Raw genomic sequence first — 72,089 nt, forward strand, 5'->3', positions numbered from 1 at the left:
GCTCACAGACTAATCCCATTACAGTAACACATTACTGGGCATGATTTTATTCAGTAAAGGCCTGGACCCACAAACTCACCCCAATACTACTACATTATTATGGGCATGATCTTGGTCGACTTAAGTCTGACTTCTCGTGAGCTTTTCCCACTCAACCATGGTTACCCTAGAAGAAATTTTTAAACGTTCAAAATCTAAATCCAGACATCCAGGCTCACAGACTAACCCCATAACAGTAACACATTACTGGGCATGATTTTATTCAGTAAAGGCCCTGTATTACAGTTTTCTTTAAGGTCTGGGCCCACAAACTCACCCCATTACTTTAAAACTTTAAAGGGCATGATCTTGACAGGGTTAAGAGTGACTTCTCATAGGCTTTCCCACTCGACCATGGTAACCCTGGAAGAAATTTTTAAGCATTCAAAACCTAAGTCCAGACATCCAGGGGCTTCATCCAGGCGCTATTGGCCGGTTTAAGTGCAACTCTTTGGATGCTAATCCACTCGACCATGGTAACCCTGGAACAAATATTTGAGCATTCAAAACCTACGTCCAGATATCCAGGCTCTAGACTAACCCCATAACAGCAAGACATTACTGGGCATGATTTTATTCACTAAAGGCCCTGTATTACAGTTTTCTTCAAGGCCTGGGCCCACAAACTCACCCCAGTACTATAACACTTTCAAGGGCATGATCTTTGTCGGGTTTATTTTATTCAGTAAAGGCCTGAGCCCACAGACTCACCCCATTACTATAACAATATTATGGGCATGATCTTGGTCGGTTTAAGTGTGACTTCTCGTAGTCTTTCCCACTCAACAATGGCAACCCTGGAAGAAATATTCAAGCATTCAAAACCTACGTCCAGACATACAGGCTCACAGACTAACCCCATAACAGTAACACATTACTGGGCATGATTTTATTCAGTAAAGGCCCTGTATTACAGTTTTCTTTAAGGCTTGGGCCCACAAACTCACTCCATTACTATAAAACTTTAAAGGGCATGATCTTGACAGGGTTAAGAATGACTTCTCATAGGCTTTCCCACTCGACCATGGTAACCCTGGAAGAAATTTTTAAGCGTTCAACACCTAAGTCCAGACATCCAGAGGCTTCATCCAGGCGCTTCAGCCAGGCAATATTGGCCGGTTTAAGTGCAACTCTTTGGATGCTAATCCACTCGACCATGGTAACCCTGGAACAAATATTTGAGCATTCAAAACCTACGTCCAGATATCCAGGCTCTAGACTAACCCCATAACAGCAAGACATTACTGGGCATGATTTTATTCACTAAAGGCCCTGTATTACAGTTTTCTTCAAGGCCTGGGCCCACAAACTCACCGCAGTACTATAACACTTTCAAGGGCATGATCTTTGTCGGGTTTATTTTATTCAGTAAAGGCCTGAGCCCACAGACTCACCCCATTACTATAAAACTATTATGGGCGTGATCTTGGCCGGTTTAAGTGTGACTTCTCGTAGTCTTTCCCACTCAACAATGGCAACCCTGGAAGAAATATTCAAGCATTCAAAACCTACGTCCAGACATACAGGCTCACAGACTAACCCCATAACAGTAACACATTACTGGGCAAGATTTTATTCAGTAAAGGCCCTGTATTACAGTTTTCCTTAAGGCTTGGGCCCACAAACTCACCCCCTTACTATAACACTAATAGGGGCATGATCTTGGCCGGGTTAAGTGTGACTTCTCGTAGGCTTTCCCACTCGACCATATTAACCCTGGAAGAAATTTTTAAGCGTTCAAAACCTAAATCCAGACATCCAGGCTCACAGACATACCCCATAACAGCAACACATTACTGGGCATGATTTTATTCAGTAAAGGCCTGGGCCCACAGATTCAACCCATTACTATTAAACTTTTATGGGCATGATCTTGACAGGGTTAAGAGTGACTTCTCGTAGGCTTTCCCACTCGACCATGGTAACCCTGGAAGAAATTTTTAAGCGTTCAAAACCTAAGTCCAGACATCCAGGCGATATTGTCCGGTTTAAGTGCGACTTCTCGGACGCTAATCCAATCGACCATGGTAACCCTGTAACAAATGTTTGAGCGTTCAAAACCTACATCCAGACATCCAGGCGCTTCATCCAGTCGATATTGGCCGGTTTAAGTGCGACTTCTCGGACGCTTATCCACTCGACCATGGTAACCCTGGAACAAATTTTTGAGCATTCAAAACCTACGTCCAGACATCCAGGCTCACAGACTAATCCCATAACAGTAACACATTACTGGGCATGATTTTATTCAGTAAAGGCCCTGTATTACAGTTTTCTTTAAGGTCTGGGCCCACAAACTCACCCCATTACTATAAAACTTTAAAGGGCATGGTTTTGACAGGGTTAAGAGTGACTTCTCACAGGCTTTCCCACTCGACCATGGTAACCCTGGAAGAAATTTTTAAGCATTCAAAACCTAAGTCCAGACATCCAGGGGCTTCATCCAGGCGATATTGTCCGGTTTAAGTGCGACTTCTCGAATGCTAATCCACTCAACCATGGTAACCCTGGAACAAATTTTTGAGCATTCAAAATCTACGTCCAGACATCCAGGCTCACAGACTAATCCCATAACAGTAACACATTACTGGGCATGATTTTATTCAGTAAAGGCCTGGACCCACAAACTCACCCCAATACTACTACATTATTATGGGCATGATCTTGGCCGACTTAAGTCTGACTTCTCGTAGGCTTTCCCACTCGACCATGGTTACCCTAGAAGAAATTTTTAAACGTTCAAAATCTAAATCCAGACATCCAGGCTCACAGACTAACCCCATAACAGTAACACATTACTGGGCATGATTTTATTCAGTAAAGGCCCTGTATTACAGTTTTCTTTAAGATCTGGGCCCACAAACTCACCCCATTACTTTAAAACTTTAAAGGGCATGATCTTGACAGGGTTAAGAGTGACTTCTCATAGGCTTTCCCACTCAACCATGGTAACCCTGGAAGAAATTTTTAAGCATTCAAAACCTAAGTCCAGACATCCAGGGGCTTCATCCAGGTGCTATTGGCCGGTTTAAGTGCAACTCTTTGGATGCTAATCCACTCGACCATGGTAACCCTGGAACAGATATTTGAGCATTCAAAACCTACGTCCAGATATCCAGGCTCTAGACTAACCCCATAACAGCAAGACATTACTGGGCATGATTTTATTCACTAAAGGCCCTGTATTACAGTTTTCTTCAAGGCCTGGGCCCACAAACTCACCCCAGTACTATAACACTTTCAAGGGCATGATCTTTGTCGGGTTTATTTTATTCAGTAAAGGCCTGAGCCCACAGACTCACCCCATTACTATAACAATATTATGGGTATGATCTTGGCCGGTTTAAGTGTGACTTCTCGTAGTCTTTCCCACTCAACAATGGCAACCCTGGAAGAAATATTCAAGCATTCAAAACCTACGTCCAGACATACAGGCTCACAGACTAACCCCATAACAGTAACACATTACTGGGCATGATTTTATTCAGTAAAGGCCCTGTATTACAGTTTTCTTTAAGGCTTGGGCCCACAAACTCACTCCATTACTATAAAACTTTAAAGGGCATGATCTTGACAGGGTTAAGAATGACTTCTCATAGGCTTTCCCACTCAACCATGGTAACCCTGGAAGAAATTTTTAAGCGTTCAACACCTAAGTCCAGACATCCAGAGGCTTCATCCAGGCGCTTCAGCCAGGCAATATTGGCCGGTTTAAGTGCAACTCTTTGGATGCTAATCCACTCGACCATGGTAACCCTGGAACAAATATTTGAGCATTCAAACCCTACGTCAAGATATCCAGGCTCTAGACTAACCCCATAACAGCAAGACATTACTGGGCATGATTTTATTCACTAAAGGCCCTGTATTACAGTTTTCTTCAAGGCCTGGGCCCACAAACTCACCCCAGTACTATAACACTTTCAAGGGCATGATCTTTGTCGGGTTTATTTTATTCAGTAAAGGCCTGAGCCCACAGACTCACCCCATTACTATAACAATATTATGGGTATGATCTTGGCCGGTTTAAGTGTGACTTCTCGTAGTCTTTCCCACTCAACAATGGCAACCCTGGAAGAAATATTCAAGCATTCAAAACCTACGTCCAGACATACAGGCTCACAGACTAACCCCATAACAGTAACACATTACTGGGCATGATTTTATTCAGTAAAGGCCCTGTATTACAGTTTTCTTTAAGGCTTGGGCCCACAAACTCACTCCATTACTATAAAACTTTAAAGGGCATGATCTTGACAGGGTTAAGAATGACTTCTCATAGGCTTTCCCACTCAACCATGGTAACCCTGGAAGAAATTTTTAAGCGTTCAACACCTAAGTCCAGACATCCAGAGGCTTCATCCAGGCGCTTCAGCCAGGCAATATTGGCCGGTTTAAGTGCAACTCTTTGGATGCTAATCCACTCGACCATGGTAACCCTGGAACAAATATTTGAGCATTCAAACCCTACGTCAAGATATCCAGGCTCTAGACTAACCCCATAACAGCAAGACATTACTGGGCATGATTTTATTCACTAAAGGCCCTGTATTACAGTTTTCCTTAAGGCTTGGGCCCACAAACTCACTCCATTACTATAACACTAATAGGGGCATGATCTTGGCCGGGTTAAGTGTGACTTCTCGTAGGCTTTCCCACTCGACCATATTAACCCTGGAAGAAATTTTTAAGCATTCAAAACCTAAATCCAGACATCCAGGCAGACAGACAAACCCCATAACAGCAACACATTACTGGGCATGATTTTATTCAGTAAAGGCCTGGGCCCACAGATTCAACCCATTACTATTAAACTTTTATGGGCATGATCTTGACAGGGTTAAGAGTGACTTCTCGTAGGCTTTCCCACTCGACCATTGTAAGCCTGGAAGAAATTTTTAAGCGTTCAAAACCTAAGTCCAAACATCCAGGCGATATTGTCCGGTTTAAGTGCGACTTCTCGGACGCTAATCCACTCGACCATGGTAACCCTGTAACAAATGTTTGAGCGTTCAAAACCTACATCCAGACATCCAGGCGCTTCATCCAGTCGATATTGGCCGATTTAAGTGCGACTTCTCAGACGCTTATCCACTCGACCATGGTAACCCTGGAACAAATTTTTGAGCATTCAAAACCTACGTCCAGGCATCCAGGCTCACAGACTAATCCCATAACAGTAACACATTACTGGGCATGATTTTATTCAGTAAAGGCCCTGTATTACAGTTTTCTTTAAGGTCTGGGCCCACAAACTCACACCATTACTATAAAACTTTAAAGGGCATAATTTTGACAGGGTTAAGAGTGACTTCTCATAGGCTTTCCCACTCGACCATGGTAACCCTGGAAAAATTTTTTAAGCATTCAAAACCTAAGTCCAGACATCCAGGCGATATTGGCCGGTTTAAGTGCGACTTCTCGAATGCTAATCCACTCAACCAAGGTAACCCTGTAACAAACGTTTGAGCGTTCAAAACCTAAGTCCAGACATCCAGGCGATATTGTTCGGTTTAAGTCGCGACTTCTGGGACGCTAACCACTCGACCATGGTAACCCTGTAACAAATGTTTGAGCGTTCAAAACCTACATCCAGACATCCAGGCGCTTCATCCAGTCGATATTGGCGATTTAAGTGCGACTTCTCAGACGCTTATCCACTCGACCATGGTAACCATGGAACAAATTTTTGAGCATTCAAAACCTACGTCCAGGCTCACAGACTAATCCCATAACAGTAACACATTACTGGGCATGATTTTATTCAGTAAAGGCCTGGACCCACAAACTCACCCCAATACTACAACATTATTATGGGCATGATATTGGCCGACTTAAGTGTGACTTCTCGTAGGCTTTCCCACTCGACCATGGTTACCCTGGAAGAAATTTTTAAACGTTCAAAATCTAAATCCAGACATCCAGGCTCACAGACCAACCCCATAACAGCAACACATTACTGGGCATGATTTTATTCAGTAAAGGCCCTGTATTACAGTTTTCTTTAAGGCCTGGGCCCACAAACTCACCCCATTACTGTAAAACTTTAAAGGGCATGATCTTGACAGGGTTAAGAGTGACTTCTCATAGGCTTTCCCACTCGACCATGGTAACCCTGGAAGAAATTTTTAACCGTTCAAAACCTAAGTCCAGACATCCAGGCGATATTGTCCGGTTTAAGTGCGACTTCTCGGACGCTAATCCACTCGACCATGGTAACCCTGTAACAAATGTTTGAGCGTTCAAAACCTACATCCAGACATCCAGGCGCTTCATCCAGTCGATATTGGCCGATTTAAGTGCGACTTCTCAGACGCTTATCCACTCGACCATGGTAACCCTGGAACAAATATTTGAGCATTCAAAACCTTCGTCCAGATATCCAGGCTCTAGACTAACCCCATAACAGCAAGACATTACTGGGCATGATTTTATTCACTAAAGGCCCTGTATTACAGTTTTCTTCAAGGCCTGGGCCCACAAACTCACCCCAGTACTATAACACTTTCAAGGGCATGATCTTTGTCGGGTTTATTTTATTCAGTAAAGGCCTGAGCCCACAGACTCACCCCATTACTATAACACTATTATGGGCATGATCTTGGCCGGTTTAAGTGTGACTTCTCGTAGTCTTTCCCACTCAACAATGGCAACCCTGGAAGAAATATTCAAGCATTCAAAACCTACGTCCAGACATACAGGCTCACAGACTAACCCCATAACAGTAACACATTACTGGGCATGATTTTATTCAGTAAAGGCCCTGTATTACAGTTTTCCTTAAGGCTTGGGCCCACAAACTCACTCCATTACTATAACACTAATAGGGGCATGATCTTGGCCGGGTTAAGTGTGACTTCTCGTAGGCTTTCCCACTCGACCATATTAACCCTGGAAGAAATTTTTAAGCATTCAAAACCTAAATCCAGACATCCAGGCAGACAGACAAACCCCATAACAGCAACACATTACTGGGCATGATTTTATTCAGTAAAGGCCTGGGCCCACAGATTCAACCCATTACTATTAAACTTTTATGGGCATGATCTTGACAGGGTTAAAAGTGACTTCTCGTAGGCTTTCCCACTCGACCATTGTAACCCTGGAAGAAATTTTTAAGCGTTCAAAACCTAAGTCCAAACATCCAGGCGATATTGTCCGGTTTAAGTGCGACTTCTCGGACGCTAATCCACTCGACCATGGTAACCCTGTAACAAATGTTTGAGCGTTCAAAACCTACATCCAGACATCCAGGCGTCTCATCCAGTCGATATTGGCCGATTTAAGTGCGACTTCTCAGACGCTTATCCACTCGACCATGGTAACCCTGGAACAAATTTTTGAGCATTCAAAACCTACGTCCAGGCATCCAGGCTCACAGACTAATCCCATAACAGTAACACATTACTGGGCATGATTTTATTCAGTAAAGGCCCTGTATTACAGTTTTCTTTAAGGTCTGGGCCCACAAACTCACCCCATTACTATAAAACTTTAAAGGGCATAATTTTGACAGGGTTAAGAGTGACTTCTCATAGGCTTTCCCACTCGACCATGGTAACCCTGGAAAAAATTTTTAAGCATTCAAAACCTAAGTCCAGACATCCAGGGGCTTCATCCAGGCGCTTCATCCAGGCGATATTGGCCGGTTTAAGTGCGACTTCTCGAATGCTAATCCACTCAACCAAGGTAACCCTGTAACAAACGTTTGAGCGTTCAAAACCTAAGTCCAGACATCCAGGCGATAATGTTCGGTTTAAGTGCGACTTCTCGGACGCTAATCCACTCGACCATGGTAACCCTGTAACAAATGTTTGAGCGTTCAAAACCTACATCCAGACATCCAGTCGATATTGGCCGATTTAAGTACGACTTCTCAGACGCTTATCCACTCGACCATGGTAACCCTGGAACAAATTTTTGAGCATTCAAAACCTACGTCCAGGCATCCAGGCTCACAGACTAATCCCATAACAGTAACACATTACTGGGCATGATTTTATTCAGTAAAGGCCTGGGCCCACAAACTCACCCCATTACTATAAAACTTTAAAGGGCATGATCTTGACAGGGTTAAGAGTGACTTCTCATAGGCTTTCCCACTCGACCATGGTAACCCTGGAAGAAATTTTTAAGCGTTCAAAACCTAAGTCCAGACATCCAGGGGCTTCATCCAGGCGATATTGGCCGGTTTAAGTGCAACTCTTTGGATGCTAATCCACTCGACCATGGTAACCCTGGAACAAATATTTGAGCATTCAAAACCTACGTCCAGATATCCAGGCTCTAGACTAACCCCATAACAGCAAGACATTACTGGGCATGATTTTATTCACTAAAGGCCCTGTATTACAGTTTTCTTCAAGGCCTGGGCCCACAAACTCACCCCAGTACTATAACACTTTCAAGGGCATGATCTTTGTCGGGTTTATTTTATTCAGTAAAGGCCTGAGCCCACAGACTCACCCCATTACTATAACACTATTATGGGCATGATCTTGGCCGGTTTAAGTGTGACTTCTCGTAGTCTTTCCCACTCAACAATGGCAACCCTGGAAGAAATATTCAAGCATTCAAAACCTACGTCCAGACATACAGGCTCACCGACTAACCCCATAACAGTAACACATTACTGGGCATGATTTTATTCACTAAAGGCCCTGTATTACAGTTTTCTTCAAGGCCTGGGCCCACAAACTCACCCCAGTACTATAACACTTTCAAGGGCATGATCTTTGTCGGGTTTATTTTATTCAGTAAAGGCCTGAGCCCACAGACTCACCCCATTACTATAACACTATTATGGGCATGATCTTGGCCGGTTTAAGTGTGACTTCTCGTAGTCTTTCCCACTCAACAATGGCAACCCTGGAAGAAATATTCAAGCATTCAAAACCTACGTCCAGACATACAGGCTCACAGACTAACCCCATAACAGTAACACATTACTGGGCATGATTTTATTCAGTAAAGGCCCTGTATTACAGTTTTCTTTAAGGCTTGGGCCCACAAACTCACTCCATTACTATAACACTAATAGGGGCATGATCTTGGCCGGGTTAAGTGTGACTTCTCGTAGGCTTTCCTCTCGACCATATTAACCCTGGAACAAATTTTTTGAGCATTCAAAACCTAAGTCCAGACATCCAGGCTCACAGACTAATCCCATAACAGTAACACATTACTGGGCATGATTTTATTCAGTAAAGGCCCTGTATTACAGTTTTCTTTAAGGTCTGGGCCCACAAACTCACCCCATTACTATAAAACTTTAAAAGGCATAATCTTGACAGGGTTAAGAGTGACTTCTCATAGGCTTTCCCACTCGACCATGGTAACCCTGGAAGAAATTTTTAAGCATTCAAAACCTAAGTCCAGACATCCAGGTGCTTCATCCAGGCGCTTCATCCAGGCGATATTGGCCGGTTTAAGTGCGACTTCTCGGATGCTAATCCACTCAACCATGGTAACCCTGGAACAAATTTTTGAGCATTCAAAACCTACGTCCAGACATCCAGGCTCACAGACTAATCCCATAACAGTAATACATTACTGGGCATGATTTTATTCAGTAAAGGCCTGGACCCACAAACTCACCCCAATACTACAACATTAATATGGGCATGATCGTGGCCGACTTAAGTGTGACTTCTCGTAGGCTTTCCCACTCGACCATGGTTACCCTGGAAGAAATTTTTAAACGTTCAAAATCTAAATCCAGACATCCAGGCTCACAGACTAACCCCATAACAGTAACACATTACTGGGCATGATTTTATTCAGTAAAGGCCCTGTATTACAGTTTTCTTTAAGGCCTGGGCCCACAAACTCACCCCAATACTATAAAACTTTAAAGGGCATGATCTTGACAGGGTTAAAAGTGACTTCTCATAGGCTTTCCCACTCGACCATGGTAACCCTGGAAGAAATTTTTAAGCGTTCAAAACCTAAGCCCAGACATCCAAAGGCTTCATCCAGACGCTTCATCCAGGCAATATTGGCCGGTTTAAGTGCAACTCTTTGGATGCTAATCCACTCGACCATGGTAACCCTGGAACAAATATTTGATTATTCAAAAACTACGTCCAGATATCCAGGCTCTAGACTAACCCCATATCAGCAAGACATTACTGGGCATGATTTTATTCACTAAAGGCCCTGTAATACAGTTTTCATCAAGGCCTGGGCCCACAAACTCACCCCAGTACTATAACACTTTGAAGGGCATGATCTTGACAGGGTTAAGAGCGACTTCTCATAGGCTTTCCCAGTCGACCATGGTAACCCTGGAAGAAATTTTTAAGCGTTCAAAACCTAAGCCCAGACATCCAGAGGCTTCTTCCAGACACTTCATCCAGGCAATATTGGCCGGTTTAAGTGCAACTCTTTGGACGCTAATCCACTCGACCATGGTAACCCTGGAACAAATATTTGAGCATTCAAAACCTATGTCCAGATATCCAGGCTCTAGACTAACCCCATAACAGCAAGACATTACTGGGCATGATTTTATTCACTAAAGGCCCTGTATTACAGTTTTCTTCAAGGCCTGGGCCCACAAACTCACCCCAGTACTATAACACTTTCAAGGGCATGATCTTTGTCGGGTTTATTTTATTCAGTAAAGGCCTGAGCCTACAGACTCACCCCAATACTATAACACTATTATGGGCATGATCTTGGCCGGTTTAAGTGTGACTTCTCGTAGTCTTTCCCACTCAACAATGGGAACCCTGGAAGAAATATTCAAGCGTTCAAAACCTACGTCCAGATATACAGGCTCACAGACTAACCCCATAACAATAACACATTACTGGGCATGATTTTATTCAGTAAAGGCCCTGTATTACAGTTTTCCTTAAGGCTTGGGCCAACAAACTCACTCCATTACTATAACACTAATAGGGGCATGATCTTGGCCGGGTTAAGTGTGACTTCTCGTAGGCTTTCCCCACTCGACCATATTATCCCTGGTAGAAATTTTTAAGCGTTCAAAACCTAAGTCCAGACATCCAGGCTCACAGACAAACCCCATAATAGCAACACATGACTGGGCATGATTTTATTCAGTAAAGGCCTGGGCCCACAGATTCAACCCATTACTATTAAACTTTTATGGGCATGATCTTGACAGGGTTAAGAGTGACTTCTCGTAGGCTTTCCCACTAGACCATGGTAACCCTGGAAGAAATTTTTAAGCGTTCAAAACCTAAGTCCAGACATCCAGGCGATATTGTCCGGTTTAAGTGTGACTTCTCGGACGCTAATCCACTCGACCATGGTAACCCTGTAACAAATGTTTGAGCATTCAAAACCTACATCCAGACATCCAGGCGCTTCATCCAGTCGATATTGCCCGGTTTAAGTGTGACTTCTCGGACGCTAATCCACTCGACCATGGTAACCCTGTAACACATGTTTGAGCGTTCAAAACCTTCATCCAGTCGATTTTGGCCGGTTTAAGTGCGACTTCTCGGACGCTTATCCACTCGACCATGGTAACCCTGGAACAAATTTTTGAGCATTCAAAACCTACGTCCAGACATCCAGGCTCACAGACTAATCCCATAACAGTAACACATTACTGGGCATGATTTTATTCAGTAAAGGCCTGGACCCACAAACTCACCCCTATACTACAACATTATTATGGGCATGATCTTGGCCGACTTAAGTGTGACTTCTCGTAGGCTTTCCCACTCAACCATGGTTACCCTGGAAGAAATTTTTAAACGTTCAAAATCTAAATCCAGACATCCAGGCTCACAGACTAACCCTGTAACAGTAACACATTACTGGGCATGATTTTATTCAGTAAAGGCCCTGTATTACAGTTTTCTTTAAGGCCTGGTCCCACAAACTCACCCATTACTATAAAACTTTAAAGGGCATGATCTTGACAGGGTTAAGAGTGACTTCTCATAGGCTTTCCCACTCGACCATGGTAACCCTGGAAGAAATTTTTAAGCGTTCAAGACATCCAGGCGATATTGTCCGGTTTAAGTGCGACTTCTCGGACGCTAATCCACTTGACCATGGTAACCCTATAACAAATGTTTGAGCGTTCAAAACCTACATCCAGACATCCAGGCGCTTCATCCAGTCGATATTGGCCGGTTTAAGTGCGACTTCTCGGATGCTAATCCACTCAACCATGGTAACCCTGGAACAAATATTTGAGCATTCAAAACCTACGTCCAGATATTCAGGCTTAAGACTAAGCCCATAACAGCAAGACATTACTGGGTATGATTTTATTCACTAAAGGCCCTGTATTACAGTTTTCTTCAAGGCCTGGGCCCACAAACTCACTCCAGTACTATAACACTTTCAAGGGCATGATCTTTGTCGGGTTTATTTTATTCAGTAAAGGCCTGAGCCCACAGACTCACCCCATTACTATAACACTATTATGGGCATGATCTTGGCCGGTTTAAGTGTGACTTCTCGTAGTCTTTCCCACTCAACAATGGCAACCCTGGAAGAAATATTCAAGCATTCAAAACCTACGTCCAGACATACAGGCTCACAGAGACTAACCCCATAACAGTAACATATTACTGGGCATGATTTTATTCAGTAAAGGCCCTGTATTACAGTTTTCTTTAAGGCCTGGGGACACAAACTCACTCCATTACTATAAAACTTTAAAGGGCATGATCTTGACAGGGTTAAGAATGACTTCTCATAGGCTTTCCCGCTCGACCATGGTAACCCTGGAAGAAATTTTTAGCTGCTCAACACCTAAGTCCAGACATCCAGAGGCTTCATCCAGGCAATATTGGCCGGTTTAAGTGCAACTCTTTGGATGCTAATCCACTCGACCATGGTAACCCTGGAACAAATATTTGAGCATTCAAAACCTACGTCCAGATATCCAGGCTCTAGACTAACCCCGTAACAGCAAGACATTACTGGGCATGATTTTATTCACTAAAGGCCTCTATTACAGTTTTCTTCAAGGCCTGGGCCCACAAACTCACCCCAGTACTATAACACTTTCAAGGGCATGATCTTTTGTCGGGTTTATTTTATTCAGTAAAGGCCTGAGCCCACAGACTCACCCCCCATTACTATAACACTATTATGGGCATGATCTTGGCCGGTTTATGTGTGACTTCTCGTAGTCTTTCCCACTCAACAATGGCAACCCTGGAAGAAATATTGAAAGCGTTCAAAACCTAAATCCAGACATCCAGGCTCATAGACTAAACCCATAACAGTAAGACATTACTGGGCATGATTTTATTCAGTAAAGGCCTGGGCCCACAGACTCACCCCATTACTACAAAACTATTATGGGCATGATCTTGGCCGAGTTAAGTGTGACTTCTCGTAGGCTTTCCCACTTGACCATGGTAACCCTTGAAGAAATTTTTAACATTTCAAAACTAAGTCCAGATATCATGGCTCAAGACTAACCCCATAACAGCAAGACATTACTGGACATGATATTAGTCAGTAGAAGCCCTGTATTACAGTTTTCTTTAAGTTCTGGGCCCACACATTCCCCCCATTACTATAACAATTTTATGGGCATAATCTTGGCCGAGTTATGTGTGACTTCTCGTAGGCTTTCCCACTCGACCATATTACCCTGGAAGTAATTTTTAAGCGTTCAAAACCTAAATCCAGATATCCAGGCTCACAGACTAACCCCATAACAGGAACACATTACTGGGCATAATTTTATTCACTAAAAGCCCTGTATTACAGTTTTCTTTAAGGCCTGGGCCCACAAACTCACCCCATTACTATGACACTTTCATGGGCATGATCTTGGCCGGGTTAAGTGTGACTTCTCGTAGGTTTTCCCACTCGACCATGATAACCCTGGAAGAAATATTGGAGCGTTCAAAACCTAAATCCAGACATCCAGGCTCATAGACTAAAGCCATAACAGTAACACACATTACTGGACATGATTTTATTCAGTAAAGGCCTGGGCCCACAGACTCATCCCATTACTACAAAACTATTATGGGTATGATCTTGGCCAGGTTAAGTGTCACTTCTGTGACGCTTTCCCACTCGACCATGGTAACCCTGGAAGAAATTTTTAACATTTCAAAAAACTAAGTCCAGATATCCAGGCTCAAGACTATCCCCATAACAGCAAGACATTACTGGGCATGATTTTATTCAGTAAAGGCCTGTATTTTGGTTTCTTTTAAGGCATGGGCCAACAAACTCACCCCATTGCTAAAACACATTCATGGGCATGATCTTGGCCGGGTTAAGTGTGACGTCTTGTAGGTTTTCCCACTGACCATGGTAACCCTGGAAGAAATATTGAAGCATTCAAAACCTAAATCCAGACATCCAGGCTCACAGACTAACTTCATAACAGTAACACATTACTGGACATGATTTTATTCAGTAAAGGCCTGGGCCCACAGACTCATCCCATTACTATAACACTATTATGGGCATGATATTGGCAGGGTTAAGCGTGACTTCTCGTGAGCTTTCTTACTCGACAGTGGTAACCCTGGAAGAAACTTTTAAGCATTCAAAGCCTACGTCCAGACATCCAATCACACAGACTAACCCCCTTAACAGTAACACATTACTGGGCATGATTTTATTCAGTAAAGGCCTGGGCCAACAGACTCACCCCATTACTATAAAACTTTTATGGGAATGATCTTGGCCGGGTTAAGTGTGACTTCTCGTAGGCTTTCCCCACTATACCATGATAACACTGGAAGAAATTTTTGAGCGTTCAAAACCTAAATATAGACATCCAGGCTCACAGACGAACCCCATAACAGTAAACCATTACTGGGCATGATTTTATTCAGTAAAGGCCCTGTATTACGTTTTCTTTAAGGCATGGGCAAATAAACTCACCCCATCACTATAACACTTTTATGGGCATGATCTTGGCAGGGTTAAGCGTGACTTCTCGTAGCCTTTCTTACTCGGCCAAAGGTAACCCTGTAAGAAACTTTTTAAGCATTCAAAGCCTACGTCCAGACATCCAAGCCCACAGATTTACCCCTTAACAGTAACACATTACTGGGCATGATTTTATTCAGTAAAGGCCTGGGCCCACAGACTCACTCCATTACTATAACACAATTAGGGGCATGATCTTGGCCGGTTTAAGTGTGACTTCTCAGAGGGCTTTCCCACTCAACCACGGTATCCCTGGAAGAAGTTTTTGCCGTTCAAATCCTAAATATAAACATCCAGGCTCACAGACGAACCCCATAACAGTAAACCATTACTGGGCATGATTTTATTCAGTAAAGGCCTGGGCCCACAGACTCACCCCATTACTATAACACTATTATGGGCATGTTCTTGGCCGGGTTAAGTGTGACTTCTGGTATGCTTTCCCACTCGACCATGGTAACCCTGGAAGAAATATTGAAGCATTTAAAACTTACATCCAGACATCCAGGTTCACAGACTAACCCCATAACAATTACACATTACTGGACATGATATTAGTCAGTAGAAGCCCTGTATTACAGTTTTCTTTAAGGCCTGGACCCACAAACTCAACCCATTACTGTAACCCTTTTATGGCCATGATCTTGGCAGGGTTAAGCGTGACTTGTCGTAGGCTTTCTTACTCGTCAATGGTAACCCTGGAAGAAACTTTTAAGCATTCAAAGCCTATGTCCAGACATCCAAGCACACAGACTAACCCCTTCACAGTAACACATTACTGGGCATGATTTTATTCAGTAAAGGCCTGGGCCAACAGACTCAACCCATTACTATAAAACTTTTATGGGAATGATCTTGGCCGGGTTAAGTGTGACTTCTCGTAGGCTTTCCCAATCGACCATGGTAACCCTGGAAGAAATTTTTAACATTTCAAAAACTAAGTCCAGACATCCAGGCTCAAGACTAACCCCATAACAGCAAGACATTACTGGGAAGGATTTTATTCAGTAAAGGCCTGGGACCAGAAACTCACCCATTACTATAACACGTTTATGGGCATGATCTTGGCAGGGTTAAGCGTGACTTCTCGTAGGCTTTCTTACTCGACAGTGGTAACCCTGGAAGAAACTTTTAAGCATTCAAAGCCTACTTCCAGACATCCAAGCACACAGTCTAACCCCTTAACAGTAAAACATTACTGGGCATGATTTTACTCAGTAAAGGCCCTGTATTACAGTTTTCTTTAAGGCATGGGCCCAAAAACTCACCTTATTAGTATAATACTTTCATGGGTATGATCTTGGCAGGGTAAAGCGTGACTTCTCGTAGGCTTTCCCACTCACCATGGTAACCCTGGAAGAAATTTTTAAGCATTCAAAGCCTACGTCCAGACATCCAATCACACAAACTTACCCCTTAACATTAACACATTACTGGGCCAGATTTTATTCAGTAAAGGCCTGGGCCAACAGACTCACCCCATTACTATAACACTATTAGGGGCAGGATCTTGGCATGGTTAAGTGTGACTTCTCGTATGCTTTCCCACTCGACCATGGTAACCTGGAAGAAATTTTTAACATTTCAAAACTAAGTCCAGATATCCAGGCTCAAGACTATCCCCATAACAGCAAGTCATTACTGGGCATGATTTTATTCAGTAAAGGCCCTGTATTACGGTTTTCTTTAAGGCATGGGCCAACAAACTCACCCCATTACTATAACACATTCATGGGCATGATCTTGGCCGAGTTAAGTGTGACGTCTTGTAGGTTTTCCCACTCGACCATGGTAACCCTGGAAGAAATATTGAAGCATTCAAAGTCTACGTCCAGACATCCAAGCACACAGACTAACCCCTTAACAGTAACACATTACTGGGCATGATTTTATTCAGTAAAGGCCCGGGCTTACAGACTCACCCCATTACTATAAAACTTTTATGGGAATGATCTTGGCCGGGTTAAGTGTGACTTCTCGTAAGCTTTCCCACTATACCATGGTAACCCTGGAAGAAATTTTTAAGCGTTCAAAACCTAAAACTAGACATCCAGGCTCACAGACTAACCCCAAAACAGTAACACAGTACGGGGCATGATTTTATTCAGTAAAGGCCTGAGCCCACAGACTCACCCCATTACTATAACACTATTATGGGCATGAACTTGGCCGGGATAAGTGTAACTTCTCGTATGCTTTCCCACTCGACCATGGTAACCCTGGAAGAATTTTTAAGCGTTCAAAACGTAAATCCAGACATCCAGGCTCACAGACTAACCCCATAACAGGAAAACATTACTGGGCATGATTTTATTCACTAAAGGCCCTGTATTACAGCTTTCTTTAAAGCCTGGACCAAAAGACTTACCCCAATACTATAACACTTTCATGGGCATGATCTTGGCCGGGTTAAGTGTGACTTCTCGTAGGTTTTCCCACTCGACCATGGTAACCCTGGAACAAATATTTGAGCGTTCAAAACCTATGTCTAGACATCGAGGATCACAGACTAATCCCTTAACAGTAACACATTACTGGGCATGATTTTATTTAGTAAAGGCATGGGCCCACAAACTCACCCCTTTATTACAACACTATTATGGGCATGATCTTGGTGGACTTAAGTGTGACTTCTCGTAGGCTTTCCCACTCGACCATGGTAAGCCTGTAACAAATATTTGAGCGTTCAAAACCTACGTCCAGACATCCAGGCTCACAGATTATCCCCATAACAGCTACACATTACTGCGTATGACTTTATTCAGTAAAGGCATGGGACCAGAAACTCAACCCATTACTATAACACTTTTATGGGCATGGTCTTGGCAGGTTTAAGCATGAATTCTCGTAGGCTTTCTTACTCGACAATGGTAACTCTGGAAGAAACTTTTTAAGCATTCAAAGCCTACGTCTAGACATCCAAGCACACAGACTAGCCCCTTAACAGTAACACATTACTTGGCATGATTTTATTCAGTAAAGGCCTGGGCCAACAGACTCACCCCATTACTATAAAACTTTTATGGGAATGATCTTGTCCGGTTAATTGTGACTTCTCGTAGGCTTTCCCACTCGACCATGGTAACCCTGGAACAAATATTTGAACGCTCAAAACCTACGCCGAGACATCCAGGCTCACAGACTAACCCCATAACAGTTACACATTACTGGGCATGATTTTATTCAGTAAAGATCTGAGCCCACAGACTCACCCCATTACTATAACACTATTATGGGCATGATCTTGGCCGGTTAAGTGTGACTTCTCGTATACTTTCCCACTCGACCATAGTAACCCTGGAAGAAATATTGAAGCATTCAAAACCTATATCCAGACATCCAGGTTCACAGACTAACCCCATAACAATTACACATTACTGGGCATGATTTTACTCAGTAAAGGCCCTGTATTACAGTTTTCTTTAAGGCCTAGGCCTATTTACTCAACCCATTACTATAACACTTTTATGGGCATGATCTTGGCAGGGTTAAGCGTGACTTCTCGTAGGCTTTCTTACTCAACAATGGTAACCCTGGAAGAAACTTTTAAGCATTCAAAGCCTACGTCCAGACATCCAGGCTCACAGATTAACCCCATAACTGTAACACATAACTGGGCATGATTTTATTCAGTAAAGCCCTGGGCCCACAGACTCACCCTATTACTATAACAGGCGTGATCTTGTCCAGGTTAAGTGTGACTTCTCGCAGGCTTTCCCACTCGACCATGGTAACCCTGAAAGAAAATTTTAAGCGTTTAAAACCTTGATCCAGACATCCAGGCTCACAGACTAAGCCAATAACAGTAACACATTACTGGGCATGATTTTATTCCGTAAAGGCATGGGCCCACAAACTCATCCAATTATTACAACACTATTATGGGCATGATCTTGGCCGGGTTAAGTGTGACTTCTCGTAGGCTTTCCCACTTGACCATGGTAACCCTGGAACAAATATTTGAAGGTTCAAATCCCACGTCGAGACATCCAGGCTCACAGACTAACCCCATAACAGTTACACATTACTGAGCATGATTTTATTTAATAAAGGCCTGAGCCCACAGACTCACCCCATTACTATAACACTATTATGGGCATGATCTTAGCCGGGTTAAGTGTGACTTCTCTTAGGCTTTCTCACTCGACCATGGTAACCCTGGAAGGAACTTTTAAGCATTCAAAACCTACGTCCAGACATCCAAGCACACAGACTAACCCCTTAACAGTAACACATTACTGGGCATGATTTTATTCAGTAAAGGCCTGGGCCCGCAGACTCACTCCATTACTATAACACTATTAGGGGCATGATCGTGGCCGGGTTAAGTGTGACTTCTCGTAGGCTTTCCCACTCGACCAGGGTAACCCTGGAAGAAGTTTTTAAGCGTTCAAAACCTACGTCCAGACATCACAGGCGATATTGGCCGGTTTAAGTGCGACTTCTCGGACGCTAATCCACTCGACCATGGTAACCCTGGTACAAATATTTGAAGGTTCAAATCCCACGTCGAGACATCCAGGCTGACAGACTAACCCCATAACAGTAACACATTACAGGGCATGATTTTATTCAGTAAGGGCCCTGTATTACAGTTTTCTTTAAGGCCTGGGCCCACAAACTCACCCCATTTCTATAAAACTTTAAAGGGCATGATCTTGACAGGGTTAAGACTGACTTCTCGTAGGCTTTCCCAATCGACCATGGTAACCCTGGAACAAATATTTGAACGCTCAAAACCTACGCCGAGACATCCAGGCTCACAGACTAACCCCATAACAGTAACACATTACGAGGCATGATTTTATTCAGTAAGGGCCCTGTATTACAGTTTTCTTTAAGGCCTGGGCCCACAAACTCACCCCATTACTATAAAACTTTAATGGGCATGATCTTGACAGGGTTAAGACTGACTTCTCATAGGCTTTCCCAATCGACCATGGTAACCCTGGAACAAATATTTGAACGTTCAAAACCTACGTCGAGACATCCAGGCTCAAAGACTAACCCCATAACAGTAACACATTATGGGGCATGATTTTATTCAGTAAGGGCCCTGTATTACAGTTTTTTTAAGGCCTGGGCCTACAAACTCACCCCATTACTATAAAACTTTAATGGGCATGATCTTGACAGGGTTAAGACTGACTTCTCGTAGGCTTTCCCAATCGACCATGGTAACCCTGGAACAAATACATGAACGTTTAAAACCTACGTTGAGACATCCAGGCTCAAAGACTAACCCCATAACAGTAACACATTACGGGGTATGATTTTATTCAGTAAGGGCCCTGTATTACAGTTTTCTTTAAGGCCTGGGCCCACAAACTCACCCCATTACTATAAAACTTTAATGGGCATGATCTTGACAGGGTTAAGACTGACTTCTCGTAGGCTTTCCCAATCGACCATGGTAACCCTGGAACAAATATTTGAGCTGCTCAAAACTTACGTCGAGACATCCAGGCTCACAGACTAACCCTATAACAGTAACACATTACGGGCATGATTTTATTCAGTAAGGGCCCTGTATTACAGTTTTCTTTAAGGCCTGGGCCCAACAAACTCACCCCATTACTATAAAACTTTAATGTGCATGATCTTGACAGGGTTAAGACTGACTTCTCGTAGGCTTTCCCAATCAACCATGGTAACCCTGGAAGAAATTTTTAAGCGTTCAAAACCTAAGTCCAGACATCCGGGCGCTTCATCCAGGCAATATTGTCCGGTTTAAGTGCGACTTCTCGGACGCTAATCCACTCGACCATGGTAACCCTGGTACAAATGTTTGGGCGTTCAAAAACTACGTCCAGACATCCAGGCTCACAGACTAACCCCATAACAGTAACACATTACTGGGTATGATTTTATTCACTAAAGGCCCTGTATTACAGTTTTCTTCAAGGCCTGGGCCCACAAACTCCCCCCATCATTATGACACTTACTTGGGCATGATCTTGGCCGGGTTAAGTGTGACTTCTCGTAGGCTTTCCCACTCGACCATGGTAACCCTAGAAGAAATATTTAAGCATTCAAAACCTAAATCCAGCCATCCAGGCTCACAGACTAACCCCATAACAGTTACACAATACTGGGCATGATGTTATTCAGTAAAGGCCTGAGCCCACAGACTCATCCCATTACTATAACACTACTATGGGCATGATCTTGGCCGGGTTAAGTGTGACTTCTCGTATGCTTTCCAACTCGACCATGGTAACCCTGGAAGAAATATTGAAGCATTCAAAACATAAGTCCAGACATCCAGGTTCACAGACTAACCCCATAACAGTTACACATTACTGGGCATGATTTATTCAGTAAAGGCCTGGACCCACAAACTCAACCCACTACTACAAAACTTTTATGGGAATGATCTTGGGCGGGTTAAGTGTGACTTCTCATAGGCTTTCTTACTCGACCATGGTAACCCTGGAACAAATATTTGAGCCTTCAAAACCTACGTCCAGACATCCAGGCTCACAGACTAACCCCATAACAGTAACACATTACTGGGCATGATTTTATTCAGTAAAGACCATGTGTTACAGTTTTCTTTAAGGCATGGGCCCACAAACTCACCCCATTACTAAAACACTTTTATGGGCATGATCTTGGCCAGGTTAAGCGTGACTTCTCGTAGAGGTTTTCCCACTCGACCATGGTAACCCTGGAACAAATATTGAAGCATTCAAAACCTAAATCCAGCCATCCAGGCTCACAGACTAACCCCATAAAAGTAACATATTACTGGGCATGATTTTTTTTTTCAGTAAAGGCCTGGGCCCACAGACTCACCCCATTACTATAATAGGCGTGATCTTGGCTGGGTTAAGTGTGACTTGTCGTAGGCTTTCTTACTCGTCGATGGTAACCCTGGTAGAAACTTTTAAGCATTCAAAGCCTACGTCCAGACATCCAAGCCCACAGACTAACCCCTTAACAGTAACACATTACTGGGCATGATTTTATTCACTAAAGGCCTGGGCCCACAGACTCATGCCATTACTATAGCACTATTATGGGCATGATCTCGGTCGGGTTAAATGTGACTTCTCGTATGCTTTCCCACTCGACCATGGTAACCCTGGAAGAAATATTGAAGTATTCAAAACCTAAATCCAGACATCCAGGCTCACAGACTAACCCCATAACAGTTACACATTACTGGGCATGATTCTATTCAGTAAAGGCCTGGGCCCACAGACTCACTCCATTACTACAACACAATTAGGGGCATGATCTTGGCCGGGTTAAGTGTGACTTCTCGTATGCTTTCCCACTCGACCATGGTAACCCTGGAAGAAACTTTTAAGCATTCAAAACCTACATCCAGACATCCAAGCAAACAGACTAACCCCATAACAGCAAGACATTACTGGGCATGATTTTATTCAGTAAAGGCACTGTATTATGGTTGTCTTTAAGGCATGGGCCAACAAACTCACCCCATTACTATAACACATTCATGGGCATGATCTTGGCCGGGTTAAGTGTGACGTCTTGTAGGCTTTCCCACTCGACCATGGTAACCCTGGAACAAATATTTGAGTTTGCAAAACCTACGGGCAGACATCCAGGCTCACAGATTAACCCCATTACAGTTACACATTACTGCATATGACTTTATTCAGTAAAGGCCTGGGACCTGAAACTCACTCCATTACTATAACACTAATAGGGGCATGATCTTGGCCGGGTTAAGTGTGACTTCTCGTAGGCTTTCCCTCTCGACCATATTAACCCTGGAAGAAATTTTTAAGCGTTCAAAACCTAAATCCAGACATCCAGGCTCACAGACAAACCCCATAACAGCAACACATTACTGGGCATGATTTTATTCAGTAAAGGCCTGGGCCCACAGATTCAACCCATTACTATTAAACTTTTATGGGAATGATCTTGACAGGATTAAGAGTGACTTCTCGTAGGCTTTCCCACTCGACCATGGTAACACTAGAAGAAATTTTTAAGCGTTCAAAACCCAAGTCCAGACATCCAGGCGATATTGTCCGGTTTAAGTGCGACTTCTCGGACGCTAATACACTCGACCATGGTAACCCTGTAACAAATGTTTGAGCGTTCAAAACCTACATCCAGACATCAAGGCTCACAGACTAATCCCATAACAGTAACACATTACTGGGTATGATTTTATTCAGTAAAGGCCTGGACCCACAAACTCACCCCAATACTACAACATTATTATGGGCATTATCTTGGCCGACTTAAGTGTGACTTCTCGTAGGCTTTCCCCACTGACCATGGTTACCCTGGAAGAAATTTTTAAACGTTCAAAATCTAAATCCAGACATCCAGGCTCACAGACTAACCCCATAACAGTAACACATTACTGGGCATGATTTTATTCAGTAAAGGCCTGGACCCACAAACTCACCCCAATACTACAACATTATTATGGGCATGATCTTGGCGACTTAAGTGTGACTTCTCGTGAGGCTTTCCCACTCGACCATGGTTACCCTGGAAGAAATTTTTAAACGTTCAAAATCTAAATCCAGACATCCAGGCTCACAGACTAACCCCATAACAGTAACACATTACTGGGCATGATTTTATTCAGTAAAGGCCCTGTATTACAGTTTTCCTTAAGGCTTGGGCCCACAAACTCACTCCATTACTATAACACTAATAGGGGCATGATCTTGGCCGGGTTAAGTGTGACTTCTCGTAGGCTTTCCCTCTCGACCATATTAATCCTGGAAGAAATTTTTATACGTTCAAGACCTAAATCCAGACATCCAGGCTCACAGACAAACCCCATATTAGCAACACATTACTGGGCATGATTTTATTCAGTAAAAGCCAGGGCCCACAGATTCAACCCATTACTATTAAACTTTTATGGGCATGATCTTGACAGGGTTAAGAGTGACTTCTCGTAGGCTTTCCCACTCGACCATGGTAACCCTGGAAGAAATTTTTAAGCGTTCAAAACTTAGGTCCAGACATCCAGGCGATATTGTCCGGTTTAAGTGCTACTTCTCGGACGCTAATCCACTCGACCATGGTAACCCTGTAACAAATGTTTGAGCTTTCAAAACCTACATCCAGACATCCAGGCGCTTCTTCCAGTCGATATTGGCGGTTAAAGTGCGACTTCTCAGACGCTATCCACTCGACCACTCGTAGTCTTTCCCACTCAACAATGGCAACCCTGGAAGAAATATTCAAGCATTCAAAACCTACGTCCCAGACATACAGGCTCACAGACTAACCCCATAACAGTAACACATTACTGGGCATGATTTTATTCAGTAAAGGCCCTGTATTACAGTTTTCCTTAAGGCTTGGGCCCACAAACTCACTCCATTACTATAACACTAATAGGGCATGATCTTGGCCGGGTTAAGTGTGACTTCTCGTAGGCTTTCCCCACTCGACCATATTAACTCCTGGAAGAAATTTTTAAGCGTTCAAAACCTTAATCCAGACATACAGGCTCACAGACAAACCCCATAACAGCAACACATTACTGGGCATGATTTTATTCAGTAAAGGCCTGGGCCCACAGATTCAACCCATTACTATTAAACTTTTATGGGCATGATCTTGACAGGGTTAAGAGTGACTTCTCGTAGGCTTTCCCACTCGACCATGGTAACCCTGTAACAAATGTTTGAGCATTCAAAACCTACATCCAGACATCCAGGCGCTTCATCCAGTCGATATTGGCTGGTTTAAGTGCGACTTCTCGGACGCTTATCCACTCGACCATGGTAACCCTGGAACAAATTTTTGAGCATTCAAAACCTACGTCCAGACATCCAGGCTCACAGACTAATCCCATAACAGTAACACATTACTAGGCATGATTTTATTCAGTAAAGGCCTGGACCCACAAACTCACCCCAATACTACAACATTATTATGGGCATGATCTTCGCCGACTTAAGTGTGACTTCTCGTAGGCTTTCCCACTCGACCATGGTTACCCTGGAAGAAATTTTTAAACGTTCAAAATCTAAATCCAGACATCCAGGCTCACAGACTAACCCAATAACAGTAACACATTACTGGGCATGATTTTATTCAGTAAAGGCCCTGTATTACAGTTTTCTTTAAGGCCTGGGCCCACAAACTCACCCCATTACTATAAAACTTTAAAGGGCATGATCTTGACAGGGTTAAGAGTGACTTCTCATAGGCTTTCCCACTGACCATGGTAACCCTGGAAGAAATTTTTAAGCATTCAAAACCTAAGTCCAGACATCCAGAGGCTTCATCCAGGCGCTTCATCCAGGCGATATTGGCCGGTTTAAGTGCAATTCTTTGGATGCTAATCCACTTGACCATGGTAACCCTGGAACAAATATTTGAGCATTCAAAACCTACGTCCAGACATACAGGCTCACAGACTAACCCCATAACAGTAACATATTACTGGGCATGATTTTATTCAGTAAAGGCCCTGTATTACAGTTTTCTTTAAGGCCTGGGGACAAAAACTCACTCCATTACTATAAAACTTTAAAGGGCATGATCTTGACAGGGTTAAGAATGACTTCTCATAGGCTTTCCCACTCGACCATGGTAACCCTGGAAGAAATTTTTAAGCGTTCAACACCTAAGTCCAGACATCCAGAGGCTTCATCCAGGCAATATTGGCCGGTTTAAGTGCAACTCTTTGGATGCTAATCCACTCGACCATGGTAACCCTGGAACAAATATTTGAGCATTCAAAACCTACGTCCAGATATCCAGGTTCTAGACTAACCCCAGAACAGCAAGACATTACTGGGCATGATTTTATTCACTAAAGGCCTCTATTACAGTTTTCTTCAAGGCCTGGGCCCACAAACTCACCCCAGTACTATAACACTTTCAAGGGCATGATCTTTGTCGGGTTTATTTTATTCAGTAAAGGCCTGAGCCCACAGACTCACCCCATTACTATAACACTATTATGGGCATGATCTTGGCCGGTTTATGTGTGACTTCTCGTAGTCTTTCCCACTCAACAATGGCAACCCTGGAAGAAATATTGAAGCGTTCAAAACCTAAATCCAGACATCCAGGCTCATAGACTAAACCCATAACAGTAAGACATTACTGGGCATGATTTTATTCAGTAAAGGCCTGGGCCCACAGACTCACCCCATTACTACAAAACTATTATGGGCATGATCTTGGCCGAGTTAAGTGTGACTTCTCGTAGGCTTTCCCACTTGACCATGGTAACCCTTGAAGAAATTTTTAACATTTCAAAAACTAAGTCCAGATATCATGGCTCAAGACTAACCCCATAACAGCAAGACATTACTGGACATGATATTAGTCAGTAGAAGCCCTGTATTACAGTTTTCTTTAAGTTCTGGGCCCACACATTCCCCCCATTACTATAACAATTTTATGGGCATAATCTTGGCCGAGTTATGTGTGACTTCTCGTAGGCTTTCCCACTCGACCATATTACCCTGGAAGTAATTTTTAAGCGTTCAAAACCTAAATCCAGATATCCAGGCTCACAGACTAACCCCATAACAGGAACACATTACTGGGCATAATTTTATTCACTAAAAGCCCTGTATTACAGTTTTCTTTAAGGCCTGGGCCCACAAACTCACCCCATTACTATGACACTTTCATGGGCATGATCTTGGCCGGGTTAAGTGTGACTTCTCGTAGGTTTTCCCACTCGACCATGATAACCCTGGAAGAAATATTGAAGCGTTCAAAACCTAAATCCAGACATCCAGGCTCATAGACTAAAGCCATAACAGTAACACATTACTGGACATGATTTTATTCAGTAAAGGCCTGGGCCCACAGACTCATCCCATTACTACAAAACTATTATGGGTACGATCTTGGCCAGGTTAAGTGTCACTTCTCGAACGCTTTCCCACTCGACCATGGTAACCCTGGAAGAAATTTTTAACATTTCAAAAACTAAGTCCAGATATCCAGGCTCAAGACTATCCCCATAACAGCAAGACATTACTGGGCATGATTTTATTCAGTAAAGGCCCTGTATTTTGGTTTTCTTTAAGGCATGGGCCAACAAACTCACCCCATTGCTAAAACACATTCATAGGCATGATCTTGGCCGGGTTAAGTGTGACGTCTTGTAGGTTTTCCCACTCGACCATGGTAACCCTGGAAGAAATATTGAAGCATTCAAAACCTAAATCCAGACATCCAGGCTCACAGACTAACTTCATAACAGTAACACATTACTGGACATGATTTTATTCAGTAAAGGCCTGGGCCCACAGACTCATCCCATTACTATAACACTATTATGGGGATGATATTGGCAGGGTTAAGCGTGACTTCTCGTAGGCTTTCTTACTCGACAGTGGTAACCCTGGAAGAAACTTTTAAGCATTCAAAGCCTACGTCCAGACATCCAATCACACAGACTAACCCCTTAACAGTAACACATTACTGGGCATGATTTTATTCAGTAAAGGCCTGGGCCAACAGACTCACCCCATTACTATAAAACTTTTATGGGAATGATCTTGGCCGGGTTAAGTGTGACTTCTCGTAGGCTTTCCCACTATACCATGATAACACTGGAAGAAATTTTTAAGCGTTCAAAACCTAAATATAGACATCCAGGCTCACAGACGAACCCCATAACAGTAAACCATTACTGGGCATGATTTTATTCAGTAAAGGCCCTGTATTACGTTTTCTTTAAGGCATGGGCAAATAAACTCACCCCATCACTATAACACTTTTATGGGCATGATCTTGGCAGGGTTAAGCGTGACTTCTCGTAGCCTTTCTTACTCGTCAAAGGTAACCCTGTAAGAAACTTTTAAGCATTCAAAGCCTACGTCCAGACATCCAAGCCCACAGATTTACCCCTTAACAGTAACACATTACTGGGCATGATTTTATTCAGTAAAGGCCTGGGCCCACAGACTCACTCCATTACTATAACACAATTAGGGGCATGATCTTGGCCGGGTTAAGTGTGACTTCTCGTAAGGCTTTCCCACTCAACCACGGTATCCCTGAAGAAGGTTTTAAGCGTTCAAATCCTAAATATAAACATCCAGGCTCACAGACGAACCCCATAACAGTAAACCATTACTGGGCATGATTTTATTCAGTAAAGGCCTGGGCCCACAGACTCACCCCATTACTACAACACAATTATGGGCATGATCTTGGCCGGGTTAAGTGTGACTTCTGGTATGCTCTCCCACTCGACCATGGTAACCCTGGAAGAAATATTGAAGCATTTAAAACTTACATCCAGACATCCAGGTTCACAGACTAACCCCATAACAATTACACATTACTGGACATGATATTAGTCAGTAGAAGCCCTGTATTACAGTTTTCTTTAAGGCCTGGACCCACAAACTCAACCCATTACTGTAACACTTTTATGGCCATGATCTTGGCAGGGTTAAGCGTGACTTGTCGTAGGCTTTCTTACTCGTCAATGGTAACCCTGGAAGAAACTTTTAAGCATTCAAAGCCTATGTCCAGACATCCAAGCACACAGACTAACCCCTTCACAGTAACACATTACTGGGCATGATTTTATTCAGTAAAGGCCTGGGCCAACAGACTCAACCCATTACTATAAAACTTTTATGGGAATGATCTTGGCCGGTTAAAGTGTGACTTCTCGTAGGCTTTCCCAATCGACCATGGTAACCCTGGAAGAAATTTTTAACATTTCAAAAACTAAGTCCAGACATCCAGGCTCAAGACTAACCCCATAACAGCAAGACATTACTGGGAAGGATTTTATTCAGTAAAGGCCTGGGACCAGAAACTCACCCATTACTATAAAACTTTTATGGGAATGATCTTGGCCGGGTTAAGTGTGGCTTCTCGTAGGCTTTCCTACTCGACCATGGTACCTGTGGGGCCTCGATGAACAGACACGAACCATAAAAGGGGGGATCGCTCTAGAACCAGGTCGTAAAATCGCGCATCCTCCGCACCCCGGACCATAAAGGCAATCAAGATGGTCAGCCGAGCGATGCAGAGCGCCGCAAAGTCTACCAAACATTCTCAAGGGACTGTCGCTGCAGTGAGCTCGGCCAATCCGAGAGTACCCATGTCAAGATTGGGATGATTGAAAACGCAACATCTGGTCGACAGCGCGATAACCCGTTCTGTGCACTGACCTGGGACCAGTTCTACCAAGCCACCGAGTCAAAAGGTGATAAGACTCCCGCGGTGAATCAACGTGGTCAGGACAGCCTCACACTTTCAACCCCCCCAGGGAGGTTTGCTCTGTCCCAACATACATTCCTTAAAAGCGCGCCTTTTTCCTTTTCGCTACAATAAAGGAACGCCAGGATACACATAAAACTACTAAACGAACAATCTAAATGCTTTCCTTTCAAACAAATAAAGGTTCATCTGTAAATAACTGCTTCATAAATGTTTTGGGATGTATGTAGGAACCGCTATACACTCTTTAAATAATCCTCTAACAGAGAGCGTTCCATAAGCGCTAGATAATGCATGTTTGATATCAAATTGAAGCTTACGATGTTTCCAATATCGTGGTGAGTTAATATGTGTGTTTGTGCAATGCACAACAGTGTATTCCACTTATAAGCTTTTTGATAAGGAACAGAAGTGCAGAATGTCAATTCTAACTGGGATAAAGTATGCACAAAACCGGAGTCGAAAGCAGGTGTGGACACGCCCCTTCGACCTCGGGATTGGACAACTGCCCAGGGCACGGCCCAAAACTTGCACCTCAAAACGCAGGAACAGAGCTCTCTGAGTTGAGTTGAGACGAGTTGAGTTGAGAACGAGAAGAATCGGAGTCGGAGTCGAGTCGAGAAGAACTCTTCGGAACCACCGGGAGGGGAATTCGGGTCGCTGCAGGAATCGCCAAGGAAACAGAGAAACTTCGGAACTTGTAGAAGTCAGAAGACTCCGAACCAGAACGACCCGATACCCTCGACTCCGGTCCGCTCCGTCACATCACTCCACGGACACTCACTGCCCTTTCCATAACCAACCCGGTTCATCCAAAGCGAACCACCAAGCTAGAGAGACTTCATTCAAACGGCCCGGGAAAGCCCGACCACGTCATCCCACGGACGAGCCTGCCCAATCAGCACGCCGGGATTTCCCCAGACACGCCGAGTGGTAAAACTACCTTTCCGTCTCTACTGAATTGGCGCAGACACATATAAGCGAGGCTAAACCTAACTTTGCTTTGTTGGTGCTCTTAGTGCGATCTCAGAACTAGCTAACAGACTTTGGACAGACAATTATCCATTTCCCTTCCAACCCGTGAATGTGTGTATGAATGCATGTGTGTGTGTGTGTGTATGTTTAGTCTTCTCAGTGTAGTCTTGTCAAATAGTAGGTACTGTTTAATAAATTGTGTTTCATTATTACGAATTCTTGTTTGTGTGTTATGTAACTGGAAAGTCAAACTCATGCCCAGATCCGCTGTTACCTGCTCGAGGTAAAGCGAAGAATCCAATTGATTTATTTTGCTGATCACAGAGTAAATTCATATTGGTAACATACATTTAAATTGCCCTAAAACGCTGGACGTATTAAGTGATTTAAAGGTATACTTGAATTGCATACCAACGTGAATCTTTTCAGATTCAATTCCCAAACTTGAATTGAGAACTGATTCAAATGACAATTCATAATTATCATAATTAAAATTAGGTGTGAAAACCCTACATATAATGGTGGAGAATCAAGGCGGGCAAGATTTGATTTTCAGTTCATAATTCATAAATTTGTGATTCGTGATTTCGTGGTTTTTCTATTTTTTCCGGAAGAATAGATTAAGACACAGAGACAAATTGTTGTTATTTCGTACCTCTATTTTGACATGCGAACACGTAAAAGTGCGTGTGAATTGTGAAGACTTTGAAAACTGCAGTAATCGTAATATTTGTCCATAGAGACAGAGATCCGCGTTAGAGCGCGTTGAGGAAAAAAGCAAGCGTGTTCCTTGTTTATTTTCCATAAGGCCTTTGTTGATCTATGACAGTGCGAGTTCCACTGTCATATGAATCTATTTCCTCCCTGGCAAGAGCTTAGAAGTAGCTAACTAAGTAATCCTTTGCCATTTAGTCACTTGAAGAAGTGAATCCGAGCGTAGCGCAGAGAGCGTCAGAACGCGAAGTATATGGGAGAAGAAAATTCTTGATCAAGTGAATAAACTGTGCAGACCCGCCGCGTCCGATGACGTCATTGTTTAATTGCAGTATATGCATGTAAAAGTGCCTCACTTTTAGCAAGTGAAGTTTTCAGTGCTAGACGGCTGATCGAGTTTACTCGTTGCGAAAATGCGCCGTCATTTCGGTGGGCCGAACTCGTATAATAGCGAATTGCACGTATCCATAGTAACGACGCGAAGTCCTAGGACGCCGCTTCCGAGTTAACTTCAAAGTGCGCAAGCGCAGTCCTCCGCGCCATATTTGAAGTTTGTGAACAGAGGCTAGGATAACTGAATCTAATGTGTTGGCATTGAAACCTATGCAAACTGTTAGCATCAGGATAGCGCTTTAGACCTCTGTCGTCCATTGAGTTGAATGCCGTGTGTGTTTATGGCGTGTTGAGTTCCATCGGAACGCCGGAACCACAATAGTGGGCTTCCTCCTCCTTTCCCCTTCACGTTTATCCCCTTTTTCCTCACCTTTCCCTTACCGAGAAGAATGTTGACAAATGTTTGAACTGCCATAACCGTTGGTATTAACAAGAAACGTTTTTTTTCTTACCCTTAGCATTTCAATGATACATTGCCATCAACAAGTATAACTGCTTTTATTAATTTGATGATATCAGGATATATTACCAATTTTCTAGCATTGCTAATGTGAAACCTTAATGTCATTTACTAAATGCATTAGGTTCATATTCATAAATTGCAACAATATTTGCTGATCCATTTGATTATAATTGCTTCGAATACTTTGATGATAATTGCATTGAATTTCAATTATTAACTGCCGTTATTGATTGAAAATTTTAATTTCAGCTGGTGATTTGGTTAATTATAATTGCCTTTATAGTCGTGATAACACATCACTTAAATATAATCCTGGTTTGGAATTTTAATTTCAGATTTAGCAAGTTAGGTGGCTCCCTACATAATTGCTATTTTGGGGATTTATTTAATTATAATTGCTTTATAATTTAATACCAATATCATAAATTTTCAATTATAATCGACTTGAACTTCCGTTTACTATTCCAAGCATAGTATCCCGGATTCTAGTGCAGAAGATACTTAGTGATTAATTCAGGCTTGACTCCTCAGGAAGTTTTGATCATTAATTATCGCTACCAAATAGAAATTTCAAGTCATTTGCAGTTACGTTGGTGTGTACAGTTGAGTGCCTCCCTCTCAATCCTCTCTACAGGGTCTCTCCCTTACTTAGGGCTTAGCAGCTAGCACTCCCCTAGTGCTAGGTTGGTGCAGGGACGGTTGTCTCGGAGGTGTCACAGCGAGTGAGGACCCCGTTTGAACGTGACCTTGTGCCAGCTGGGGGCCAGCCAGGCCTCTCTGTCCTAGCATTGTAAGTGAACCCGCAGCAGGCATCAGCAATTGTGTAACGGAGGAGGAGTCAACACGAGCTGACCTGGACGGAGGCTCGAGTAAACCACCCTGTCAGCTGCTGAATCGGGGAAACCGATCAGTAACCCAGGGCTCTGCCCCGCAGCCTTGTCAGTCCAAGCCAGCCGTTGACACACCTCCACCGTGGGCCCGCACCTTTGTGTCAAAAGCCGACTCTGTTTGAGAGGCTCACTGCAATACTGTCGGACAGAAGTCTGATTGACCTTACAGGAGCACAGGGGCGCCCAGACGGGGAGCCACACCGCTGTACTCCGACGGGTTAATCGCCCTCATCACCAAAGCCTAGGTCTAAACCCCTTTTGCTAAAACCCATTTGGCGACACCCATAAGTAGGTTAGGGCCTATTCAACCCTCAGGTGACTTAACTCATCACACCAACATAGTAAAACCAACCATTAGGTATCAGGCTTAACAGCATCACACTTTGTCAATTTTGTTTACAGTGTAAGCAACTCTCTCTTCTCTCCTTCTTGTTCCTCTCCTCTGATCTGACTGCTGCTGCTGCTTCTGAGATCGCACCTGTGGGAACCAGGAAAGCAAAGAATTTAATTTGAGACATTTCTGATCAGTATCGGGTGAAACTTGACGACATTGTTTCAAATTGTTCATGCTCACAAACCTTCCCTTCTCAGCGTGTTATCCTACCCAGCCGAAACCAAAGTCGATCGACGAGGAATCGTAAACACGACCCCAGGAACAATCTACTTGGTGCACGGAGTCAATCTAACCAACTAAAAGCTAACACTGTCATTGCTATTGTTTTATCCTCGCCCGGAGGAGATTCTAATAGCAATCGCAGTCTTAGTACTTAGAAATCCCCATTTAGAAACTCCTAAAAGCATCCTCTAACTTAGGGAAAAGAGACAGTGATAGAGCCTAACCCCCTCCTTCCTTGACCAGGAAAGAGTGTGTTACCTCCCCCCCTCTCTCTCTCTCTCTCTCTCTCCCTCTCTATCTCCCTCTCTTACGTCTCTTACAGGTAGCTCCTCCTTTCTCTAAAAAAAAAAAAAAAAAAAGGAGAAGAAAAGAAGCAAGGACCGCCTGTTACAGGAGAACGAAACGCCCAGCTATCCCTTCTTCCTGTTCTGTGTTGTCTTCTGTTCTCTGTCGTCCTGTGTGTGGTTACTAATTGTCTCCCCAGAAACGCCAGTTAGAAGCACACCCACCAGAGGATTACAGTCACAGAGAACCACACCCACCTGACACCTCACATTTAGCATCAACTGACACCAAACATCTACACCTCTGTCTTTCCTTGCTGTTGTCTGTTCTGCCTTGTTTGGTTGTTATTTTCTTCCAGGTCTGTGTCAGTCACGTTTCCAAATCCCCCTCGCCGCACCAAAACATGTCTCACACAGCAGACAACGTTGGTCACTGGGAAGACCTGGAAACATGGCTAAGTGTTGCAACCAGCAGCCTCCTACCCAAGGCCGCGGAAACACTAAAGCATCAGACCCAGGAACAGCTGGATAACAACCTAACGAGCCTAATGAAACAGGACCCAAGCCAAGGCTACAACAACAAAGAGCTAGCAAAGATCACCTGCTCCCTAAGTCAGACCCTCATCGCTACCCTCAAACTGAGTGACAGGCACGCCGCCGATCTCCAACAGGAGCTGACATGCGCACAGCGACGCATCAAACAGCTGGAACTGGAGGCTCAGGAACGACAGGAAAGGCTGGATGAGAAGAGAAAGGACCCAGAGGAGATCACCACGCTCAAAGCCTTGCTAGCAGCTTCCACACAAGAGGTGAAACAAACCAAAAGAGACTTTGACAATGCTGCCAACAACCTCCAGTACGCAGAACAGCTACTGGAGAAGGCAAAGACTGACCTTAGAGACAAGGCCGGCAGAATCAAAGCCCTCGAAACTCACTTGAACGAGTCAAGGAATGAGGTCAGCCGCCTAGAACAACAGCTGGACTACGTCAAAGAGGAATCTGACTGTGTCAAGGAGGAACTCAGACACGCCTACGACCTGCGCGCTAAGCCACCGAGGACACGAGAGGCACCAACGTCACCCCTGCCAAGTAGGACCGGGTCTCCCGTGCTTGTACAGGCAAGTGAACAAAGGGGGAAAGAGGCGATGCTGAAACACTCACCAGCTCCCTCTGAAGAGACATACCTCGCGAGAAGGCCAAGAGAAACGGACCCAGCCAGCCAAAGAGCATCACACGGCCTGGACCTAAAAGATCTCGACAAGATCGCCAGGAACATCGTCAAGTTCACCCCAGGTGTGCCAAGTAGTCCAGACGTTCAAACCTATCTACAGGACGTCGAATTCCATCTGGAAGTAAGACCTCACGTCACTGATAAAGATAGACTCTATTTACTGCGAGCAACATCCAGCCCTGATGTACGCAGCTTCCTGGACCGGCAACCAGCCCAGACAAAGGCTGATTACCACCTGCTCCGAGAGGCTCTCATCAATGAATTTGATGACCCAGAGTCAGAACAAGGACTAGTAGCCGCCCTGGAGATCAGACAAGGCCGTCATAAGTCTCCGCAAGCCTACTACAGCCAACTCAGGAGAGCATACTTCGGAACTCGCAACGAGCCCGAAATGGAACAGGACATGAACTTTAAGACTCTCTTCCTCAGGAACCTACATCCTGGGGTAAGCCACCATTTAGGCGTGCTTGCATGTTCGCGCACAATGACCATTCAGCAGCTGCGCGACTTGGCACACAAAGCCTACAGCAAACAAAAGATGGCTGCAGAGAAAGGCACTAAAGCTCCGACAGTCCTCGACTTCAACACACAAAGTCACGGACTGCCTCTAGAGGGTGCCCAACATCAAGACAGCTTCAAGCCGTCAAGAAAAGAGTGGAACGTGTCCAACCGAGAGCAAGACTTCCACGCAGGTACCAGACCCAATCAGAGAAACGGCCGCTGGGATGGACCACGTGAACGACAGCGCCGCCTGGGCGCCACTGGGAAAAGTCATGGGACAGTTCAAGACCGCAGGAAGGTCAGTGGGAGAGATCGTGGAATCAGTCAACCTCCTTTAGAAACCAAAGGGGAAGAGCTCCTGGGATGGCAACGGAACCTCCATGGGTAGAGCACAAACACACCCTGGAGCAACCAGCCCAAGGACTCGACGAAAGAACTTTCAAACTGAATCCACACAAGAGCAAAAGACATCACCGTTTTTTTACTCACAAGAACTGATGAAGAGCATGATGAGAGAGTTTTTCCAGCAAATGAAGGAAGATTGGAAGTGGGAAAAGAAAGAGAAGCCGGATTCAGCCTGACTGGCAGCCGGACGAGACAGCAGCGACCACCCGACCCAACCAGACACAGAGAATAGCACTTCCTCCCGCACACTCAAAGAACCATAATGACCATAACTTCAGATGGACGAGAAATCCTACCTGAAACCCCAGCAATCGAGTTAGCCCCTAACTCACCATATGATGCTTCAAACCACGGCATCATCCAACAAACACCTGCCGCTGAAACCACTCTGGTTCCTGAAAGTGCTGTCCTGGTCGTCTGCCACTCGTCCAAGAACTGCAGATTAGCCCTGATATCCTCCCCATCTCATCCCAAACTCCAGTCCTCAACTCCTGGGTGATCTCATTGAGAGAGGTATAGCAAGAAAGTTTTACCTCTCCGTCATCATCGAACGCCACATCAGGGTCGAAGCCCTTCTGGACACAGGAGCTGACATCACACTAATGTCAGCAGAACTCCTCGGAAAAATCCAGGAAGGAGCAAAGACATTAAATGGCCCCCTCAAACTTCAAAGATGTGAGCTGAACCTTCAAGTATACTCCCACACGGGCCTACAACTGACACAGGTGGCCCCGATTCACCTAACTGTGGGTCCGATGAACCTCATCCACCCAGTCTACATCTCACCCCTAAAGACTTACCCACTGCTAATCGGAAAGGACCTGCTTAATCGCTTTAAGCCACTAATAGACTTTAAGCACTTGAAGTTGTGGACACAAGTCCGTGAACCTCTGCCCTTCCAGTCAGTAAACGTTCAGGAGTTGCAGTGCCAAGCCACAGACACCACTGCCCGTTTACAGACCGCCGAGGCAATGTCAAGGTCACAAGCAATTTCAAGTTCAAGCAGCAAGAACCACGACAAAGACTTCAACGACCAAACAGATGCCTCGCTAAAGCAGGTGCATTACATGGAGAGTCCTGGACGCTCCATTCCCACCCACCCAACCCAGCTGTGGCAGCCATCACCCGCCGCCTACACGCCACTGGCGTTGCGATCCCCACCTCCTCCCGTATCTCCATCTCGCCACAGTTTGCTGCTGACGATCTCAGTACCCTTCAAGCGTCGGATCCATCACTGCAAACCATCAGTGCACACATTTCTGACCCAGCTACCGCCCACGTTTCTGCCTTCAACCTAGCCACCTCCTCTGACCTCCGCCACCTGCACTCCATCAAGCACATGCTGCATCTCAAAGACGGCGTTCTCACGTATGTCCCTGAGCCACTCGCTACGCCATGGCTCGTAGTGCCTCAGAGCCAAAGGGGGATAATGTTGACATACGCCCACGATGCACCATGCGCTGGACACCATGGCGCCAAGGCCACCTATGAGACACTCAAACAGGTGGTATACTGGCCTGGCATGCAGCAAGACGTGGCGGAATACGTGAAAGGATGCCTGGTCTGTTGCCAGTTTCAACCGGCGAATGCAAATCACCGCGCACCACTGCAAAGGAAAGGAATGACCTTCCCATGGTCAGACCTCCAAATAGACTGGGTAGGACCCCTGCCACGGTCGACACGAGGTAACAAGTACTTCCTCAATGTGGTCTGCGAGTTCACAAAGTGGATAGAGTGCCTCCCAGCTCCGAATGACACGGCAGAAACAACAGCCTACCTCTTGATGAACCATATTCTCAAAAGATTTGGAATGCCCTTGAGTGTCAATTCAGACAGAGGAACTCACTTCACCGCTGAGGTCATGCAAGAAATGTGGAAACTCCTGGGTGTGCAAGCCAAGCTGCACATAAGCCACCACCCAATCTCTTCTGGACAGGTGGAACGTGCCAACAAGACAGTGGTCAGCATGCTGAAGAAGTACGTGTCCACCAATCAGAAGGATTGGGATGTCAAACTTCCTGGTACTAATGGCCATCAGGTCCACTCCTCACCGGTCCACCGGAGTACCTCCATTCGAAATGATGACGGGAGACGCGCGACACTACCCTTACACCTGCTGTACCAACCCGGTGACATGAACCTTGTCACTGCCTACACCACGCATCAGTACCTAGAAGAGTTGCATCAGCACCTGAGAACGACTTTCGCCTTTGCACAGCAACAACTCCAAAGCAGCGCGGAAGGTCGTAAGGCTTACTATGACAGGAAGGCCTCATATCAGGAACTTGAGGTCGGAGACAAAGTGTGGTACTACAGTTTCGCCCAGCCACGCCAAACACCCCTCATCGATTGTCAAAGAAGTTCCTACCTCACTGGACGGGACCCCACGAAATCGTAGACAAACTGTCACCTGTTGCCTACCGAATCAAGATTCGACAGGGGCGCAGCGAGCCAGCCCTGCGATGGGTACACCGGAACCAGATAAAGAGGCACCAGGGCTCCAAGAGACAAGGAAAGGGGGAGACCAAACCCACTGACACAGACCGACTATCGCACCTCACTGATGTAATTCCTCACCCACTAGGGAAACACATAGCCAGGTTTTCAAGCACAACACCTACACGCTCCTTCACCGCACTGCTAGAACCAACACTCTAGTAACAAGGAGTTTCTCCACACATGTGACCATTGTTTGTTGTCCTAACCTCACTCAATGTCCTTGTGTCCCTTCTGTGTTGTCTTTTCCCTTCTCTTCCTCTCTTTGTTTCCCTTTTTCCTCTAGGCCCTTTTACAGGAACACCCTTAACCATTCCCTCACATCAGGTCCTGACAATAAGATTGACTCCCCGCACCAAGTCCATAGATTGAGCGCAAATGTCGTATCAAGTTTCTCACCCGATCTGCCCAAATTCCAAATTTCTGCACCACAGTTCAGTTAGCGATGGAAATGTTGTTTGTGGATGTCTGTTCTCTTTGTCCATTGTTCCAGTGCCCGATGACGTTCGCAACGGGAACCTCATCGCGCAAAAGGGGGATATGTGGGGCCTCGATGAACAGACACGAACCATAAAAGGGGGGATCGCTCTAGAACCAGGTCGTAAAATCGCGCATCCTCCGCACCCCGGACCATAAAGGCAATCAAGATGGTCAGCCGAGCGATGCAGAGCGCCGCAAAGTCTACCAAACATTCTCAAGGGACTGTCGCTGCAGTGAGCTCGGCCAATCCGAGAGTACCCATGTCAAGATTGGGATGATTGAAAACGCAACATCTGGTCGACAGCGCGATAACCCGTTCTGTGCACTGACCTGGGACCAGTTCTACCAAGCCACCGAGTCAAAAGGTGATAAGACTCCCGCGGTGAATCAACGTGGTCAGGACAGCCTCACACTTTCAACCCCCCCAAGGAGGTTTGCTCTGTCCCAACATACATTCCTTAAAAGCGCGCCTTTTCCTTTTCGCTACAATAAAGGAAACGGCCAGGATACACATAAAACTACTAAACGAACAATCTAAATGCTTTCCTTTCAAACAAATAAAGGTTCATCTGTAAATAACTGCTTCATAAATGTTTTGGGATGTATGTAGGAACCGCTATACACTCTTTAAATAATCCTCTAACAGAGAGCGTTCCATAAGCGCTAGATAATGCATGTTTGATATCAAATTGAAGCTTACGATGTTTCCAATATCGTGGTGAGTTAATATGTGTGTTTGTGCAATGCACAACAGTGTATTCCACTTATAAGCTTTTTGATAAGGAACAGAAGTGCAGAATGTCAATTCTAACTGGGATAAAGTATGCACAAAACCGGAGTCGAAAGCAGGTGTGGACACGCCCCTTCGACCTCGGATTGGACAACTGCCCAGGCACGGCCCAAAACTTGCACCTCAAAACGCAGGAACAGAGCTCTCTGAGTTGAGTTGAGACGAGTCGGAGTTGAGAACGAGAAGAATCGGAGTCGGAGTCGAGTCGAGAAGAACTCTTCGGAACCACCGGAGGGGAATTCGGTCGCTGCAGGAATCGCCAAGGAAACAGAGAAACTTCGAACTTGTAGAAGTCAGAAGACTCCGAACCAGAACGACCCGATACCCTCGACTCCGGTCCGCTCCGTCACATCACTCCACGGACACTCACTGCCCTTTCCATAACCAACCCGGTTCATCCAAAGCGAACCACCAAGCTAGAGAGACTTCATTCAAACGGCCCGGGAAAGCCCGACCACGTCATCCCACGGACGAGCCTGCCCAATCAGCACGCCGGGATTTCCCCAGACACGCCGAGTGGTAAAACTACCTTTCCGTCTCTACTGAATTGGCGCAGACACATATAAGCGAGGCTAAACCTAACTTTGCTTTGTTGGTGCTCTTAGTGCGATCTCAGAACTAGCTAACAGACTTTGGACAGACAATTATCCATTTCCCTTCCAACCCGTGAATGTGTGTATGAATGCATGTGTGTGTGTGTGTGTGTTTATGTTTAGTCTTCTCAGTGTAGTCTTGTCAAATAGTAGGTACTGTCGAATAAATTGTGTTTCATTATTACGAATTCTTGTTTGTGTGTTATGTAACTGGAAAGTCAAACTCATGCCCAGATCCGCTGTTACCTGCTCGAGGTAAAGCGAAGAATCCAATTGATTTATTTTGCTGATCACAGAGTAAATTCATATTGGTAACATACATTTAAATTGCCCTAAAACGCTGGACGTATTAAGTGATTTAAAGGTATACTTGAATTGCATACCAACGTGAATCTTTTCAGATTCAATTCCCCAAACTTGAATTGAGAACTGATTCAAATGACAATTCATAATTATCATAATTAAAATTAGGTGTGAAAACCCTACATACCCCTGGAAGAAATTTTTAACACTTCAAAAACTAAGTCCAGATATCCAGGCTCAAGACTAACCCCATAACAGCAAGACATTACTGGGAATGATTTTATTCAGTAAAGGCCTGAGACCAGAAACTCACCCATTACTATAACACGTTTATGGGCATGATCTTGGCCGGGTTAAGTGTGACTTCTCGTAGCCTTTCCCACTCAACCATGGTATCCCTGGAAGAAGTTTTTAACATTTCAAAAACTAAGTCCAGATATCCAGGCTCAAGACTATCCCCATAACAGCAAGACATTACTGGCATGATTTTATTCAGTAAAGGCCCTGTATTTTTGGTTTTCTTTAAGGCATGGGCCAACAAACTCACCCCATTGCTAAAACACATTCATGGGCATGATCTTGGCCGGGTTAAGTGTGACGTCTTGTAGGTTTTCCCACTCGACCATGGTAACCCTGGAAGAAATATTGAAGCATTCAAAACCTAAATCCAGACATCCAGGCTCACAGACTAACTTCATAACAGTAACACATTACTGGACATGATTTTATTCAGTAAAGGCCTGGGCCCACAGACTCATCCCATTACTATAACACTATTATGGGCATGATCTCGGCCGGGTTAAGTGTGACTTCTCGTAGGCTTTCCCACTCCACCATGGTAACCCTTGAAGAAATTTTTTACATTTCAAAAACTAACTCCAGATATCCAGGCTCAAGACCAACCCCATAACAGCAAGACATTACTGGGAACGATTTTATTCAGTAAAGGCCTGGGACCAGAAACTCACCCATTACTATAACACCTTTATGGGCATGATATTGGCAGGGTTAAGCGTGACTTCTCGTAGGCTTTCTTACTCGACAGTGGTAACCCTGGAAGAAACTTTTAAGCATTCAAAGCCTACGTCCAGACATCCAATCAGACAGACTAACCCCTTAACAGTAACACATTACTGGGCATGATTTTATTCAGTAAAGGCCTGGGCCAACAGACTCACCCCATTACTATAAAACTTTTATGGGAATGATCTTGGCCGGGTTAAGTGTGACTTCTCGTATGCTTTCCCACTATACCATGATAACACTGGAAGAAATTTTTAAGCGTTCAAAACCTAAATATAGACATCCAGGCTCACAGACGAACCCCATAACAGTAAACCATTACTGGGCATGATTTTATTCAGTAAAGGCCCTGTATTACGTCTTCTTTAAGGCATGGGCAAACAAACTCACCCCATCACTATAACACTTTTATGGGCATGATCTTGGCAGGGTTAAGCGTGACTTCTCGTAGCCTTTCTTACTCGTCAAAGGTAACCCTGTAAGAAACTTTTAAGCATTCAAAGCCTACGTCCAGACATCCAAGCCCACAGATTAACCCCTTAACAGTAACACATTACTGGGCATGATTTTATTCAGTAAAGGCCTGGGCCCACAGACTCACTCCATTACTATAACACAATTAGGGGCATGATCTTGGCCGGGTTAAGTGTGACTTCTCGTAGGCTTTCCCACTCAACCACGGTATCCCTGGAAGAAGTTTTTAAGCGTTCAAATCCTAAATATAAACATCCAGGCTCACAGACGAACCCCATAACAGTAAACCATTACTGGGCATGATTTTATTCAGTAAAGGCCTGGGCCCACAGACTCACCCCATTACTATAACACTATTATGGGCATGATCTTGGCCGGGTTAAGTGTGACTTCTGGTATGCTCTCCCACTCGACCATGGTAACCCTGGAAGAAATATTGAAGCATTTAAAACTTACATCCAGACATCCAGGTTCACAGACTAACCCCATAACAATTACACATTACTGGACATGATATTAGTCAGTAGAAGCCCTGTATTACAGTTTTCTTTAAGGCCTGGACCCACAAACTCAACCCATTACTGTAACACTTTTATGGCCATGATCTTGGCAGGGTTAAGCGTGACTTGTCGTAGGCTTTCTTACTCGTCAATGGTAACCCTGGAAGAAACTTTTAAGCATTCAAAGCCTATGTCCAGACATCCAAGCACACAGACTAACCCCTTCACAGTAACACATTACTGGGCATGATTTTATTCAGTAAAGGCCTGGGCCAACAGACTCAACCCATTACTATAAAACTTTTATGGGAATGATCTTGGCCGGGTTAAGTGTGACTTCTCGTAGGCTTTCCCAATCGACCATGGTAACCCTGGAAGAAATTTTTAACATTTCAAAAACTAAGTCCAGACATCCAGGCTCAAGACTAACCCCATAACAACAAGACATTACTGGGAAGGATTTTATTCAGTAAAGGCCTGGGACCAGAAACTCACCCATTACTATAACACGTTTATGGGCATGATCTTGGCAGGGTTAAGCGTGACTTCTCGTAGGCTTTCTTACTCGACAGTGGTAACCCTGGAAGAAACTTTTAAGCATTCAAAGCCTACTTCCAGACATCCAAGCACACAGTCTAACCCCTTAACAGTAAAACATTACTGGGCATGATTTTACTCAGTAAAGGCCCTGTATTACAGTTTTCTTTAAGGCATGGGCCCACAAACTCAGCTTATTAGTATAATACTTTCATGGGTATGATCTTGGCAGGGTAAAGCGTGACTTCTCGTAGGCTTTCCCACTCGACCATGGTAACCCTGGAAGAAATTTTTAAGCATTCAAAGCCTACGTCCAGACATCCAATCACACAAACTTACCCCTTAACATTAACACATTACTGGGCCAGATTTTATTCAGTAAAGGCCTGGGCCAACAGACTCACCCCATTACTATAACACTATTAGGGGCAGGATCTTGGCATGGTTAAGTGTGACTTCTCGTATGCTTTCCCACTCGACCATGGTAACCCTGGAAGAAATTTTTAACATTTCAAAAACTAAGTCCAGATATCCAGGCTCAAGACTATCCCCATAACAGCAAGTCATTACTGGGCATGATTTTATTCAGTAAAGGCCCTGTATTACGGTTTTTTTAAGGCATGGGCCAACAAACTCACCCCATTACTATAACACATTCATGGGCATGATCTTGGCCGAGTTAAGTGTGACGTCTTGTAGGTTTTCCCACTCGACCATGGTAACCCTGGAAGAAATATTGAAGCATTCAAAGCCTACGTCCAGACATCCAAGCACACAGACTAACCCCTTAACAGTAACACATTACTGGGCATGATTTTATTCAGTAAAGGCCTGGCTTACAGACTCACCCCATTACTATAAAACTTTTATGGAATGATCTTGGCCGGGTTAAGTGTGACTTCTCGTAAGCTTTCCCACTATACCATGGTAACCCTGGAAGAAATTTTTAAGCGTTCAAAACCTAAAACTAGACATCCAGGCTCACAGACTAACCCCAAAACAGTAACACAGTACGGGGCATGATTTTATTCAGTAAAGGCCTGAGCCCACAGACTCACCCCATTACTATAACACTATTATGGGCATGAACTTGGCGGGATAAGTGTAACTTCTCGTATGCTTTCCCACTCGACCATGGTAACCCTGGAAGAATTTTTAAGCGTTCAAAACGTAAATCCAGACATCCAGGCTCACAGACTAACCCCATAACAGGAACACATTACTGGGCATGATTTTATTCACTAAAGGCCCTGTATTACAGCTTTCTTTAAAGCCTGGACCAAAATACTTACCCCAATACTATAACACTTTCATGGGCATGATCTTGGCGGGTTAAGTGTGACTTCTCGTAGGTTTTCCCACTCGACCATGGTAACCCTGGAACAAATATTTGAGCGTTCAAAACCTATGTCTAGACATCGAGGATCACAGACTAATCCCTTAACAGTAACACATTACTGGGCATGATTTTATTTAGTAAAGGCATGGGCCCACAAACTCACCCCTTTATTACAAGACTATTATGGGCATGATCTTGGTGGACTTAAGTGTGACTTCTCGTAGGCTTTCCCACTCGACCATGGTAAGCCTGTAACAAATATTTGAGCGTTCAAAACCTACGTCCAGACATCCAGGCTCACAGATTATCCCCATAACAGCTACACATTACTGCGTATGACTTTATTCAGTAAAGGCATGGGACCAGAAACTCAACCCATTACTATAACACTTTTATGGGCATGGTCTTGGCAGGTTTAAGCATGAATTCTCGTAGGCTTTCTTACTCGACAATGGTAACTCTGGAAAAAACTTTTAAGCATTCAAAGCCTACGTCTAGACATCCAAGCACACAGACTAGCCCCTTAACAGTAACACATTACTTGGCATGATTTTATTCAGTAAAGGCCTGGGCCAACAGACTCACCCCATTACTATAAAACTTTTATGGGAATGATCTTGTCCGGGTTAATTGTGACTTCTCGTAGGCTTTCCCACTCGACCATGGTAACCCTGGAACAAATATTTGAACGTTCAAAACCTACGTCGAGACATCCAGGCTCACAGACTAACCCCATAACAGTTACACATTACTGGGCATGATTTTATTCAGTAAAGATCTGAGCCCACAGACTCACCCCATTACTATAACACTATTATGGGCATGATCTTGGCCGGGTTAAGTGTGACTTCTCGTATACTTTCCCACTTGACCATAGTAACCCTGGAAGAAATATTGAAGCATTCAAAACCTATATCCAGACATCCAGGTTCACAGACTAACCCCATAACAATTACACATTACTGGGCATGATTTTACTCAGTAAAGGCCCTGTATTACAGTTTTCTTTAAGGCCTAGGCCTATTTACTCAACCCATTACTATAACACTTTTATGGGCATGATCTTGGCAGGGTTAAGCGTGACTTCTCGTAGGCTTTCTTACTCAAAAATGGTAACCCTGGAAGAAACTTTTAAGCATTCAAAGCCTACGTCCAGACATCCAGGCTCACAGATTAACCCCATAACTGTAACACATAACTGGGCATGATTTTATTCAGTAAAGCCCTGGGCCCACAGACTCACCCTATTACTATAACAGGCGTGATCTTGTCCAGGTTAAGTGTGACTTCTCGCAGGCTTTCCCACTCGACCATGGTAACCCTGGAAGGAACTTTTAAGCATTTAAAACCTTGATCCAGACATCCAGGCTCACAGACTAACCCCTTAACAGTAACACATTACTGGGCATGATTTTATTCAGTAAAGGCCTGGGCCCGCAGACTCACTCCATTACTATAACACTATTAGGGGCATGATCGTGGCCGGGTTAAGTGTGACTTCTCGTAGGCTTTCCCACTCGACCAGGGTAACCCTGGAAGAAGTTTTTAAGCGTTCAAAACCTACGTCCAGACATCACAGGCGATATTGGCCGGTTTAAGTGCGACTTCTCGGACGCTAATCCACTCGACCATGGTAACCCTGGAACAAATATTTGAAAGTTCAAAACCTACGGCGAGACATCCAGGCTGACAGACTAACCCCATAACAGTAACACATTACAGGGCATGATTTTATTCAGTAAGGGCCCTGTATTACAGTTTTCTTTAAGGCCTGGGCCCACAAACTCACCCCATTTCTATAAAACTTTAAAGGGCATGATCTTGACAGGGTTAAGACTGACTTCTCGTAGGCTTTCCCAATCGACCATGGTAACCCTGGAACAAATATTTGAACGTTCAAAACCTACGTCGAGACATCCAGGCTCACAGACTAACCCCATAACAGTAACACATTACGAGGCATGATTTTATTCAGTAAGGGCCCTGTATTACAGTTTTCTTTAAGGCCTGGGCCCACAAACTCACCCCATTTCTATAAAACTTTAAAGGGCATGATCTTGACAGGGTTAAGACTGACTTCTCGTAGGCTTTCCCAATCGACCATGGTAACCCTGGAACAAATATTTGAACGTTCAAAACCTACGTCGAGACATCCAGGCTCACAGACTAACCCCATAACAGTAACACATTACGAGGCATGATTTTATTCAGTAAGGGCCCTGTATTACAGTTTTCTTTAAGGCCTGGGCCCACAAACTCACCCCATTACTATAAAACTTTAATGGGCATGATCTTGACAGGGTTAAGACTGACTTCTCGTAGGCTTTCCCAATCGACCATGGTAACCCTGGAACAAATATTTGAACGTTCAAAACCTACGTCGAGACATCCAGGCTCAAAGACTAACCCCATAACAGTAACACATTATGGGGCATGATTTTATTCAGTAAGGGCCTGTATTACAGTTTTCTTTAAGGCCTGGGCCTACAAACTCACCCCATTACTATAAAACTTTAATGGGCATGATCTTGACAGGGTTAAGACTGACTTCTCGTAGGCTTTCCCAATCGACCATGGTAACCCTGGAACAAATACATGAACGTTTAAAACCTACGTTGAGACATCCAGGCTCAAAGACTAACCCCATAACAGTAACACATTACAGGGTATGATTTTATTCAGTAAGGGCCCTGTATTACAGTTTTCTTTAAGGCCTGGGCCCACAAACTCACCCCATTACTATAAAACTTTAATGGGCATGATCTTGACAGGGTTAAGACTGACTTCTCGTAGGCTTTCCCAATCGACCATGGTAACCCTGGAACAAATATTTGAGCGTTCAAAACTTACGTCGAGACATCCAGGCTCACAGACTAACCCTATAACAGTAACACATTACGGGCATGATTTTATTCAGTAAGGGCCCTGTATTACAGTTTTCTTTAAGGCCTGGGCCCAACAAACTCACCCCATTACTATAAAACTTTAATGTGCATGATCTTGACAGGGTTAAGACTGACTTCTCGTAGGCTTTCCCAATCAACCATGGTAACCCTGGAAGAAATTTTTGCCGTTCAAAACCTAAGTCCAGACATCCGGCGCTTCATCCAGGCAATATTGTCCGGTTTAAGTGCGACTTCTCGGACGCTAATCCACTCGACCATGGTAACCCTGGTACAAATGTTTGGGCGTTCAAAAAATACGTCCAGACATCCAGGCTCACAGACTAACCCCATAACAGTAACACATTACTGGGTATGATTTTATTCACTAAAGGCCCTGTATTACAGTTTTCTTCAAGGCCTGGGCCCACAAACTCCCCCCATCATTATGACACTTACTTGGGCATGATCTTGGCCGGGTTAAGTGTGACTTCTCGTAGGCTTTCCCACTCGACCATGGTAACCCTGGAACAAATATTTGAGCCTTCAAAACCTACGTCCAGACATCCAGGCTCACAGACTAACCCCATAACAGTAACACATTACTGGGCATGATTTTATTCAGTAAAGACCATGTGTTACAGTTTTCTTTAAGGCATGGGCCCACAAACTCACCCCATTACTAAAACACTTTTATGGGCATGATCTTGGCCAGGTTAAGCGTGACTTCTCGTAGGTTTTCCCACTCGACCATGGTAACCCTGGAACAAATATTGAAGCATTCAAAACCTAAATCCAGCCATCCAGGCTCACAGACTAACCCCATAAAAGTAACACATTACTGGGCATGATTTTTTTTTTCAGTAAAGGCCTGGGCCCACAGACTCACCCCATTACTATAATAGGCGTGATCTTGGCTTGGTTAAGTGTGACTTGTCGTAGGCTTTCTTACTCGTCGATGGTAACCCTGGTAGAAACTTTTAAGCATTCAAAGCCTACGTCCAGACATCCAAGCCCACAGACTAACCCCTTAACAGTAACACATTACTGGGCATGATTTTATTCACTAAAGGCCTGGGCCCACAGACTCATGCCATTACTATAGCACTATTATGGGCATGATCTCGGTCGGGTTAAATGTGACTTCTCGTATGCTTTCCCACTCGACCATGGTAACCCTGGAAGAAATATTGAAGTATTCAAAACCTAAATCCAGACATCCAGGCTCACAGACTAACCCCATAACAGTTACACATTACTGGGCATGATTCTATTCAGTAAAGGCCTGGGCCCACAGACTCACTCCATTACTATAACACAATTAGGGGCATGATCTTGGCCGGGTTAAGTGTGACTTCTCGTATGCTTTCCCACTCGACCATGGCAACCCTGGAAGAAACTTTTAAGCATTCAAAACCTACATCCAGACATCCAAGCAAACAGACTAACCCCATAACAGCAAGACATTACTGGGCATGATTTTATTCAGTAAAGGCACTGTATTATGGTTGTCTTTAAGGCATGGGCCAACAAACTCACCCCATTACTATAACACATTCATGGGCATGATCTTGGCCGGGTTAAGTGTGACGTCTTGTAGGCTTTCCCACTCGACCATGGTAACCCTGGAACAAATATTTGAGTTTGCAAAACCTACGGGCAGACATCCAGGCTCACAGATTAACCCCATTACAGTTACACATTACTGCGTATGACTTTATTCAGTAAAGGCCTGGGACCTGAAACTCACTCCATTACTATAACACTAATAGGGGCATGATCTTGGCCGGGTTAAGTGTGACTTCTCGTAGGCTTTCCCTCTCGACCATATTAACCCTGGAAGAAATTTTTAAGCGTTCAAAACCTAAATCCAGACATCCAGGCTCACAGACAAACCCCATAACAGCAACACATTACTGGGCATGATTTTATTCAGTAAAGGCCTGGGTCCACAGATTCAACCCATTACTATTAAACTTTTATGGGCATGATCTTGACAGGATTAAGAGTGACTTCTCGTAGGCTTTCCCACTCGACCATGGTAACCCTGGAAGAAATTTTTAAGCGTTCAAAACCCAAGTCCAGACATCCAGGCGATATTGTCCGGTTTAAGTGCGACTTCTCGGACGCTAATACACTCGACCATGGTAACCCTGTAACAAATGTTTGAGCGTTCAAAACCTACATCCAGACATCAAGGCTCACAGACTAATCCCATAACAGTAACACATTACTGGGTATGATTTTATTCAGTAAAGGCCTGGACCCACAAACTCACCCCAATACTACAACATTATTATGGGCATTATCTTGGCCGACTTAAGTGTGACTTCTCGTAGGCTTTCCCACTCGACCATGGTTACCCTGGAAGAAATTTTTAAACGTTCAAAATCTAAATTCAGACATCCAGGCTCACAGACTAACCCCATAACAGTAACACATTACTGGGCATGATTTTATTCAGTAAAGGCCTGGACCCACAAACTCACCCCAATACTACAACATTATTATGGGCATGATCTTGGCCGACTTAAGTGTGACTTCTCGTAGGCTTTCCCACTCGACCATGGTTACCCTGGAAGAAATTTTTAAACGTTCAAAATCTAAATCCAGACATCCAGGCTCACAGACTAACCCCATAACAGTAACACATTACTGGGCATGATTTTATTCAGTAAAGGCCCTGTATTACAGTTTTCCTTAAGGCTTGGGCCCACAAACTCACTCCATTACTATAACACTAATAGGGGCATGATCTTGGCCGGGTTAAGTGTGACTTCTCGTAGGCTTTCCTCTCGACCATATTAACCCTGGAAGAAATTTTTATACGTTCAATACCTAAATCCAGACATCCAGGCTCACAGACAAACCCCATATTAGCAACACATTACTGGGCATGATTTTATTCAGTAAAAGCCAGGGTCCACAGATTCAACCCATTACTATTAAACTTTTATGGGCATGATCTTGACAGGGTTAAGAGTGACTTCTCGTAGGCTTTCCCACTCGACCATGGTAACCCTGGAAGAAATTTTTAAGCGTTCAAAACTTAGGTCCAGACATCCAGGCGATATTGTCCGGTTTAAGTGCTACTTCTCGACGCTAATCCACTCGACCATGGTAACCCTGTAACAAATGTTTGAGCTTTCAAAACCTACATCCAGACATCCAGGCGCTTCTTCCAGTCGATATTGGCCGGTTAAAGTGCGACTTCTCAGACGCTTATCCACTCGACCACTCGTAGTCTTTCCCACTCAACAATGGCAACCCTGGAAGAAATATTCAAGCATTCAAAACCTACGTCCAGACATACAGGCTCACAGACTAACCCCATAACAGTAACACATTACTGGGCATGATTTTATTCAGTAAAGGCCCTGTATTACAGTTTTCCTTAAGGCTTGGGCCCACAAACTCACTCCATTACTATAACACTAATAGGGGCATGATCTTGGCCGGGTTAAGTGTGACTTCTCGTAGGCTTTCCCACTCGACCATATTAACCCTGGAAGAAATTTTTAAGCGTTCAAAACCTAAATCCAGACATCCAGGCTCACAGACAAACCCCATAACAGCAACACATTACTGGGCATGATTTTATTCAGTAAAGGCCTGGGCCCACAGATTCAACCGATTACTATTAAACTTTTATGGGCATGATCTTGACAGGGTTAAGAGTGACTTCTCGTAGGCTTTCCCACTCGACCATGGTAACCCTGTAACAAATGTTTGAGCATTCAAAACCTACATCCAGACATCCAGGCGCTTCATCCAGTCGATATTGGCTGGTTTAAGTGCGACTTCTCGGACGCTTATCCACTCGACCATGGTAACCCTGGAACAAATTTTTGAGCATTCAAAACCTACGTCCAGACATCCAGGCTCACAGACTAATCCCATAACAGTAACACATTACTAGGCATGATTTTATTCAGTAAAGGCCTGGACCCACAAACTCACCCCAATACTACAACATTATTATGGGCATGATCTTCGCCGACTTAAGTGTGACTTCTCGTAGGCTTTCCCACTCGACCATGGTTACCCTGGAAGAAATTTTTAAACGTTCAAAATCTAAATCCAGACATCCAGGCTCACAGACTAACCCAATAACAGTAACACATTACTGGGCATGATTTTATTCAGTAAAGGCACTGTATTACAGTTTTCTTTAAGGCCTGGGCCCACAAACTCACCCCATTACTATAAAACTTTAAAGGGCATGATCTTGACAGGGTTAAGAGTGACTTCTCATAGGCTTTCCCACTCGACCATGGTAACCCTGGAAGAAATTTTTAAGCATTCAAAACCTAAGTCCAGACATCCAGAGGCTTCATCCAGGCGCTTCATCCAGGCGATATTGGCCGGTTTAAGTGCAATTCTTTGGATGCTAATCCACTCGACCATGGTAACCCTGGAACAAATATTTGAGCATTCAAAACCTACGTCCAGACATACAGGCTCACAGACTAACCCCATAACAGTAACATATTACTGGGCATGATTTTATTCAGTAAAGGCCCTGTATTACAGTTTTCTTTAAGGCCTGGGGACACAAACTCACTCCATTACTATAAAACTTTAAAGGGCATGATCTTGACAGGGTTAAGAATGACTTCTCATAGGCTTTCCCACTCGACCATGGTAACCCTGGAAGAAATTTTTAAGCGTTCAACACCTAAGTCCAGACATCCAGAGGCTTCATCCAGGCTATATTGGCCGGTTTAAGTGCAACTCTTTGGATGCTAATCCACTCGACCATGGTAACCCTGGAACGAATATTTGAGCATTCAAAACCTACGTCCAGATATCCAGGCTCTAGACTAACCCCGTAACAGCAAGACATTACTGGGCATGATTTTATTCACTAAAGGCCTCTATTACAGTTTTCTTCAAGGCCTGGGCCTACAAACTCACCCCAGTACTATAACACTTTCAAGGGCATGATCTTTGTCGGGTTTATTTTATTCAGTAAAGGCCTGAGCCCACAGACTCACCCCATTACTATAACACTATTATGGGCATGATCTTGGCCGGTTTATGTGTGACTTCTCGTAGTCTTTCCCACTCAACAATGGCAACCCTGGAAGAAATATTGAAGCGCCCAAAACCTAAATCCAGACATCCAGGCTCATAGACTAAACCCATAACAGTAAGACATTACTGGGCATGATTTTATTCAGTAAAGGCCTGGGCCCACAGACTCACCCCATTACTACAAAACTATTATGGGCATGATCTTGGCCGAGTTAAGTGTGACTTCTCGTAGGCTTTCCCACTTGACCATGGTAACCCTTGAAGAAATTTTTAACATTTCAAAAACTAAGTCCAGATATCATGGCTCAAGACTAACCCCATAACAGCAAGACATTACTGGGCATGATTTTATTCACTAAAGGCCCTGTATTACAGTTTTCTTTAAGTTCTGGTCCCACACATTCCCCCCATTACTATAACAATTTTATGGGCATAATCTTGGCCGAGTTATGTGCGACTTCTCGTAGGCTTTCCCACTCGACCATATTACCCTGGAAGTAATTTTTAAGCGCTCAAAACCTAAATCCAGATATCCAGGCTCACAGACTAACCCCATAACAGGAACACATTACTGGGCATAATTTTATTCACTAAAAGCCCTGTATTACAGTTTTCTTTAAGGCCTGGGCCCACAAACTCACCCCATTACTATGACACTTTCATGGGCATGATCTTGGCCGGGTTAAGTGTGACTTCTCGTAGGTTTTCCCACTCGACCATGATAACCCTGGAAGAAATATTGAAGCGCCCAAAACCTAAATCCAGACATCAAGGCTCATAGACTAAAGCCATAACAGTAACACATTACTGGGCATGATTTTATTCAGTAAAGGCCTGGGCCCACAGACTCACCCCATTACTACAAAACTATTATTGGTATGATCTTGGCCAGGTTAAGTGTCACTTCTCGTACGCTTTCCCACTCGACCATGGTAACCCTGGAAGAAATTTTTAACATTTCAAAAACTAAGTCCAGATATCCAGGCTCAATACTATCCCCATAACAGCAAGACATTACTGGGCATGATTTTATTCAGTAAAGGCCCTGTATTTTGGTTTTCTTTAAGGCATGGGCCAACAAACTCACCCCATTGCTAAAACACATTCATGGGCATGATCTTGGCCGGGTTAAGTGTGACGTCTTGTAGGTTTTCCCACTCGACCATGGTAACCCTGGAAGAAATATTGAAGCATTCAAAACCTAAATCCAGACATCCAGGCTCACAGACTAACTTCATAACAGTAACACATTACTGGACATGATTTTATTCAGTAAAGGCCTGGGCCCACAGACTCATCCCATTACTATAACACTATTATGGGCATGATCTCGGCCGGGTTAAGTGTGACTTCTCGTAGGCTTTCCCACTCCACCATGGTAACCCTTCAAGAAATTTTTTACATTTCAAAAACTAACTCCAGATATCCAGGCTCAAGACTATCCCCATAACAGCAAGACATTACTGGGAATGATTTTATTCAGTAAAGGCCTGGGACCAGAAACTCACCCATTACTATAACACGTTTATGGGCATGATATTGGCAGGGTTAAGCGTGACTTCTCGTAGGCTTTCTTACTCGACAGTGGTAACCCTGGAAGAAACTTTTAAGCATTCAAAGCCTACGTCCAGACATCCAATCACACAGACTAACCCCTTAACAGTAACACATTACTGGGCATGATTTTATTCAGTAAAGGCCTGGGCCAACAGACTCACCCCATTACTATAAAACTTTTATGGGAATGATCTTGGCCGGGTTAAGTGTGACTTCTCGTAGGCTTTCCCACTATACCATGATAACACTGGAAGAAATTTTTAAGCGTTCAAAACCTAAATATAAACATCCAGGCTCACAGACGAACCCCATAACAGTAAACCATTACTGGGCATGATTTTATTCAGTAAAGGCCCTGTATTACGTTTTCTTTAAGGCATGGGCAAACAAACTCACCCCATCACTATAACACTTTTATGGGCATGATCTTGGCAGGGTTAAGCGTGACTTCTCGTAGCCTTTCTTACTCGTCAAAGGTAACCCTGTAAGAAACTTTTAAGCATTCAAAGCCTACGTCCAGACATCCAAGCCCACAGATTAACCCCTTAACAGTAACACATTACTGGGCATGATTTTATTCAGTAAAGGCCTGGGCCCACAGACTCACTCCATTACTATAACACAATTAGGGGCATGATCTTGGCCGGGTTAAGTGTGACTTCTCGTAGGCTTTCCCACTCAACCACGGTATCCCTGGAAGAAGTTTTTAAGCGTTCAAATCCTAAATATAAACATCCAGGCTCACAGACGAACCCCATAACAGTAAACCATTACTGGGCATGATTTTATTCAGTAAAGGCCTGGGCCCACAGACTCACCCCATTACTATAACACTATTATGGGCATGATCTTGGCCGGGTTAAGTGTGACTTCTGGTATGCTTTCCCACTCGACCATGGTAACCCTGGAAGAAATATTGAAGCATTTAAAACTTACATCCAGACATTTAGGCTCACAGACTAACCCCATAACAATTACACATTACTGGACATGATATTAGTCAGTAAAAGCCCTGTATTACAGTTTTCTTTAAGGCCAGGACCCACAAACTCAACCCATTACTGTAACACTTTTATGGCCATGATCTTGGCAGGGTTAAGCGTGACTTGTCGTAGGCTTTCTTACTCGTCAATGGTAACCCTGGAAGAAACTTTTAAGCATTCAAAGCCTATGTCCAGACATCCAAGCACACAGACTAACCCCTTCACAGTAACACATTACTGGGCATGATTTTATTCAGTAAAGGCCTGGGCCAACAGACTCAACCCATTACTATAAAACTTTTATGGGAATGATATTGGCCGGGTTAAGTGTGACTTCTCGTAGGCTTTCCCAATCGACCATGGTAACCCTGGAAGAAATTTTTAACATTTCAAAAACTAAGTCCAGACATCCAGGCTCAAGACTAACCCCATAACAGCAAGACATTACTGGGAAGGATTTTATTCAGTAAAGGCCTGGGACCAGAAACTCACCCATTACTATAACACGTTTATGGGCATGATCTTGGCAGGGTTAAGCGTGACTTCTCGTAGGCTTTCTTACTCGACAGTGGTAACCCTGGAAGAAACTTTTAAGCATTCAAAGCCTATGTCCAGACATCCAAGCACACAGACTAACCCCTTAACAGTAACACATTACTGGGCATGATTTTATTCAGTAAAGGCCTGGGCCAACAGACTTACCCCATTACTATAAAACTTTTATGGGAATGATCTTGGCCGGGTTAAGTGTGGCTTCTCGTAGGCTTTCCTACTCGACCATGGTACCCCTGGAAGAAATTTTTAACACTTCAAAAACTAAGTCCAGATATCCAGGCTCAAGACTAACCCCATAACAGCAAGACATTACTGGGAATGATTTTATTCAGTAAAGGCCTGAGACCAGAAACTCACCCATTACTATAACACGTTTATGGGCATGATCTTGGCAGGGTTAAGTGTGACTTCTCGTAGCCTTTCCCACTCAACCATGGTATCCCTGGAAGAAGTTCTTAAGCGTTCAAAACCTACGTCCAGACATCCAGGCGATATTGGCCGGTTTAAGTGCGACTTCTTGGAAGCTAATCCACTCGACCATGGTAACCCTGGAACAAATGTTTGAGCGTTCAAAACCTACGTCCAGACATCCAGGCTCACAGACTAACCCCATAACAGTAACACATTACTGGGTATGATTTTATTCACTAAAGGCCTGAGCACACAGACTCACCCCATTACTATAACACTATTATGGGCATGATCTTGGCCGGGTTAAGTGTGACTTCTGGTATGCTTTCCCACTCGACCATGGTAACCCTGGAAGAAATATTGAAGCATTCAAAACTTACGTCCAGGTTCACAGACTAACCCCATAACAGCAAGACATTACTGGGAATGATTTTATTCAGTAAAGGCCTGGGACCAGAAACTCACCCATTACTATAACACGTTTATGGGCATGATCTTGGCCGGGTTAAGTGTGACTTCTGGTATGCTTTCCCACTCGACCATGGTAACCCTGGAAGAAATATTGAAGCATTCAAAGCTTACATCCAGACATCCAGGTTCACAGACTATCCCCATAACAATTTCATATTACTGCGCATGATTTTACTCAGTAAAAGCCCTGTATTACAGTTTTCTTTAAGGCCTGGACCCACAAACTAAACCCATTACTATAACACTTTTATGGGCATGATCTTGGCAGGGTTAAGCGTGACTTGTCGTAGGCTTTCTTACTCGTCAATGGTAACCCTGGTAGAAACTTTTAAGCATTCAAAGCCTATGTCCAGACATCCAAGCCCACAGACTAACCCCTTAACAGTAACACATTACTGGGCATGATTTTATTCAGTAAAGGCCCTGTATTACGGTTTTCTTTAAGCCATGGGCCAACAAACTCACCCCATTACTATAACACATTCATGGGCATGATCTTGGCCGGGTTGAGTGTGACGTCTTGTAGGTTTTCCCACTCGACCATGGTAACCCTGGAAGAAATATTGAAGCATTCAAAACCTAAATCCAGACATCCAGGCTCACAGACTAACTCCATAACAGCAAGACATTACTGGACATAATTTTATTCAGTAAAGGCCAAGCCCACAGACTCATCCCATTACTATAACACTATTATGGGCATAATCTCGGCCGGGTTAAGTGTGACTTCTCATAGGCTTTCCCACTCGACCATGGTAACCCTTAAAGAAATTTTTTACATTTCAAAAACTAAGTCCAGATGTCCAGGCTCAAGATTAACCCCATAACAGCAAGACATTACTGGGAATGATTTTATTCAGTAAAGGCCTGGGACCAGAAACTCACCCATTACTATTACACGTTTATTGGCATGATCTTGGCAGGGTTAAGCTTGACTTCTCGTGAGGCTTTCTTACTCGACAGTGGTAACCCTGGAAGAAACTTTTAAGCATTCAAAGCCTACGTCCAGACATCCAAGCACACAGACTAACCCCTTTAACAGTAACACATTACTAGGCATGATTTTATTCAGTAAAGGCCTGGGCCAACAGACTCCCCCCATTCTTATAAAACTTTTATGGGAATGATCTTCGCCGGGTTTAGTGTGACTTCTCGTAGGCTTTCCCACTATACCATGGTAACACTGGATGAAATTTTTAAGCGTTCAAAACCTAAATATAGACATCCAGGCTCACAGACAAACCCCATAACAGTAAACCATTACTGGGCATGATTTTATTCAGTAAAGGCCTGGGCCCACAGACTCACCCCATTACTATAACACTATTATGGGCATGATCTTAGCCGGGTTAAGTGTAACTTCTGGTATGCTTTCCCACTCGACCATGGTAACCCTGGAAGAAATATTGAAGCATTCAAATCTTACATCCAGACATCCAGGTTCACAGACTAACCCCATAACAATTACACATTACTGGGCATTATTTTACTCAGTAAAAGCCCTGTATTACAGTTTTCTTTAAGGCCTGGACCCACAAACTCAACCCATTACTATAACACGTTTATGGGCATGATCTTGGCAGGGTTAAGCGTGACTTCTCGTAGGCTTTCTTACTCGACAGTGGTAACCCTGGAAGAAACTTTTAAGCATTCAAAGCCTACGTTCAGACATCCAAGCACAAAGACTAACCCCTTAACAGTAACACATTACTGGGCATGATTTTATTCAGTAAAGGCCTGGGCCAACAATACCCCTTAACAGTAAGACATTACTGGGCATGATTTTATTCAGTAAAGGCCTGGGCCAACAGACTCACCCCATTACTATAAAACTTTTATGGGAATGATCTTGGCCGGGTTAAGTGTGACTTCCCGTAGGCTTTCTCACTCGACCATGGTAACCCTTGAAGAAATTTTTTACATTTCAAAAACTAAGTCCAGATGTCCAGGCTCAAGACTAACCCCATAACAGCAAGACATTACTGGGAATGATTTTATTCAGTGAAGGCCTGGGCCCACAGACTCATCCCATTACTATAACACCATTATGGGCATGATCTCGGCCGGGTTAAGTGTGACTTCTCATAGGCTTTCCCACTCGACCATGGTAACCCTTGAAGAAATTTTTTACATTTCAAAAACTAAGTCCAGATAACCAGGCTCAAGACTAACCCCATAACAGCAAGACATTACTGGGAATGATTTTATTCAGTAAAGGCCTGGGACCAGAAACTCACCCATTACTATAACACGTTTATGGGCATGATCTTGGCAGGGTTAAGCGTGACTTCTCGTAGGCTTTCTTACTCGACAGTGGTAACCCTGGAAGAAACTTTTAAGCATTCAAAGCCTAAGTCCAGACATCCAAGCACACAGACTAACTCCTTAACAGTAACACATTACTGGGCATGATTTTATTCAGTAAAGGCCTGGGCCAACAGACTCACCCCATTACCATAAAACTTTTATGGGAATGATCTTGGCCGGGTTAAGTGTGACTTCTCGTAGGCTTTCCCACTATACCATGGTAACACTGGAAGAAATTTTTAAGCGTTCAAAACCTAAATATAGACATCCAGGCTCACAGATGAACCCCATAACAGTAAACCATTACTGGGCATGATTTTATTCAGTAAAGGCCTGGGCCCACAGACTCAACCCATTACTATAACACTATTATGGGCATGATCTCGGCCGGGTTAAGTGTGACTTCTGGTATGCTTTCCCACTCGACCATGGTAACCCTGGAAGAAATATTGAAGCATTCAAAACTTACATCCAGACATCCAGGTTCACAGACTAACCCCATACCAATTACACATTACTGGGCATTATTTTACTCAGTAAAAGCCCTGTATTACAGTTTTCTTTAAGGCCTGGACCCACAAACTCAACCCATTACTATAACACTTTTATGGGCATGATCTTGGCAGGGTTGAGTGTGACGTCTTGTAGGTTTTCCCACTCGACCATGGTAACCCTGGAAGAAATATTGAAGCATTCAAAACTTACATCCAGACATCCAGGTTCACAGACTAACCCCTTAACAGTAACAAATTGCTGGGCATGATTTTATTCAGTAAAGGCCTGGGCCAACAGACTCAACCCATTACTATAAAACTTTTATGGGAATGATTTTGGCCGGGTTAAGTGTGACTTCTCATAGGCTTTCCCACTCGACCATGGTAACCCTTAAAGAAATTTTTTACATTTCAAAAACTAAGTCCAGATGTCCAGGCTCAAGAATAACCCCATAACAGCAAGACATTACTGGGAATGATTTTATTCAGCAAAGGCCTGGGACCAGAAACTCACCCATTACTATAACACGTTTATGGGCATGATCTTGGCAGGGTTAAGCGTGACTTCTCGTAGGCTTTCTTACTCGACAGTGGTAACCCTGGAAGAAACTTTTAAGCATTCAAAGCCTACGTCCAGACATCCCAGCACACAGACTAACCCCTTAACAGTAACACATTACTGGACATGATTTTATTCAGTAAAGGCCTGGGCCAACAGACTCCCCCCATTATTATAAAACTTTTATGGGAATGATCTTGGCCGGGTTAAGTGTGACTTCTCGTAGGCTTTCCCACTATACCATGGTATCCCTGGAAGAATTTTTAAGCGTTCAAATCCTAAATATAGACATCCAAGCACACAGACTAACCCCTTAACAGTAACACATTACTGGGCATGATTTTATTCAGTAAAGGCCTGGGCCAATAGACTCACCCCATTACTATAAAACTTTTATGGGAATGATCTTGGCCGGTTAAGTGTGACTTCTCGTAGGCTTTCCCACTCAACCATGGTATCCCTGGAACAAATGTTTGAGCGCTCAAAACCTACGTCCAGACATCCAGGCTCACAGACTAACCCCATAACAGTAACACATTACTGGGTATGATTTTATTCACTAAAGGCCCTGTATTACAGTTTTCTTTAAGGCCTGGGCCCACACACTCACCCCATTACTATGACACTTTCATGGGCATGATCTTGGCTGGGTTAAGTGTGACTCGCGTGGAGGTTTTCCCACTCGACCATGGTAACCCTGGAAGAAATATTGAAGCATTCAAAACCTAAGTCCAGACATCTAGGCGCTTCATCTAGTCGATATTGGCGGTTTAAGCGCGACTTCTCAGACACTAATCCACTCGACCATGGTAACCCTGGAACAAATATTTAAGCGTTCAAAACCTACGTCCAGACATCCAGGCTCACAGACGAACCCCATAACAGTAAACCATTACTGGGCATGATTTTATTCAGTAAAGGTCTGGGCCCACAGACTCACCCCATTACTATAACACTATTATGGGCATGATCTTGGCCGGGTTAAGTGTGACTTCTGGTATGCTTTCCCACTCGACCATGGTAACCCTGGAAGAAATATTGAAGCATTCAAAACTTACATCCAGGTTCACAGACTAACCCCATAACAATTACACATTACTGGGCATGATTTTACTCAGTAAAAGCCCTGTATTACAATTTTCTTTACGGCCTGGACCCACAAACTCAACCCATTACTATAACACTTTTATGGGCATGATCTTGGCAGGGTTAAGCGTGACTTGTCGAAAGGCTTTCTTACTCGTCAATGGTAACCCTGGAAGAAACTTTTAAGCATTCAAAGCCTATGACCAGACATCCAAGCCCACAGACTAACCCCTTAACAGTAACAAATTACTGGGCATGATTTTATTCAGTAAAGGCCTGGGCCAACAGACTCAACCCATTACTATAAAACTTTTATGGGAATGATCTTGGCCAGGTTAAGTTTGACTTCTCGTAGGCTTTCCCACTCGACCATGGTAACCCTGGAAGAAATTTTTAACATTTTAAAAACTAAGTCCAGATATCCAGGCTCAAGACTATCCCCATAACAGCAAGACATTACTGGGCATGATTTTATTTAGTAAAGGCCCTGTATTATGGTTTTCTTTAAGGCATGGGCCAACAAACTCACCCCATTACTATAACACATTCATGGGCATGATCTTGGCCGGGTTGAGTGTGACGTCTTGTAGGTTTTCCCACTCAACCATGGTAACCCTGGAAGAAATATTGAAGCATTCAAAACCTAAATCCAGACATCCAGGCTCACAGACTAACTCCATAACAGTAACACATTATTGGACATGATTTTATTCAGTAAAGGCCTGGGCCCACAGACTCATCCCATTACTATAACACTATTATGGGCATGATCTCGGCCGGGTTAAGTGTGACTTCTCGTAGGCTTTCCCACTCGACCATGGTAACCCTTAAAGAAATTTTTTACATTTCAAAAACTAAGTCCAGATGTCCAGGCTCAAGACTAACCCCATAACAGCAAGACATTACTGGGAATGATTTTATTCAGTAAAGGCCTGGGACCAGAAACTCACCCATTACTATAACACGTTTATGGGCATGATCTTGGCAGGGTTAAGCGTGACTTCTCGTAGGCTTTCTTACTTGACAGTGGTAACCATGGAAGAAACTTTTAAGCATTCAAAGCCTACGTCCAGACATCCAAGCACACAGACTAACCCCTTAACAGTAACACATTTCTGGGCATGATTTTATTCAGTAAAGGCCTGGGCCAACAGACTCCCCCCATTATTATAAAACTTTTATGGGAATGATCTTGGCCGGGTTAAGTGTGACTTCTCGTAGGCTTTCCCACTATACTATGGTAACACTGGAAGAAATTTTTAAGCGTTTAAAACCTAAATATAGACATCCAGGCTTACAGACAAACCCCATAACAGTAAACCATTACTGGGCATGATTTTATTCAATAGAGGCCTGGGCCCACAGACTCAACCCATTACTATAACACTATTATGGGCATGGTCTTGGCCGGGTTAAGTGTGACTTCTGGTATGCTTTCCCACTCGACCATGGTAACCCTGGAAGAAATATTGAAGCATTCAAATCTTACATCCGGACATCCAGGTTCACAGACTAACCCCATAACAATTACACATTACTGGGCATTATTTTACTCAGTAAAAGCCCTGTATTACAGTTTTCTTTAAGGCCTGGACCCACAAACTCAACCCATTACTATAACACGTTTATGGGAATGATCTTGGCCGGGTTAAGTGTGACTTCTCGTAGGCTTTCCCACTATACCATGGTATCCCTGGAAGAAGTTTTTAAGCGTTCAAATCCTAAATATAGACATCCAAGCACACAGACTAACCCCTTAACAGTAACACATTACTGGGCATGATTTTATTCAGTAAAGGCCTGGGCCAATAGACTCACCCCATTACTATAAAACTTTTATGGGAATGATCTTGGCCGGGTTAAGTGTGACTTCTCGTAGGCTTTCCCACTCAACCATGGTATCCCTGGAACAAATGTTTTTGCGTTCAAAACCTACGTCCAGACATCCAGGCTCACAGACTAACCCCATAATAGTAACACATTACTGGGTATGATTTTATTCACTAAAGGCCCTGTATTACAGTTTTCTTTAAGGCCTGGGCCCACAAACTCACCCCATTACTATGACACTTTCATGGGCATGATCTTGGCCGGGTTAAGTGTGACTTCTCGTAGGTTTTCCCACTCGACCATGGTAACCCTGGAAGAAATATTGAAGCATTCAAAACCTAAGTCCAGACATCTAGGCGCTTCATCTAGTCGGTATTGGCCGGTTTAAGCGCGACTTCTCGGACGCTAATCCACTCGACCATAGTAACCCTGGAACAAATATTTAAACGTTCAAAACCTACGTCCAGACATCCAGGCTCACAGACGAACCCCATAACAGTAAACCATTACTGGGCATAATTTTATTCAGTAAAGGTCTGGGCCCACAGACTCACCCCATTACTATAACACTATAATGGGCATGATCTTGGCCGGGTTAAGTGTGACTTCTGGTATGCTTTCCCAATCGACCATGGTAACCCTGGAAGAAATATTGAAGCATTCAAAACTTACATCCAGACATCCAGGTTCACAGACTAACCCCATAACAATTACACATTACTGGGCATGATTTTACTCAGTAAAAGCCCTGTATTACAGTTTTCTTTAAGGCCTGGACCCACAAACTCAACCCATTACTATAAAACTTTTATGGGCATGATCTTGGCAGGGTTAAGCGTGACTTGTCGTAGGTTTTCTTACTCGTCAATGGTAATCCTGGAAGAAACTTTTAAGCATTCAAAGCCTATGTCCAGACATCCAAGCCCACAGACTAACCCCTTAACAGTAACAAATTACTGGGCATGATTTTATTCAGTAAAGGCCTGGGCCAACAGACTCACCCCATTACTATAAAACTTATGTGGGAATGATCTTGGCCGGGTTAAGTGTGACTTCTCGTAGGCTATCCCACTCGACCATGGTAACCCTTGAAGAAATTTTTAAGCGTTCAAAACCTAAATCCAGACATCCAGGCTCACAAACTAACCCAATAACAGTACCACATTACTGGGCATGATTTTATTCACTAAAGACCCTGTATTACAGCTTTCTTTAAAGCCTGGACCCACAGACTCACCCCATTACTATAACACTTTCATGGGCATGATTTTGGCCGGGTTAAGTGTGACTTCTCGTAGGTTTTCCCACTCGACCATGGTAACCCTGGAACAAGTATTTGAGCGTTCAAAACCTATGTCCAGACATCCAGGATCACAGACTAATCCCATAACAGTAACACATTACTGGGCATGATTTTATTTAGTAAAGGCATGGGCCCACAAACTCACCCCATTATTACAACACTAATATGGGCATGATCTTGGTCGACTTAAGTGCGACTTCTCGTAGGCTTTCCCACTCGACCATGGTAACCCTGGAACAAATATTTGAGCGTTCAAAACCTACGTCCAGACATCCAGGCTCACAGATTAACCCCATAACAGCTACACATTACTGCGTATGACTTTATTCAGTAAAGGCCTGGGACCAGAAACTCAACCCATTACTATAACACTTTTATGGGCATGATCTTGGTCGACTTAAGTGCGACTTCTCGTAGGCTTTCCCACTCGACCATGGTAACCCTGGAACAAATATTTGAGCGTTCAAAACCTATGTCCAGACATCCAGGCTCACAGATTAACCCCATAACATTTACACATTACTGGGCATGATTTTACTCAGTAAAGGCCCTGTATTACAGTTTTCTTTAAGGCCTGGGCCCATAAACTCAATAGATTACTATAACATTTTTATGGGCATGATCTTGGCAGGGTTAAGCGTGACTTGTCGTAGGCTTTCTTACTCAACAATGGTAACCCTGGAAGAAACTTTTAAGCATTCAAAGCCTACGTCCAGACATCCAAGCACACAGCCTAACCCCTTAACAGTAACACGTTACTGGGCATGATTTTATTCAGTAAAGGCCTGAGCCCACAGACTCACCCCATTACTATTAAACTATTATGGGCATGATCTTGGCCGGGTGAAGTGTGACTTCTCGTAGGTTTTCGCACTTGACCATGGTAACCCTGGAAGAAATATTGAAGCATTCAAAACCTAAGTCCAGACATCCAGGTTCACAGACTAACCCCATAACAGTTACACATTACAGGGTATGAGTTTATTCAGTAAAGGACTGGGCCCACAGACTCACCCCATTACTGTAACAAGCATGATATTGGCCGGGTTAAGTGTGACTTCTCGTAGGCTTTCCCACTCGACCATGGTAACCCTGGAAGAATTTTTTTAGCGTTCAAAACCTAAATCCAGACATCTAAGCTCACAGACTAACCCAACAACAGTAACACATTACTGGGCATGATTTTATTCGGTAAAGGCCTGGGCCCACAGACTCACCCCATTACTATAACAGGCATGATCTTGGACGGGTTAAGTGTGACTTCTCGTAGGCTTTCCCACTCGACCATGGTATCCCTGGAAGAAGTTTTTAAGCGTTCAAAACCTACGTCGAGACATCCAGGCTAACAGACTTACCCCATAACAGTTACACATTACTGGGCATGATTTTATTCAGTAAAGGCCTGAACCCACAGACTCACCCCATTACTATAACACTATTATGGGCATGATCTTGGCCGGGTTAAGTGTGACTTCTCGTAGGCTTTCCCACTCGACCATGGTAACCCTGGAAGAAACTTTTAAGCATTCAAAGCCTACGTCCAGACATCCAAGCACACAGACTAACCCCTTAACAGTAAAACATTACTGGGCATAATTTTATTCAGTAAAGGCCTGGGCCCACAAACTCACCCCATTATTACAACACTACTATGGGCATGATCTTTGCCGGGTTAAGTGTGACTTCTGGTATGCTTTCCCACTCGACCATGGTAACCCTGGAACAAATAGTTGAGCGTTCAAAACCTACGTCCAGACATCCAGGCTCACAGAATAACCCCATAACAGCTACACATTACTGCATATGACTTTAATCAGTAAAGGCATGGGACCAGAAACTCAACCCATTACTATAACACTTTTTTGGGGATGATCTTGGCAGGGTTAAGTGTGACTTCTCGTAGGCTTTCTTACTCAACCATGGTAACCCTGGAAGAAATTTTTTAAGCGTTCAAAACCTAAGTCCAGACATCCAAGCGCACAGACTAACCCCTTAACAATAACACATTACTGGGCATGATTTTATTCAGTAAGGGCCCTGTATTACAGTTTTCTTTAAGGCCTGGGCACACAGACTCACCCCATTACTATAACACTTTTATGGGCATGATCTTGGCCGGGTTAAGTGCGACTTCTCAGACGCTTTCCCATTCGACCATGGTAAACCTGGAGGAATTTTTTAAGTCCACACATCCAAGCGCTTCATCCAGGTAATATTGGCCGTGTTAAGTGAGTCTTCTCGTACACTTTCCCACTCGACCATGGTAAGCCTGTAGGAAATTTTTAAGCGTTTAAAACCTAAATCCAGACATCCAGCCGATATTGGCCGAGTTAGGTGCGACTTCTTGGATGACTTTTTCACTCGATCCCCACCACCCTGGATGAAATTTTTAAGCATTCAAAACCTAACCCCAGACATCCAGGCGCTTCATCCAGCCGATCTTGGCCGGGTTAAGTTCGACTTTTTGGGTGCTTTTCCACTCGACCATGGAAGCTATGGAGGAAATTTTTAATCGTTCAAAATCTAAGTACAGACATCCAGGCGCTTCATTCAGCCGATCTTGGCTGTGATAGGTGCTCATTCTTGGACGTTTTCCCACTCTAACACCGCCACCCTGAAGAAAATTTTTAAACGTTTCAAACCTAAGTCCAGACTTCAGTCGTTAACTTCAGGCCAGGTGTGTGTGCCCGATGAAACCACCTATATCCCAGCAAGCTAACAGTTGTTTGTTGACTCACTAGTATGTTTATCAGTATCAGTGTGTGTGAGGCCCGAGAGCTACAGATCTCCATCCTGTAGATGGAGGAGAACACAACCTTCTCATGTTAAACCCAACTAAAACCGTTTCCTGTTCTGTTCTCATTGTACAGTATGTGCCGTGTTTCAGTGTCTGAGTCTCTTAACTTGTGATGTGTCTGCTTCTCTTTGTAGGACACGTGAGTGTTCATGTCTTCAAAAGCTTCTTGGTTAGCCACATGCCCTCGTGATTTCGCTGATGAAGCTATTTCCAGACAATGGTCACCTGTCCAGAGAAGAGAGGCGTTTCATCTCTGTCCAGAACCGTGCACACATGATCACTGAAGAGGAAGTGGAAAGTCAACCAATCAAAATGAGCTTCACTGTAAATAAATGAACATAATGGTGTACTACTAAAGCTGATTTAGATGAATCATTGATAGTTCATGTTGTTTTAGCATCTCAGAAATATCCACCTTGATTTTTTTCTCATTTATTTTTTAAACATAGGAATAACTTTCATACGTTAGCTTCATATTTTACATGTTAGCTCAGTTTGAATAAAATCATGCTTGATTTAAATCATCCGTCATTCTTGGCCCCATTTCACTCTATAATATGAAGGTCAAATGATTACGAATGATTTAAGAACAAATGAATATAAAAAAACTGAAAGACAACACAAGTATATGTTTGATCTCTTGAAGAAGCATGCACACACACACACACACACACACACATATATACACTCTCACTCTCACACACACACACAGGTTGCTACAACATACATTTTTATTTTATGTATGTTTGTATAAATGGTAAATAAACTTTAATAAGAATAATATTAGTAGAATTTTTTTCCAGGGTTAAAAAACACATGGTTGACTCTTTATACAGGGTCACATGATTGATTCAGTACATCCTCAAAACGACATTCAATCAAAATGGGTGACCCTGATGAACTTAAAGCCTGATTATTAATATACAGTTGTGGCCAAAAGTTTTGAGAATGACACAAATATTAGTTTTCACAAAGTTTGCTGCTAAACTGCTTTTAGATCTTTGTTTCAGTTGTTTCTGTGATGTACTGAAGTGTAATTACAAGCACTTCATACGTTTCAAAGGCTTTTATCGACAATTACATGGCATTTATGCAAAGAGTCATTATTTGCTGTGTTGGCCCTTCTTTTCAGGACCTCTGCAATTCGACTGAGCATGCTCTCAATCAACTTCTGGGCCAAATCCTGACTGATAGCAACCCATTCTTTCATAATCACTTCTTGAGTTTGTCATAAGTAGTGGGTTTTTGTTTGTCCACCCGCCTCTTGAGGATTGACCACAAGTTCTCAATGGGATTAAGATCTGGGAGTTTCAGGCCATGGAGCCAAAATTTCAACGCTTTGGTCCCCGAGCCACTTAGTTATCACTTTTGCCTTATTGGCACGGTGCTCCATCGTGCTGAAAAATGCATTGTTCTTCACCAAACTGTTGTTGGATTGTTGGAAGAAGTTGCTGTTGGAGGGTGTTTTGGTACCGTTCTTTATTCATGGCTGTATTTTTGGGCAAAATTGTGAGTGAGCTCACTCCCTTGGATGAGAAGCAACCTCTCACATGAATGGTCTCAGGATGCTTTACTGTTGGCATGACACAGGACTGATGGTAGCGCTCACCTTTTCTTTCTCCGACAAGCCTTTTTACAGATGCCCCAAACAATCGGAAAGGGGCTTCATCGGAGAATATGACTTTGCCCCAGTCCTCAGCAGTCCATTCACCATACTTTTTGCAAAAGATCAGTCTTCCCTGATGTTTTTTTGGAGAGAAGTGAATTCTTTGCTGTCCTTCTTGACACCAGGCCATCTTCCAAAAGTCTTGGCCTCACTGTGCGTGTAGATGCGCTCACACCTGCCTGCTGCCATTCCTGAGAAAGCTCTGCACTGGTGGCACTCCGATCCTGCAGCTGAATTCTCTTTAGGAGACGATCCTGGCGCTTGCTGGACTTTCTTGGACGCCTGAAGCCTTCTTAATAAGAATTGAACCTCTTTCCTTGAAGTTCTTGATGAGTCTATAAATTGTTGATTTAGGTGCAATCTTAGTAGCCACAATATCCTTGCCTGTGAAGCCATTTTTATGCAAGCATCACCTCCTTTTAACATGTCAAGTCCGTCATTCTAACCAAATCAGCCTGACATAATGATCTCCAGCCTTGTGCTCGCCAACATTCTCACCTGAGTTAACAAGACGCTTTACTGAAATGATCTCAGCAGGTCGTTTAATGACAGCAATGAAATGCAGTGGAAAGTTTTTTTTTCAGGTTTAAGTTCATTTTCATGGCAAAGAAGGACTATGCAATCCATCTGATCACTCTTCATAACATTCTGGAGTATATGCAAATTGCTATTACAAAAACTTAAGCAGCAACTTTTCCAATTTCCAATATTTATGTCATTCTCAAAACCTTTGGCCACAACTGTACATATACTGTTGATACACATTTTTTCATAAACTCCAATTTTCTATTAATACACAATTGCAAACCTTTCCAAAACAATCTTGAGTAAATGAGAAAAGAAAGATGCTAAATAGTTTTCTTTTGTTTACCAAAGTTGACAGCTATACGAAATGTTAAGCTTAAATATTCCCAAATGTAATAAATTCTATAAAGTAGTTTGTAAGACACTTCCTTCATTTTGATATTTATTTGGCAGTATTCATTCTTTAACACAAGAGATATAACCAAATAAAGAAGAGCAAAGGACACAGAACAAAGAGCATTTGTTCAAATCGTATTAATTAATATATTGTTGTCTTAAAACAAATACAGTGTGACTTCTTGGAGGCTTTTCCACTCAACCATGGTAACCCTGGAGGAAATTATTAACCGCTTAAAACTTAAGTCCAGACATCCAGGCGCTTCATCTAGCCGGTCTTGGCTGCGATAAGTGGTACTTCTTGGTGTCTTTCCCACTCGACCATGGTAACCCTGGAGGAAACTTTTAAGCGTGTAAGCATCCATGTGCGACTTCTCGGACGACTTTTTCACTCGACCCCCACCATCCTGGTAACATTTTTAAGCATTCAAAACCTAACACCAGAGATCCAGGTGCTTCATCGAGGCAATCTTGTCCGAGTTAAGTTCAACTTCTTAGACGGTTTTTCACTTGACCATGGTAACCCTGGAAGAAATTTGTAAGCGTTTAAAACCTAAGTCCAAACATCCAGGAGCTTCGTCCAGCCAATATTGGCCACGTTAGGAGCAAATTCTGTGACAACCTTTTGACTCGACCCCCGCCACGCTCGATTAAATTTTTAAGCATTCAAAGCTTAAGCCCAGACATCCAGGCGCTTCATCCACGCGATATTGGCCGGGAAAAGTGCGAGATTTCATACACTTTTCCACTCGACCACAGTAACAATGGAAGAAAGGAAATTTGTAATCGTTCAAAACCTACACCCAGGCTCACAGACTAACCCCATATCTGTAACACATCACTGGGCATGATTTTATTTAGTAATGGCCCAGGAGTACAGTTTTTTTTAAGGCTTGGGCCCACAAACTCCCCCTGTTACGACCTTAGATGGAATTTTTGTCTAGGAATTTAAAAGGAGTAACATTGAGATGACCAAAAGAAGAAGCTTCAGGTAGAAGTGGCAAGAGAAGCGCAAGACATCATATTTAGCACCGCAAAAAGATTTATTGCTCCCAAAACCATGCTTATTTACAACATCTAAGGACACACGGTAACAAACAACATGAAATTATATACATAATCAAGACAAGCGGGAGAGGAACTGAAAGTAGCGCTAAAACAAATCAAAGAAATAAATATAACAAAAGATCCCCACTGTCTCCGCCCAATCCTCTAAATAAGAAAACAAACAAACAATGGAAAAAATCTTCAAAGCGCAAATGCGCCTAAACTTACTCTAACTACAAAACACAAAAATACACATTTAGCGACTTCACTATCTAGTGAATCTAATACAGAGAATTAAATCCTACGTGCAAGATGTATGTCACGTGACTTACTAAGCTGTTCCACGCCTCCCGTGTCAAACCACACTCTAGTCTCGTAAGCAATAACAGTAATAACAACTAAACCAGTCACACGCCAAGTCACAAACAAACTCAGCCATCTTCCAGTTGCCGCTTCCACTTTTAAAGGTCTCCAGGCAGATCGCAATTGGCAGAGATCACACGACGTCACAAGTGACCAACGATGATTGACAGCCACACCAGCCAACAGATTTCCGAGAGTAGGCGGTACTCTAGAAAACACTAAAAGTGACAGAACAGAGAGAGAGAAAAAGAACATACACACGAACCAGTGTATGGTTCAGAACACTCCCCCACTTAAGAATAAACTCTTTTGGTAAAACAAAAGTTTACACTCTTGAAAGAGCATCCGCCAAGATGTTATCAGCGCCCCTTTTGTGTCTTATATCCAAACTATAACTCTGCAGAAAAAGTGACCACCGAGTCAACCTCTGATTATGATTGTACAGCTTTGAAAGAAATATCAAAGGACTGTGATCCGCAAAAAGGTTGCACACTAGATCCAAGATAAACCTCAAAATGTTGTAATGCAAAAATTAAAGCAAGCGTCTCTTTTTCAATGACTGAATAGTTTAACTGATTCTTGTTAAACTTCCTAGAGAAATAACTTACTGGATGAGGTATACCCTGCTTATCATCCTGTAATAAAACAGCACCAGCCCCAACATTACTTGCATCCACCTCAATCAATCAATCAATCAATCATTTTTATTTATATAGCGCTTTTAACAACACAGGTTGCATCAAAGCACTGTACAGTATAATGACAGGGATGTATAGTGACGAGAGTGACCAATTTCTTATTAAATGCAGAGACGGTCTCTGTAGTCAATTCAACGATAGTCACTAAAAGTTAAGTGTCCCCAACCAAGCAAGCCAGAGGCGACAGCGGCAAGGAAACAAAACCCCATGCATACAGAATGGAGAAAAAAAACCTTGGGAGAAACCAGACTCAGTTGGGGTCAGTTCTCCTCTGACCGGACGCCCAGCACTTAACCTCCAGTTCAATTTTAAACGCAGCTGTGTCAGATAGTGTAAATGACTTAGTGTGTGCGTGTGTGTGTGTGTGTGTGTGCATCAGGATCTGGTGATCTATCGACGGGCGCATCTAGGTTTTCTGGTCTCTGATGAACATAATCTCTGGGTGCTGATCCACCATCTAGTCTGGATACAAACTGTGAAAACAGATTGAGAAAGAAACAGGACTAATATTAACGTAGATGCCATTCTTTGTACGATGTCACAAGTACATCGTATTTTAGGAGTAGTGTTCCCGGTTCCAGCAAATCTAAGTAATGCAGCCTAAAAATCCTTTAACGGATTTGAATAATAAAAGGTGTGTTGGTGTGTTATGTGTAGGCTAAGTTAAAAAGATGTGTCTTTAAAAAAATAAATATAACAAAAAGATCCCCACTGTCTCCGCCCAATCCTCTAAATAAGAAAACAAACAAACAATGGAAAAGAAATCTTCAGCGCAAATGCGCCCTAAACTTACTCTAACTACAAAACACAAAAATACACATTTAGCGCACTTCACTATCTAGTGAATCTAATACAGAGAATTAAATCCTACGTGCAAGATGTATGTCACGTGACTTACTAAGCTGTTCCACGTCTCCCGTGTCAAACCACACTCTAGTCTCGTAAGCAATAACAGTAATAACAACTAAACCAGTCACACGCCAAGTCACAAACAAACTCAGCC

The 72,089-nt window shown here is 43.6% G+C and overlaps 1 protein-coding gene across 1 annotated transcript; it reads left to right on the top strand.

Moving 5' to 3' along the window:
• The first annotated feature begins 33,526 nt into the window (after nucleotides 1-33,526).
• On the top strand, nucleotides 33,527-35,821 carry LOC122340520. Its single transcript, XM_043234075.1, is given in 3 exon segments — nucleotides 33,527-35,422; nucleotides 35,461-35,528; nucleotides 35,531-35,821. Coding segments are annotated over 3 exon segments (1,869 nt in total). The 5' UTR covers nucleotides 33,527-33,851; the 3' UTR covers nucleotides 35,761-35,821.
• Nucleotides 35,822-72,089: the final 36,268 nt, after the last annotated feature.

This window comes from Puntigrus tetrazona, unplaced genomic scaffold, assembly GCF_018831695.1.
Source record: "Puntigrus tetrazona isolate hp1 unplaced genomic scaffold, ASM1883169v1 S000001060, whole genome shotgun sequence".
Taxonomy (NCBI): Eukaryota; Metazoa; Chordata; class Actinopteri; order Cypriniformes; family Cyprinidae; genus Puntigrus; species Puntigrus tetrazona.